Source organism: Gastrolobium bilobum, unplaced genomic scaffold, assembly GCF_033153095.1.
Source record: "Gastrolobium bilobum isolate Gb01-03AN ecotype WA unplaced genomic scaffold, APGP_CSIRO_Gbil_v1 utg54160, whole genome shotgun sequence".
NCBI lineage: Eukaryota > Viridiplantae > Streptophyta > Magnoliopsida > Fabales > Fabaceae > Gastrolobium > Gastrolobium bilobum.
The window spans coordinates 47,920-101,794 of NW_026895949.1; the positions used below are offsets into that span (position 1 = coordinate 47,920).

Consider the following 53,875-nt stretch of genomic DNA (forward strand, 5'->3'; position numbering starts at 1 on the left):
TATTAAATATATAAAATCAAAATCATACAAAAATAGAAATAAATATAAAGTATTAAATATGGAGAATCATAATCATACAAAGATGAAAATAAATATAACTATTTGATCAATATAATCATCGATCTAACGGTAAAATTAATTTGTAATAACATTGTTATTAACCCTAATTGATTTTTATAATATCCTTTCCCTTTTATTATCAACTAGTATATTACCCGTGCGATGCACGGAGAAAAAAGATCAAAAATTTTGTCGTCCGTCGTGGTTGGTTAATCGCACTGCAAACTTTACATTTACAAAAAAACGTGTTGTTATTTTGTTCTATATTTCAGGTGAAAAAAATTACAGCATTGACATAGAGCTTTGCAAATATCAACTATAAACAAAAATCTGGAGGGATAAATAATTTTGCACATACAACTATATCATAATACACCATAATTCGTTATAATACACCATGTTAACATGAGAAAGGCATATAAAAAGAAAAATGCGTACAAATCATTGCTAACTATAACATTCATCAACTAAATCAAGGTAACGATAACACCAAGCAAATATGGATTTAAAATATCAGCTTTTACCTATAATACGAAAACGCTATTCATTCAGTGTCATTTCGTAGCAATCATTGGAGGGATGAGTTCAACACTTACTCAATATGTCATTTCTTGTGTGATTTTCGTTCCTTGTGCCTACGGTACAGAAGGAAAAAACTCATTAAATAAGTAACACTAATATGTTAACACCCAAAAGTCATAGTATCAGCAAAATAAAAAGATTGGATTAAATTTTTTTAAGGAGCAAAGAAAAATGTTGTCTGAACGGGATTTGAATGAAACTTAATCAAATAAGCATGTATAAGTCATATTTTTTGCTTACATTGCAACAAATGCATATGAACAGAATCAAAGCAACTACACTAATCTTTGAAATAAACTTTCATTTATTGCAATCACATTTAAAAAAAAATCATAAATAATTATTATTTGCAAGGATTTATGTCGTTAGTATTTGGAATTTTACAAATTTGTATTTACAAAAATTAAAATCAGATTTAGGAATTTAATTATAAAAGAAGAAGGATGAAATTTTAAATTAATTATAAAAATATGTTTGTGGGTCGGTCCTCCGGACCGAGTCCAGTTTGCCACCTCTAACTATCAGCATGTAATATGTTTTTATATTTATCCATAAAAAAAGATTTTTATAGATGCATCTAGGTTTTTATATTTTATCTCGGAGATGAACTTTCATTTACTACAATCAGATTTATAAAATAATAATAAATAATTTTCTTTTTGCAAGGATTTGTGTCGTTAGTCTTTGGAATTTCACAAATTTATATTTACAAAAATTGAAATCAGATTTAGAAATATAATTATAAAAGAAGAATAATAAAATTTCAGTTGAATTATAAAATATATCAGCAGGCCGGCCCTTCGGGCCGAGCCCAGTTTTTAACCTCTAACTGTCACCATTTTATACTTGCAATTTTTTTTACAAGGATTAGTGTCGTTAGTCTTTGGAATTTCACAAATTTGTATTTACAAAAATTGAAATCAGATTTAGTAATTTTTTTTTGGTAAGCAGGTTTAATAATTTAATTATAAAAGAAGAAAGTTAAAATTTTAATTGAATTATAAAAATATATTGGCGGGCAGGCCCTCCGGGCCGAGCCCAGTTTTCCACCTCTAACTATCAGCATTTTATATAAATAATTATTTTTTGCAAGTATTTGTGTTAATTACACTCTTACAATAAAAAAATGAATGTTTACTTTCTTTCTTATGTACTAAATTAAAATTTTAATTTTTATAGTTCTTAAATTTTAATAATTTTTTTTTACTGAATGACAGACGTCATTTTTTATTCAAATTTAAAATTTAAATTTTTTTATATTAATTATACTAATTTTTTTATATAATTTTTTTCTATTTTAATTTATGATATATATATATATATATATATATATATATATATATATATATTAATTGGTTATACATGTATATTATTTTAATTGGTTATACATGTATATTTAAAATTTTTATGTTAAAATTTAAATTTATTTTTTGTAAAGTATAAATTATTTCATTTCTTTTTTTCTTTTAAATTTGAAATTTTAAATAAATTTTATCGACTATAAAAGTATTTTTATAATTTTAAATATTTTATTGTTTAATCTACAATTTTATATTAAATTCAAATTTATTATATATATCTTTTCCCACTGCATAAATATTAAATGCTGAAATCTTTTTCCACTGCATAAATATTAAATGCTGAACTCTTTTTCCACATATCAAGTTCACATAATTTTTCATTTAATTTATTTCCAAATTTCAAATTTATTTTACAATATAAATAATTTTTTTATTTTACAATTTTTTTAATGTTTTTGTTTTTTTTATTCAGCATTAATAGGGCTAAAATTTATCCATGTAAAAAATAGTGGATATACAACAAAAGAAAAGTATAGGTCTTTTTACTCATAATATACAATAAAAGAAAAATAGTGGGACATTAAATGAGTTGTCATTTTTCTAAAAGTTTTTCCATCATTACAAAGTTAAAAATTTAAATCCAAAATTCAAATTTAAACATAAATTCAAAATTTAGAAGAGTTGAGTTATTATTAATTTGGAAATTGCAAAGTAGTATGCAGTTGTCTGCCACCAAAAATTGTTCACATAATTTTTTATTTAATTTATTTCCAAATTTTGAATTTCTTTTACAATATAAATAATTTTATTATTTTACAATATTTTTTTTTAATGTTTTTGTTATTTTATGCAACATTCCTAAACCCTAACAATTACCCATGAAAAAATAGTGGGATATACAAAAAAAGTAGAGGTCTTTTTTTTTTTTTTTTTTTGATAACAAAGTAGAGGTCTTTTTTACTCGTATTATACAACAACAAAAAAGTAGTGGGACATTAAATGAGTTGTCTGCCACAATAAATGATTAACTTAATTTTTCATTGATTTTTTATTTGGATTTTTAAAACAAATTATTATTTATTTAATTTTTTATTTCCAAATCCTTTCCTACCATTCTAATTTGAAATTTAAAATTGAAATCCAAAATCTGAAATCAATTCAAAATTTGAATTTTAAAAGAGCTGAGTAATTCGAATGTACAAATCAGTGGGACATTGAATGAGTTGTCTGCCACCATAAATGATTAACTTAATTTTCCATTGATTTTTTATTTCGATTTTTAAAAGAAATTATTATTTATTTAAATTTTTATTTTCAATTCCTTTCCCACAATTCCAATTTGAAATTTAAAATTGAAATCCAAAATTTGAAATCAATTCAGAATTCGAATTTCAAAAGAGTGAGCAATTCTAATGTAGAAAGCATTTAAAAGAGCTGAGTAATTCCAATGTACAAATCAGTGGGACATTGAATGAGTTGTCTGCCATCATAAATGATTAACTTAATTTTCCATTGATTTTTTATTTCGATTTTTAAAAGAAATTATTATTTATTTATTTTTTTTTATTTCCAAATCCTTTTCCACAATTACAATTTAAAATTTAAAATAGAAATCCAAAATGTGAAATCAATTCAGAATTCGAATTTCAAAAGAGTGAGCAATTCCAATGTAGAAAACATTTAAAAGAGCTGAGTAATTCCAATGTACAAATCAGTGTGACATTGAATGAGTTGTCTACCACCATAAATGATTAACTTAATTTTTCATTAATTTTTTATTTCGATTTTTAAAAGAAATTATTATTTATTTAATTTTTTATTTCCAATCCTTTCCCACAATTACAATTTGAAATATAAAATTGAAATTCATAATTTGAAATCAATTCAGAATTCGAATTTCAAAAGAGTGAACAATTCCAATGTAGAAAGCATTTAAGAGAGCTGAGTAATTCCAATGTACAGATCAGTGAGACATTGAATGAGTTGTCTGCCATCATAAATGATTAACTTAATTTTTGATTGAGTTTTTTATTTCGATGGGGGAATGTAGGGGATCCATTGGGGAAGTGTCTCTTGGGAGCTTTTTTTTCTTCTCTTTTCGGTGTCAAATACAAAGTGTCTCTTGCCGTTGTTTAATTTTCTTCATTGTAAAGAGCAGTGCTCTGTTATTCTATCAATACATATTATAGAAGGTTTCTTTAATTTTCTGTGTTTTATCAATTTCGATTCATCTGTTCCAACAAAGACAAATCGATCCATGAATCAATTTCGATTCATGGTCCATTGGTGGCTACCCACAAATCATCTTGAATTTTAGGAGAAAAAGGTTTTTTTTTTTTAATGGTTTTTTGACTATTATATATATATATATATATATATATATATATATATATTTGGGGTTCTTACTCAAGTGTTTTTGGTTTGTTTGGTAATCAATCTCAGTGTGGTGGGGTTAAGCTTAGATTTTGAGATTCTGAACTTGACCAAGCACTGGTCATATCTGATATACAACGCTTCCCTCTTCTTTAGCCCTGCTATTCAGAAGCAGTATTTCGAGAAGTATGGTTATGGACAGGTTTGTTCTTTTTTAGACAAAGAGTTTAGCTTTAATGTAAGAGAGCAAAAGTTTTACATTAATATTTAATGAAGTAGTTTCACTATCTTAACAAGTCAAACTTATTAATTAATGTAATAACACAGTGTAAAAACTTTTTTATGCTACATAATAACTAAATTCTTTAACCTATGAGGTAGCAGAGTTAAAGTTTAAGTGGAAACTGCTAATAAGAAAATCAAATATTTTTTATCCCCCTATGTTAGGACTTTGGATTAGGAAGAAAATTAATATCTTTGTGTAGACAGTTTATCTGTTACAGTCACACCAACCCATCCCATGGATAGGCCTCTTAGTCCAAAATAATTAGTGTAAAGGGCACCCTTACACAAGGCCCATTGGTCTTAAAAAGTGAACAATGCACGTACCCATTTATCAATCGAACTCGTCACATAAGCTCTGATACCACGTAAATCATTAATCCAACCCAAAAGTTTAAATTGTTAAGGGGAGATTTAGTTAATGATTTTTATATTATATTTCTCTAACAATTAGTATTCACAATATGTAGTTTTGCTTTACAATCTCTTGTTATTGCAGATGATACCTGTAGCTGCTAATGATGTTGCTTTCTCCACTCATTCTGTTTTAATGAATTTGATTATATTGTCCCAAATTGCAATCTATGAAGTAAGTATTATCAACAGTTTTTGTTAAAGATTTTCTTTTCCTGTTATAACTGTAATGCTTTGACTTAGTGTTGAGCTCTTGATAATTCAAAGATAGTAAATTATCTGCTGTTTTTTTCTTCATGGCTTTTGCAGCGTGGAAATCAAAAGTTCTCCAAATATGCCATTGCAATAGTTGCTGTCGTGTGGTTCAGTGCTGCTGTTTGTTTTTTCATAGCATTACCTAGCCAGTCTTGGCTTTGGCTAATCTCCATCTTCAAGCAAGTTTCACTCTTATTATGACTCAAATTTTTCAATCTATCCATAAGGTTCTAAATGTTAATTAAGCTATTCGGATTATGATACAAATTAATAAAATGGCTGTGATTAGTATGATTGTACTCTTTCACTTACTAAAGATCAAGGTTTGTGATTTGTACAAGCTATAGTGAATTAGTTAGACCTTGCCATCAGATTTTATCCTTGATGTGTGATATGAATTTCAACTTGATCTATATAATCTAGGTTCCTGGGTGAACTTCTATGGAAACATAGGGAAAGTACTCATATCCTTGGTATGTAATCCTCTGCTACTCCATATTCTCAATTCTTTTTGTGGTAAAACTAAAAATTTGTTGAACATATTTAAAATCCATTCAAGAAGTAGGCCTCATAAGATAAATGACACAATGAATGTGAGAATTTGCTTAAAACTTTGAAAATCATAAAAGAGGCTTGTTGCATGAGTTTATGTATTGAAATCATAAAACAGTGTTTCAAAATTCCTATATACTCTCGATCAAAAAAGCTCTATCCAAGTAAGAATGGTGAATGGATATGGTTATTTTTTTTTTTTTTGGAGTAAGAAATATTCTCATGTAAGAATTTTTCCTTTTCATCCACTTTTGGCAACCAAACAATGTACTATACGATGGCAATAATGTTAGTAGACCTTCTTTTCTTCCCTTTTCCCTCTCTCTCTCTCTCTCTATATATATATATATATATATCTTTTATTTGATAAATGATAAGTGTAAAAGAGTACTGTACAAATTAAAGTATAGGAATGACATTACTGAGATGATTGGTTGAAGAAACTGTTGCCCTTTTGAATCAATCAGAAATCTGAGTTTGTTAATATAATGCTTATATATGGCTTGAGAAGTGAATCCATGTTTCTCTTTTGACATTGGTAGGTTTGAATTCAAAGAATGGTAGCAGAGAAGAGGATGGTTTGAGTGGTTCAAGCGGCAAGGTCTCCACTTCACCTGTGCTTCAGACTCCTCGGAGTGAGGGTGAGATATTACAGTCCAGCAATTTGAAGAACTTCACATTCAATGAGCTTAGAACTGCTACAAGAAACTTTTGTCCAGATAGTGTGGTGGGTGAAGGTGGATTTGGTTGTGTATTTAAAGGGTGGCTTGATGAGCAGACACTTGCTCCTACTAAACTAGGGACTGGAATTGTCATTGCTGTGAAGAGGCTTAACCAAGAGGGTTTACAGGGACTCAGTGAATGGTTGGTGAGTGTCACTTTCACTTAGCATGGCCCTTTTACACTTTGGAACTTTTCTCTAAGCTTGAGAACTTAGTTGCATTTTGAAGTTAAGCAATATGTTGAATTAGTTTTAAAAACATGTTTTAGGGACTCTTGTTTTTTTGTGCTATATTTTAGATATTCCTTGTGATGTGACTAAGTAACCTCGTACTATAGACAGAAATCAACTACCTGGGAAACTGATTGGTTACTGCTTAGAGGATGATCACCGAATTTTGGTATATGAATTTTTGGCCAAGGGCAGCTTGGATAATCATTTGTTTAGAAGTAATTTTTTTCAAGTAGTAACTGCCATGATTCATCTGTGTTACTTCCTGCTTGCTGGTTGTTAATTCTTAAATAATTAAATAAACCTTAAATCCCTGCTCTCTAGTTAATTACTTGACTTACTTTCAGTGTATCCTTCTTGATGTGCTTAAGCTTTGTGACTTTGTTGCAGCTGCAGTTGACGGCCATTTATGCAATACTACTGTCATCAGTTTTGGGTTTTGGAATTGCTATGGGAATCAACTATGTAAATATCCAGTATGTCAATAATGTTAGTAGACCTTCTTTTCTTCCCTTTTCCCTCTCTCTCTCTCTCTCTCTCTCTCTCTATATATATATATATATATATGGGGCAGGATATTCTTACACCGGTGTAAGAATTAGAAGTCTTACACTCAATCTTGACCATTGATCCACTTGTATCCAATGGCTCACATTACTAAAAAATTTGAGCCCTTAGATAAAAGTGGGATTAACGGCTAAGATTAAGAGTGTAACTTACACTGGTGTAAAATGATCCTTACCCTATATATATATATATCTTTTATTTGATAAATGATAAGTGTAAAAGAGTACTGTACAAATTAAAGTATAGGAATGACATTACTGAGATGATTGGTTGAAGAAACTGTTGCCCTTTTGAATCAATCAGAAATCTGAGTTTGCTAATATAATGCTTATATATGGCTTGAGAAGTGAATCCATGTTTCTCTTTTGACATTGGTAGGTTTGAATTCAAAGAATGGTAGCAGAGAAGAGGATGGTTTGAGTGGTTCAAGCGGCAAGGTCTCCACTTCACCTGTGCTTCAGACTCCTCGGAGTGAGGGTGAGATATTACAGTCCAGCAATTTGAAGAACTTCACATTCAATGAGCTAAGAACTGCCACAAGAAACTTTCGTCCAGATAGTGTGGTGGGTGAAGGTGGATTTGGTTGTGTATTTAAAGGGTGGCTTGATGAGCAGACACTTGCTCCTACTAAACTAGGGACTGGAATTGTCATTGCTGTGAAGAGGCTTAACCAAGAGGGTTTACAGAATGGTTGGTGAGTGTCACTTTCACTTAGCATGGCCCTTTTACACTTTGGAACTTTTCTCTAAGCTTGAGAACTTAGTTGCATTTTGAAGTTAAGCAATATGTTGAATTAGTTTTAAAAACATGTTTTAGGGACTCTTTGTTTTTTTGTGCTATATTTTAGATATTCCTTGTGATGTGACTAAGTAACCTCGTACTATAGACAGAAATCAACTACCTGGGGCAGCTGTATCATCCTAATCTTGTGAAACTGATTGGTTACTGCTTAGAGGATGATCACCGAATTTTGGTATATGAATTTTTGGCCAAGGGCAGCTTGGATAATCATTTGTTTAGAAGTAATTTTTTTCAAGTAGTAACTGCCATGATTCATCTGTGTTACTTCCTGCTTGCTGGTTGTTAATTCTTAAATAATTAAATAAACCTTAAATCCCTGCTCTCTAGTTAATTACTTGACTTACTTTCAGTGTATCCTTGATGTGTTTAAGCTTTGTGACTTTGTTGCAGCTGCAGTTGACGGCCATTTATGCAATACTACTGTCATCAGTTTTGGGTTTTGGAATTGCTATGGGAAATAACTTCATGGATTTTCTTTGTACCTACTGATACGATGGCCTTCAATCCGTGTTTATTTTGAACTTCATGACAGCAAGAGCAGCCCAAGGGATGGCAGCAGCAGCCCAAGTAGTGAGAAATGAATTAAAGACAGTGCAAACACCAAATGAGAAGAGAAACCACGAGGCAGGGAACGCAAGTCACAAGCAAGATAGCACCATTTTTTTGTGAGGTTCAGTGTGGAGGAAAGGAGTCTGTAATTGGATAAGCATGAGTGTGCCATTCATCTAGTGTTGTTAGTTTATATTTGTGTGTAGCCATAATTGTTACAGGTTGTCAGAAACTATTGTAAAGGACACAGTCCTAATAGTGTAATTGGAATCCTGTTACTATTTCCTTGCGAATTTTGTAAGAGGATTACATCCTCAGTTGCTGAATATTCAATATAAGTGAGTACTGTTGCTGTTCATTGACTTGTGTTGCTGTTCATTGATTTACTGCATTGAAAATACATAAACCATTCCATTCTGTTTGATATTTCTCATTGCTAATCGGTGCCATTACAAAAGCATTTGTTTCCTCAACTGCCCTGTAAAATGCTGTTTGATATTACTCATTCATAATAGGAAGCAAGCACAAACAGTAAAAGGATTTGCGTACAGACAGTAACTGTATGACCACCACTTACAGATTAAACATCAACTGTATTCATGTTGATAACCATCTTACTAAATAAAATATCAAAGAGGACTTCAGTACAGAATGTCAAGGACAAGTGACTTGAAACTTGTTTACATATCACTGTGCAATATTAACTTATACAATTTAGACTACATAAGAATAGCAACAATATTACATCCATGAAACCACACTGCCTACTTTATAGAACATAAACAAAATCTGACTTCATCGCCAAATACCCACTTCATACACCCTACAGCAAAGACAGTAAACATGAATGGTTGATTGCAGTAGGCCTTTGGGTGTTTATCTGAGAACACTTTGTTAGATTACTGCCGCACATCAATGATGGCAAACATGACAACCTGATCCAGCATTAAAGGCCCATGACTTCATTCCCTCCAATGTTCTTCTCCATAGCGAGACTTTGTAACCGTTGCAGCATGACAAAATGACTAGGAAAAAAATTACAGAATGTAGCATGTTAAAATCGGAGGCTTTTTGCTGTAGATCGAACTAACAATTGAAAAGACAGAATAAATAGCAATGAGTCCATGTGATTGCATAAAAGAAATATATGCATCACTGCTAGTACTGAGCACTTACAGATGGATATGCAGATTGAAATTACAATTCCCCCACGTCTGAATGAATTGTACACCCAATCTGTCTTCTAAATATGGATTATAACTTCAAGCCACAAAACCGAACTCACCAAAAGCCTAGGAGCAAAACAGAAACAGAAAATTTAGATGGTTGCCTATACATAAATCAGGAACTTAATACCCATTGCAATAGCTAAAACCTTACATGCATATCCAGATTGTTTCTTACCATTACCATATGAGACGGGGAATAGTACAACTGGGTTCCCCATAGGCACGACTGATTGTGCATGATCAAAACCGAACCCAGCAACATGACCCCCATACTGTTGAAGTGGCCTCACCATTACACAAAGAAACATGTATCAGTTATGGCTAATACATCCAAGTATAATTTGACCGTTCTAACTTATACAGAGAGTAAAAGACAGAAAGAGAGAGTATCATCCAAAAGTGATACTGTAGACAAGAGTCAGAGAGTTTCTGTAGTATTAAGGGCCAGGATAACACAAAGACAAAGGTTTCCTTGGACGTTTATACAGGACATATTTTTGTAAGCTATCGAAAAGCCAAGAGTCCATTAGAATTGATCAATGTTTTCCCCTTGATATATAAGGTACTATATATCAGTATTATGAAATTAATATATTACTTAAGACAACCCAAAATTGTCTACTTTCGTATAGCTTGGTAGCTTGGGACAAAGCCACTGAAAGAGTTTGTTCAACCAAGTAGTTTCTGATGTAACCCGAGATTGTCTTTTGTTGTTTCATACTTCACCCTGAGATTAACCCCCCCAACCAACCCTGATGAGTCTTGTCATAAACACACTCCTTGTCTTGTCTCCACAAAATTATAAAAGGGTATATGCTAATAGGTTATTGAAGTTAGTAGGGGATCAGTGAAATTTCTTTTAGTTTAAAACATTGACAGGTTGATTGGTTAGGTGATTCCTCACAAAGGTTGGTAAGTTTAAAATTTGGATAAATACTCTCCTAAAGTAATAACTCAAAGGGTTATGCAAGTTTCAGCATGTTTGTTTGCATATATATGGTAAAAGAAACAAAATGTCAACAGAACTTATGAGAGCCTCAAATTTTGGATTTCTAATTATTCAACAGTGTCATTATATTATATAATCGTAAAATTCTAAGTACTGAGTAGCTATGATATCGAGGTTTTTATGTGTCTGATGCAATAATTTGGTAAAACTATGATAGTGAGGCTAAAATAACTTGCGTTTGCTTAAATGTATATATCAAGAGAGAATGATGTTATTTCAGCTCAAGGGTGAAAACCACAACAAAATACACTATCATTGAAAATTTTTGCTTAAGAGTATCATTGTTGATTAGGTGTAGGAATTCAGCTGAATATTCAAAAGACCACCATAAAGTGGATCAGTATTGTATATGAAAAGGTGAACATAGAAAGGGCCTTGCTCTGGCTTTACCTTTGATGACGAAATTCTTGAGGCATGTGGTGAGAAATTGCCAATAGACATGTTTGCCATTATTAGGTATACACTATGGTAAGCAAGACTGAAGAGTCTTTGAATTTGAACATGTTCTGTTTGGTGACAGAGAGAATATAATATACCAAGTCATAGATATTTGGACGATTCCAACTTCCTTTATTCATTCACAAGAGATACCATTACTTCCTCTGCGCCAGAAACTAACACAGCAAAATGGTTCCCTGGAATTCATTTCCATTACAAGTCATATACCAAGTACTGGATTCTGCTCTTGTGATTCTGCTCAAGGTAGCTACCCTTGTGATTCTGCTCTTCTCGAATTTTGATTAATTGAGCTCGTTGGCGATGGGATATTGGATGATTATAAAAAAAATAAAAAATAATAAAATCTTTTGATGAATTACATAATATGCATCTGAGTGTAGGGGTAAGTAAGATGACTAGTGAACTTAGATAAATTACTTATGGTCATGCTCTAACATGGCATAAAGAAATCATGCAGAACTAAAAAAGTTGAGATTATGGTTAAATATTGCACAGTTTCTTCAGGTAACTTCAATCAGTGATCTCACTTTAAAGTTTGAATCCATTGCCTTATGTTCATAGTGTCTTTGTTTATGGATCATATATCATTGAGGTTTAGTTCCCAATGTTGATAATGTAAATTGATGTAGGGATGTAGTTAGGAAAGGTTTCTGTCATTTCAGTGTAACATTGCAAAATATCAGCCTCTTCAAGGGTCTTTCAAGGAAATGTTGATATTCTTCTGTTTCTTTTTTAATTTTTATTTTGTTATTTTAATATAATTGTTAATATTATTGTTGTCTTATGAGCTGTGATATGATTAGATTTTCATCTAAAATTTTGTGGAAATCAATTATATTGCAGCTCAATTCAAGTATGTATGACAGTCATCAAATATTTCCCCCAGGTCAGAATGCTTAACCCTACATATTATGTTATATATGATCATCTGGAAATTTGGCTAGAGCTGCTTCTCAATTTCTTACTCTTGTTTCACCTGTAGCTGCTAATGATGTTGCTTTCTCCACTCATTCTGTTTTAATGAATTTGATTATATTGTCCCAAATTGCAATCTATGAAGTAAGTATTATCAACAGTTTTTGTTAAAGATTTTCTTTTCCTGTTATAACTGTAATGCTTTGACTTAGTGTTGAGCTCTTGATAATTCAAAGATAGTAAATTATCTGCTGTTTTTTTCTTCATGGCTTTTGCAGCGTGGAAATCAAAAGTTCTCCAAATATGCCATTGCAATAACTGCTGTCGTGTGGTTCAGTGCTGCTGTTTGTTTTTTCATAGCATTACCTAGCCAGTCTTGGCTTTGGCTAATCTCCATCTTCAAGCAAGTTTCACTCTTATTATGACTCAAATTTTTCAATCTATCCATAAGGTTTTAAATGTTAATTAAGCTATTCGGATTATGATACAGATTAATAAAATGGCTGTGATTAGTATAATTGTACTCTTTCACTTACTAAAGATCAAGGTTTGTGATTTGTACAAGCTATAGTGAATTAGTTAGACCTTGCCATCAGATTTTATCCTTGATGTGTGATATGAATTTCAACTTGATCTATATAATCTAGGTTCCTGGGTGAACTTCTATGGAAACATAGGGAAAGTACTCATATCCTTGGTATGTAATCCTCTGCTACTCCATATTCTCAATTCTTTTTGTGGTAAAACTAAAAATTTGTTGAACATATTTAAAATCCATTCAAGAAGTAGGCCTCATAAGATAAATGACACAATGAATGTGAGAATTTGCTTAAAACTTTGAAAATCATAAAAGAGGCTTGTTGCATGAGTTTATGTATTGAAATCATACAACAGTGTTTCAAAATTCCTATATACTCGATCAAAAAAGCTCTATCCAAGTAAGAATGGTGAATGGATCAAACTTCAATTCACAGAATGGCTAAAGCTTGGAAATCCTCTATCTTCGTGCATTGGCCCACTGCCTATTGTGATTCCCAGGTTTGAAATGTGAATTTCGTTGGCCACCCCCTTGCTTGGGGAGATCATTTATTTCCAGAACTTGTATTGTCCTCTGCCTCTTAGCTGCAAGCAACAATGAAACTTTCATCAATTAATTATGAACTTAGTAATGTGCCCCCAAATAAAGAAAAAATCATCTGAAAGTTGACAAGATAAATCCAACATTCTAGGCAATTAACTTTAGTGTAGAAGATTCTCTAGGAATGTAGAAACTACTGGACACTCTAACAACTTAAAATCAGATAGGAGTTTAGGACTTTGATTTTGGTAAAGGAATAACAAACCATTTTCAACTCGTTGATAACGCTCCTGAATTTTCCTCTTAGTGGCCTCTAGTTTTACTTGGACTGCAGCTTCTTCATCTGAAAACTTGGATTTCTGATAAACAACATTTCAAGGTCAGAGAGAACTCAAACCTAAAAATTAGATGCACAGAGAGATTTTTTATTCTTACATCTTTCTGAATCATGGGAGGCTTCTTTGGGATTGTATTGTTCTCTATTTTTGGCTGCATCTTTGGCTCCATATTGCTTTTTCGCTGCATAGTTGATTTTGGGGGTCTGACAGGGAAATTATCAACAGTTTCTGGTTTATTTAGCCTCACAGCAACCTCATTTTTCCTTGGTTGCTGACTCTTACTGTCCTTGGCAGTGATGGATGGCTTAATGGAAGCCTCAGACTTGAATTGTCCACTCTGTTGAGGATCTGAAAAAACATTCCCCATTCATAATCATATTCTACGATGAGAGGAATTCAAATCCAGAACTGTAAAGCAAAAGCTAGCGAGACTAAGCATAAGAAATTGCAAATTCAACTCACTTTCATAATCATCCATGCCATCGAAGAACTGTACATCATCCAGATATGTGACATCCAACAGAGAGAACTAGAAGTCAGTTTCTAAATATCAAAGCTCGCAAGAAGTTGGAGAGAGGGGAAAGAGGACATTTACATACCTGTGAGAGTTCAATTGAACCAATTTGGGCAAGAAATAAAGCCCCTTCATCCATAGGAGGGGAAGGAAGTCCTACTCCTTCATCAAGAACAGATGGATTTACAGAATCTGGAGTGCCTTCTGAAGCTACAAATATTTAATAAAACCGCTTTTAAACATTTATTAATTTTAAAACGGATAAAAAAGCAGCAGGTTATTCACATGAAAGCAGAATTTTTTTTTTCTACCTGCAATAGCTGTGGTAGTGGAAGCCTTGCACCACTCATCTACCATTTCTTTCCAGCAACTACAAAGTCAATAAATTATGAAAATGTTTAGAATGCAAGTGAACAAATTAAACAGATGCCACATCTCAACTTGTACACTAATAAATAATAGCTGACTTTTAAGCAGAAGAGACATGCTACCATAAGTGTGATTAACTAAGAAACAGGTTCAGACTAACTAAATCTAATAATTGATGGTTGATGACAGAGAATTACAGATGGGTCAGTGCAACAACAGTGAGTGAATTGTATTAATCTTCATTTACACACACAATACCAGAATAGCAAACCACTAATTGGAACCAAAGAAACTGGTTACAAGCTATTTCTTTGATCCAATGATACATGAATGAAAAACAAATATCCAGGAAAAACTTATTCATACTCAATAAGAGTCGATGCGAGTTGCCTAATATCCTTTGATCCATGCTTTCGGAGAGGATTGACAGCCTTTCCAATCTTAGTTTTCTGGCAAAGTTAAATTTTGAGAATTAGAGAACTAAATAAAAAGGGCACTGGAAAAAGCAAGGAAAAAATTGAATTGTAGGCTCAGACCTCTAGAAGATCCACTTTGAGTTCCATCAGCTGGAGCCTCCTCAATGACTCAAATAAGACAGAGTCCGACTGTTGTGACACAAAACAAAGCAACATGAATCAGGGACCAGAGGACATAAAAGAATTCAACGTTCAAAGAAGTACTAAAATGCCATCCATTAAAAACCATATTCATAAATTCAGAAACCTATCCGTTCAAAAATCTCATCAACCATCCAAGTAAATTGCAATACAAAGAAGCAAGAACTGATACAGAACATAAAGAAGGGAAGAAAAAAAAAACAATGAAAAGAGAAAGAAAGAGAGAGGATATACCTCTTCTTTAAAGTTAAGAAGAAGGTTTCCGATCCTCAAAACCTCTTCACGGACATCTTCACTTGACCCTGCTTCAAGGGCAAGCCCATCATCAACGTCTTCATGATCCACCCTTTCACACCCCAAACATTTAGTCGTCAACATGCAAGAGAACAATCTCTCAGCAATCCCATCTCTCCTCAGCTTGAACTCCTTGGGGAAATCCGAAGCTGCCACCATGATGGAATGATGAATGATATCGAATATATCATACGACTTGGCAGTGCTAAAGTAATTCCTCCAATGATCCAGTGACTCAGACTTCATGGTCATTGCAAAATAACCACAAACCAGAGAATGAATTGAAAACCAGAGAATGAATTGAAAAAAAATTGAAAACCAGAGAATGAATTGACCAGAGAATGAATTGACCAATGTTGACGACAATAGAGAATGAGAATGAGAATGAATTGTTATAACCCAGCAATCACCAGAGAATGAGAATGAATTGACCAATGTTGACGACAATAGGATTCTCCTCCGATGCTTCTTATAAAGAAAAAAATCACGCGGTCGTAGCTATGATTAAGGGTGGAATCCGGAATCAATGCATAATTTATTATATTTTGGTATCTTGACGTTTGCAAATTTATTATCTTTCCGTATCTTGGGTTTGATTGGATTAATATTCGGCGGCAAGAAAGTTTCCAAATTTATTATCTTTTCGTATCTAGGGATTGGAGGGATTCAGTAATAGAAATAAAACTTCTCATCGAATTTAAAATTTAAAATTGAGTTATTTCCAAATTATTAACATAATTTTTCATTTAATTTATTTTCAAATTTTGAATTTATTTTACAATATAAATAATTTTGATATTTAACAATATTTTTTAAATGAGTTGTCTGCCATCATAAATGATTAACTTAATTTTTCATTGATTTTTTATTTCGATTTTTAAAAGAAATTATTATTTATTTAATTTTTTATTTCCAAATCCTTTCCCACAATTACAATTTGAAATTTAAAATTGAAATCCAAAATTTAAAATCAATTCAGAATTCGAATTTTAAAAAAGTGAACAATTCTAATGTAGAAAGCATTTAAAAGAGCTGAGTAATTCCAATGTACAAATCAGTGTGACATTGAATGAGTTGTCTGCCATCATAAATGATTAACTTAATTTTCCATTGATTTTTTATTTCGATTTTTAAAAGAAATTATTATTTATTTAATTTTTTTATTTCTAAATCATTTCCCACCATTACAATTTGAAATATAAAATTGAAATCCATAATGTGAAATCAATTCAGAATTCGAATTTCAAAAGAGTGAACAATTCCAATGTAAAAAGCATTTAAAAGAGCTGAGTAATTCCAATGTACAAATCAGTGTGACATTGAATGAGTTGTCTACCACCATAAATGATTAACTTAATTTTTCATTGATTTTTTATTTCAATTTTTAAAAGAAATTATTATTTATTTAATTTTTGATTTTCAAATCCTTTCCCACAATTACAATTTGAAATATAAAATGGAAATCCATAATTTGAAATCAATTCAGAATTCGAATTTTAAAAAAGTGAAAAATTTCAATGTAGAAAGCATTTAAAAGAGCTGAGTAATTCCAATGTACAAATCAGTGGGACAGTGAATGAGTTGTCTGCCATCATAGATGATTAACTTAATTTTCCATTGATTTTTTATTTCGATTTTTAAAAGAAATTATTGTATAATTAATTTTTTATTTCCAAATCCTTTCCCACAATTACAATTTAAAATTTAAAATTGAAATCCAAAATTTGAAATCAATTCAGAATTCGAATTTTAAAAAAATGAACAATTTCAATGTAGAAAGCATTTAAAAGAGCTCAGTAATTCCAATGTACAAATCAGTGGGACATTGAATGAGTTGTCTGCCACCATAAATGATTAACTTAATTTTCCATTGATTTTTTATTTCGATTTTTAAAAGAAATTATTATTTATTTAATTTTTTATTTCCAAATCCTTTCCCATGCAACAAAATCCCAAGATTCATAATAATTGTATTTTAATAAAAATCATTTCTGTTTTCAGTTTCAACAAAAATCGAAAAAGCTTGAAAACTTTTAACTTCTTCTGATATTGAAATCACGAATAAACTGAAACGCGGAGCGTTAAATACTGGACAACGATTGAAATTTTATCTTATCTTACATCGTTTAAGTGCAGCCTTTATATTTATATTAATTAAACCTCAACGAAAATGCCTTATACATGATTGTTAAGCATCAAATGGCTTTACAACAACATCAACAAATTCCAATATTTAGATTATAACAAATTCAAACATCATGCACCATAACTGAATACCACACAGATGCAACATAACATCACACAAATTAAAAATATTCAAGAACAGCTTCAACAATTAATTTCTAAATATAGTTCTACAACAGCAAAAAATAATAATCTGAAATCGTAATCACAGACATTCTTAAATTATCCAGCACGAAGAAAATATATCCACAACTCGCAGAATACAAAAAAATATCCCCAGCAAGCCTTAAAAATCCTTGCAACTTTTGCAGTAGTATTGCAAAGATCGACAAACTCTTTCTTCCATCGTGGCACGTTTGCAGAAGAAGGACCCTCGATGCAGATAAATTTTAAACTATTCACCCGTTGACATTTATTCCATTGATTACCATTCAATTTTTGTATCGGGTAGCAAAAAAAATTGTAGGAAAGCACTACGCAGCATTCAGGGCTTTTACTATGTAAATAACTAATCATAGTAGTATGAAACCTTCAGCCCTGGAAAACGAAAAAAAAAAGAGAATTAGTATACAAAAAATGAAAACTAATTCATAGCAACTTCCTTGTAAAGTAAACAAAAATAATAATAATATAACATTAGCTACACATATGAATGAAGAAAAAAAATGTAGGAAAGAACCACACAACATGAAACACAACGAAACCTTCTGCCCTACAAAATGAAAAAAAGATAATTAGTATACAAAAAATGAAAACTAATTCATAGCAACTTGTTTATAAAGTAAACAAAAATAATAATAATATAACATTAGCTACACATATGAACGAAGAAGAAAAAAATGTAGGCAAGAACCACACAACATGAAATACGACGAAACCTCCAGCCCTACAAAACGAAAAAAAGAGAATTAGTGTACAAAAAAACAGAACACGAATTCATAGCAACTTGTTTATAAGGTAAACAAAAATAATAATCATACAACATCCGCTACACATACGAATGAAGGAAAAAAAATGTAGGCAAGAACCACACATAATGAAATACGATGAAAACTTCTGCCCTACAAAATGAATAAAAGATAATCAGTATAAAAAAAAAAGAATCTTAAATATTATTTACGTCTTGTTTATAAGAAGATAGCATTGCAAAGATCAACAAACACTTTCCTCAATCCTAGCACGTTTGCAGAAGAAGGACCTTCCATTAAAATATGAAACGAATCGGAGAAAGCCAAAGAAAACAAAAAATAAAACCAACACAACAACCCCTACAAACAGAAATGAAGAAAGAAATCGTAGGCAAGCTAAAAAAAATAAGAAACACAACTTCTCTATTTATACAAAATGAATGCCACCCAAAACTCTCCAAATCTTTTCCCACCATCCATATTTTAAATTCAAAATTTGAAACCATTTCAAAATTTGAATTTTAGATCAGATGAGCAATAAGCAATTAAAACAGCTGAGTCATTCCATTTCAAAATTTGAATTTAAAATCAAATTAAATCAGCCGATCAATTCTAATGTGAACAGCAGTGGGACATTCAATGACTTGTCCACCACAATTGTTTTATTTTTTTCGAATTTAAAAAGTGAATTTCGATTTTTAAAAGAAAAAACTTTTTCCAATTTACCAAAAAAAGAAAGTTTGCAGGTGCCATGTAGTGTGAACAGAAAACTCAGAATTAAGCTGAGAGTGACACATCAGCTGAGTTTCCAACATTGAACTCTCCTATTATATATATATATATATATATATATATATATATATATATATATATATATATAAAAGAAGTTATCTTACTTTATTATTTATTCAATGGAAAAATATTTATTCCAGTGATTTTGATGAAAATTAATATTTTTTATTTAAAATTCAAATTAAAAAAATCAATTATTTTCTACCCTCATAATTTGTATATGAGAAATGATATATTTACTACCACAAAAGTTTATCAGTCTTACAACTAATCTAATCACCATTCATTTTCGTGAATCTAACTATTATAATTTATTGAAAATTATTTGGTCTCACTTATTAATTAATTATTAATTATAAACCCAATAAATTATAATAGTTAGATTGACGAAAATTAATGATGATTAAATTAGTTATAACGGTGATAAATATATCTTGCCCCAATTTTTATTATATATTTCTTTCTCTTATTTCTAACGATACAATTTTATATCTTTTAAAATAATAGATAACAAACCCTTTATTTATATATTACAACCTAAGATAAGGTTGGAAAAATTTTAAAATACAGTAAATTAAAATTGAATCATTATTTTTTTTTTAATGTGGTCATTTTTAGACAAAGAAAAAGAAGTCCTTACAATCTGACTCCGAAAATTACAAATTTGAAATTTTGACATTAGGTAAAGTACGATTATTTTAAGTCACTCTCCAAACTATGTCGTTATAGATTAACAAAAAGTGTTTTTGTAATCTTATTTATTTTTTTACCATATAAATTTTATTAAAATACCTTTTATTAATTCTCGTAAAATTATAAAAATATCCTTCATTAATTCAAAATGACATAATTTAGAAGGTAACTAGAGAAATACTTTTTTTTTTTTTTTGATAACAACTAGAGAAATACTTTACTCATTTAAAAAATAACACTTTTGTTTTTCTTTGGTAACGCACCAGTATTATCTCCCCTCATAATTTTTTTTTTAAGTGTCCCTTTCCGAAAATTTCATGGCGAGTATCCTGCAAAATACTTGAAAAAAAAAAAAACATCAATTATAGTATAGTTACAAATACTACATAAGATTCACCGAAAATAATATTATAGTTACATTATATATGTATCGTTATGTATAAAGTAAAGTTTCTTTTGGGTCCTCAATAAATATCATGGGACCTAATTTAATTCCTTAAAAAAAAGTTGACTCATGGTCCCTCTGAAATTCAGTCTTTTTCAAGAACTAATGTAGATCTTCTTTAAATTTTAGAGGAACCACAATTTCGACTAACTGGATCTATTTTAAATTTCAGAAGGTACTTTAGTGTTAGTTACAACATCAAATATACTTACATTTTATTAAAACCTAAATATAATTTGAAATAATATTATTTAACAAGACTATTTCTTTATTTTTTTATTAAAACTCAAATCTTGCTTAGATGCAAAATTTCTTTGATTTAAGAAAAACACAGATTATATTATGGTTAATTTTTATTTTTTTTGAAAATAAGAAATAACCAGTATATACATGTGAACATACCGGGAGATATGATAAGAAGAGAGAGAAAGAAAAAAAATGAGATCCATCAACGATATATATATATATATATATATATATATATATATATATATATATAATTAAACATATAAATTAAATGACAATTGCGTAAGGATTCAGAGGAGATTTATATGGGGTGAAAGTGAGATTACCCGTAGGCATAATGTGATTGGATGGAATACCTTAATATTGCCAAAGGAATTTGGGGGGTTGGAACTGAAGCGGCAAAAAATATGAACGATGTTTTCCTTTCAAAGTTGGCGTAGTGATTCCACAATGAAGCAGACTCTTTGTTGGTAAGATTTCTGAAAGGAAAATTCATGGGCAGCAGGGTTGATGTCTTCACATTCATTGAGAGGGCTGGTTGTTCTCGGCTATGGTCGGCTCTCTGTCGGGTTTGGCTGTTTATGGAAAATAAGGTCATTTGGGATATTGGAAATGATACTTCAATTTTATTCTGGAAGTATAGATGGGCACCATTAATCCTATCCCGGAAGAAGAAGCCCACAAATGTGTGTATAATTATGTGGATGACAATGGCAATTGGCAAGTTGAGCTATTACAAACTTGGCTACCTGAAAATACTACACATCAAATCCAGAGTTGCTTGCCACCTGCTTTGGAGGATGGATCGGATTGTTGGGTTGGAACACTTGAAAATACGATTAAGGTTATGGTAAAAAACTGTTATACATATCTATTAGGGGCCACAATGAATGATGCATATTTGCCTTGTGTGTTCTGGAGAAAATTGTAGGGTTGGAAAGGTCCTCAGTGCATGAAAATTTTTCAATGGAAGTTAGCTTATAATATATTACCTACCAAAGCATGGAGTGTTTACTGGTCCCATGGGGATCCTCGATGCCCCATTTGCAATGAACAGGTGGAAACCTTACTGTATGCTGTTAAGGATTGTCCCATCATCAAAAAGATATGGGCTGCTATTCTGCCTCCCTGAGAAAAGGAAACCTTTTTCAAGTTTGATTTACTTGAGTTGCTACAATGGAACTAGAGTCATAAGGAGGAAAGTAAAGGTACGATCCCATGGGCTACTCTTTTTGTTGTTGGCTGCTGGATAATATGGCAATGACATAATTTAGTTGCACATGGCCAACCAGCCCCTCCTTTTATCCACTTGCATCTCATTGTGATTGAAAATGCCTTTGTACAAGACACCTCTCTTCTGGTCCAACTTACTATTATTTGGCTTCCTCCGCCGGAAGGATTTATTAAATTAAATACAGATGGTGCTTCTAGGGGCAATCTAGGGGTTGCTGGTTGTGGTGGGGTGCTACAAGACTCAAGTGGCAGCTGAAGAGGTGATTTTTCTTACAGAATTGGTACTTGTTTAACATGAAATGCAAAACTGTGGGGTGTTTTGAAAGAGCTCCAACTTGCTTGGAGTAAGGGTGCCAAGAAAATAATCATCGAAAGCAACTCAAGCTCTATTGTCGCGTTTCTCACTATGCATGGTGAGAAAGCTCATAAGTCATCTGTGGTGAGTCAGATTCGAGCAATGATCAATCGTAACTAGCAAGTTCACTTTATTCATGCACTGAGGAGGCCAATTGCTGTGCCGATTACCTGGCGAACCTCTTGCTAGATCGCCTGGCTATGGATGATGGTTCTGTCTTCCCACAACCTCTTCCTAAATTGCTTTTGCTTTTGCTTGCGGACTCCTCAGTCACTCCTCGAATTAGGAGTGTCGGTTGATTCTTTTCTTTTTGTTTTGTACTTTTTAACTTTTCTTTATATATATAAAAAAAGACAATTGTTTAGCTAATATATATATATATATATATATATATATATGTGTGTGTGTGTGTTTAGCTAATAATTTGTGGAGAAGTATGCTTGTAAATATAAACTGTGCGAAAGTGCAGTTCTCCTTTCGTTATTCCGCTGTCCTAAGATAACATATATTTTAAACAATAAAAAATATAATTATAATGGTTTATTAAAAATTAAAGAAAAATATATTACTAATTTCATAAGTTATTATACGTGTAACTTGCTTTCCAGTTACTTAAAATAAAAATGGCACTTAGAATCATAGACCCACTTGGAGTGGCCCACTCGGTGCTGGGTCCCGTCTCACATAGTTTTGAGTTTTGATTGTCTTGCTCAAAATTGAAGAGGGTCACGTGAACAAAAGTTGAGATGTGTGATGGGATAAGCCAAAATTTGGATAATAATTCATATCATGATAATGATATTTTTAGTATTAAAAATTTAGTCAAAATTCCAAGGGACGAACAAGAACATCTGTTCTATGGTTTCCAGTAGGTTAATGAATAACAGATAAATGTTACTTTCTCAAACGTGTTTCACGTAAAAATTTCACAAACAATGGAATGTGTCGTTAAAAAATTTCAATAATAATAGCTCAATCAATGTCAAGAAACTGACCAGAGATGAAGGTGAGAACATATATTCGATCCTCTCTAATATCATCTTTGAAAGAGATTTAAAACTTAATTTAAAAACTCGCCCTAAATCGGACTAATCACGAACCAATAAATCGATTGAAATATCTCCAAAAAAAATAAAAAAAATTCAATCATTATTTACCTTTTATACAGAATAAAGCTCAACCACTCATTGCTATTATTGTGAAGAATTTGCACCGTAAATAATATCAAAAAAAACTTGAATTCAAATCATCAATTATTACCGTTTAAATTATGACGTTCAAGATAACAAAAGTCACCAATGATGTCACATCCAAAATATACTTTCAATATCAATACTAAGTATAAATAAAGCTAACATGGGAAGAAAAAATGGTATATATTCAAATTGCAGACATATTAGACCTTAACATTCCAGTACTTATCTTTTTCTTTTTTTATATAAATGATTAAGTGGCTGCTAATTATCTTTAATACAATCTTATTTATTATGAAATAGCATTCAATAAATACTTCATAACTCATCCCAGTACCATATCCATTAACAACTCCCTATCTGCCACATAAACAAACTGTAAGAATGAACAAAGCTAAGATAGGGATTAAAATGGTAATATCAAATTTCAATAGCTCCGTCTCGACGATAGATCCAAAAATCTGAAATTGCTAGCCCATCTCTTTACTCTGCCATATCAACACAAAGAAACCACCTAATTGCAGTTCTTGGTCATGCTATATGCTAAACAAACAATTGGTGAAGTCATAAAATTAAATCAAAGAATCATATTCCATTAACCAGTCAAGTGCACAAAGTAATGGAAAATGGAAATCACAAAACCATATTAAAATAATAAAAAGGAAAAATGTATGTTGCTGGACAGTATAAGAAAATGATGTAAGTTTACATTCCTGATATATTACCAAGATACAAGACCTAAATCATCTGATACACAGCTGTAAAATACATAAATTAATTGCATTCCAAGGATAGATCACAACTGACTAAAAACAGATACCAGAGGGATAAAGAGTTGCCGCAGAAAACCCAGACCTGCATTTCTCATATCCACTAATCCACCATTTTTTTTTTACAGGCCCTATTGGGATGTCAGTTTCCTCCTTAAGTGGATGAAAATGTGAATGCAAATTCAAGTCGCACTGCAATTATTTGGTTGAAGACAAACTTCACCCTCCAATCCAGCTTGCACTATTGGATTTTAGCATCTTCATCGCAAAGTAAATCAACATTCAAGAATGAAGAACACGGGTCATTCATGGTTCCCTCCCAGCAGTACAAATCAACAGAGTAAATAGAATGGTGAAATATACCAAACAAGAATAACAGAAATCATACAAGTATCGTGTTATAAAAGGTGAAGGGAGAGAATATCCTGACAAAAGAATAACAATCCACCACATCAATCATGCCATTTCCTCAGTTAAGTTCCCGAGGTTGCCCAGAAAAGTTTCAATGGTCCATCAGGGCCGTTTCAGTCTCAGAGAGAGGGGCTGCAACAACAAAATTCCTAACTCATCAATTAACCAATGTGTAAGAATTCGTGAAGGGTTGATGTGTTTAGAGGCTCCCCCCAACCCCCAGGTAAAAAAAGAACTTTTCGAAATTCCATAAATTACCCTTAGGTTTTTCAAATTTTGAAAACATACCCATACACATGTAAAATATATCTTTAGCCTGCACAATATCATTATTCTAGTTCCACCCATGAATGTATGCAGCACAAGAATGTCTCTATTAATCCTCAACATCAACATTAACACCTTCATCTCAAACTAGTTAGGGTCGATGGCAAATGAACCCAAATGAAAAGTACGAAAAGATTGAGAAAAAAAATAAAAATAGAAAATATATATAACATTATCCATTAAAAAAAACAATTAAATGGAAAAATAAATTCAAATAAAAAAATAAGAAAGGAAAAAAGCAAATACATAAATAAATAAAAAAGAGAAGAAAGAAAAGAAGGAAAGAACTTAAAAAAAAAAAAGGACAATAAAAGGGGAGACAAAAGGGGAAAAAGACTAGAGAGGGACAATCTGGAACACAAGAAGAGAAACGGGTCTAACCCTCCACAATACAAATAGTTTTCCTTCAATTGGACAGCCCCTTGGAAAGGGGAAAATAAAGAAACAAGCTTCAAAATGCATTCCCCCATCTAGAGAACAAACACTGGATCTAAGGTCTGCATCCTAAATATTTTTATAAGATCAAACCAAAATATTCCTTTAACATTCTAGTAAGTCCTCAGAAAAGCAAAACACCCCTAACCCCCCCCCCCCCCCCACCTTTTTTTTCCTTTCTTTCTGCCCTGAATTATATTTCAAACTAGCAAAGTATTTCAAAATCATTAGATGTTAAGTAGAACCAAAGCACAAATTACAAAACCAAAACAGTTTGTTGAAAACTCAACATACCCAGCAAGTCTTCAAACGGATCTGCTAAAAGCGATGAGTCCATTAGCAGAGGTGGTGAGAAGACTTGATCCTGTGCATCCTCAAAGTCAAAAAATGACCGCTGCGCATCAGACGTTGCATTTGAACCAGTGTACGAGAGAAACCCATTTTCATGTTCATAATCAGAAAGCCTTTCCAAATCATTCAACATATCTGGATATTCATCAAACTTGCTCTCCCCATGCCCATCAAAAGCATGACTCTCAAGCAAGGAATCATCCATATGAGATAAAAATAACCCTTTACTCCTCAATGAAGCTGTCCTTTTTTCTCCATCTAAATGAGAAAAGCCAGTTTCTGAAAGAGGGACAAAGAAGTGCTCAGAACTTCCATCAGAATGACTATCTCGTGATGACTCTGAATTGCTAGACCGCAATGACAGTGCCGCTTCTCTTACCGACCTCTTTAAATTCTGGATATAGGAAATATCACTACCTACAAAATAGAGCCATTATCAGACACACTGTTTCTAACACACTGATGGAAATTCCCTCAGAAGAGCCATAAGCATCAATATAATGAAACGTGTCAAGGACCAACTCTCCTAAAAGCTGAAGTTATTATGGCCAAGCCCAAGAATGATTTTAAACCTCTAAACATACCCCGTCATGCAAGTGTTCTTTGTGCTAGAAGCATAAATAGTTCACAAGCTTCTTTCCTTTGTACTGAAATTTAACTAAATTATGAAGAATAGGGAGGAAAAGATTGAACTCCTAACCTCCTGGAGTCCTGGCCATAAAGACTCCAATACAATGTCAAACACCAACTCTCTTTAAAGCTTAAATACTTAGGTGGAGGCCCCAGATGATTTTATATCTCTAACAAAACATCTAGTAAAAAGCTTAGAAGACACAGCATACCTTCTGCTGAACTTGCTACTTCGTTACTTGAAGGAGGATCCAAAGATTTCCTGTCAGAAAGATTCTCCATTTGGTTGGTTTGAGAAGCATTACCATGCCGCCTTTGCACATTTCCAGCTTTTCCAGAAGATAGGTTCAAGCTAAACAATTGAGGAAGCTTTAAAGTGGGAGGACTAACAGAAACGTTGTCAAGCTGAACATTAGATATTCTTGAAGTCACCTCACCAACATCATCAGTGCTACTTTCCTGAATAATACAAAAGTGATATTAAAAAAATGGGGGTAAAATCAGATCTCTTATAGTGAAGGCATCAAAGAAGCAATAATTACATCAACATCAACAACACCTTTACCCCAAACTAATTGGGGTCGGTGGTAGATGAACCCTAATGAAAGATATGCAAAGAAGCAATAATTACATTAAACTAAAATTGTATATTACCATCCTCCCACTATTCTGTGCTTGGTTAGGTGACATTGACAGACCGTGATGTCTGTTCATTGGAGGTAGATTGGAGGCTATGCAGTTCACCTTCTCTGTACACTCTGATATGGACTTCTGTATTGTTGGAGCAACGTCCTTGAGTTGATTAATAAGCACCTGCAAATGAAAAATGCAACAATGTAAAATTCGTAGAGAAGAATTCTTGAAGTATAGGAACAGCAATTACAGGTCAAGTGTATATAAGATACTCAACCCCTACTATGGAAAGAGGAAAGAAATAGAGCAAAAATGGATTTAAAATATGATAGATCCATGTTTAAGAGTAGAACCAGCAGGTAATTGATAGCAGGAATTTAACTCTTTCATAGCATGAAAATTTCTTGCTTTCTATATTGCATATTGCCGGTGCTATTTGCTTTCTATATTGCAGCTGTCAACAAACAAGGCAAATACAGTGTCCGTTTGCATCTAGAAAGAAGACAAAGTCAATCAACACTGACAAAAATAGCAAAAAAAATACACATATATAAAATCCCTCATACATGGCTAAAAATATCTCAAAACAACATTATTTGTCCGCTCTCATAAACAACCACCCCCCAACCCCCTTCCCACACACAACACCAAAAAAAGAAGCAAAGCAAAATTTCCATTAAACCAATGTAACTTTCTGCATAATATAAGATCCAAAAAGGTAAATTAACTAAATACTGTCAAAAATCATTAAGGACATTAATTCTCCTTCAACATAAAAAGGTGGTCTAAAAGCTTCATAAAAAACAAATGACAAATATAAAATTTAGCTGCCTTTGGAAGCACTTAAACCTTGGTAGGATCTTGCAGATTGTAAAAAATGTTTAATGCCTTACCTGGAAGCTTGCTAAATGTTGTTGATGCTCTGCAAGGGTTGCTGCTAAAGACTCAGCATGGCCACTTGAACCGCCTTCCTGGGCACTACGCAATATTTCTGGACCGTCTCCATCATTCGCTTTTGCCTACAGATCATAGTATGGTTAGAAGTTTTTGTGTAGTGAATAAGAGTGAAGTATTATATGACATGAATCAACTTACTACTACGAGTTTGATTATCAACTGATATAAAGAAAATAAGCTTGACTGTAAAGAAATGAGAAATAAAATAGAATTGCATCAATAAATCAAATCGTCAATTATTTGGTGCAATCGAAGTTGGATTATCTTATTTTCAAGAGTTTGGACTACAAACAATAAGCATTAACGATTAGTATTAGACAAACAAAAGTCAAGAAATATTTTTGAAAAAACAGTGTTATTAACCAAACATATGTTAAGAAAAAAAATTATCATGATTTTAGAGATTTATAATTCTCCTAGGTCTTTATCGCAGAATTATAACCTTGACAAAAGTAAAATGCTAGCTGACAAGATAAAGAATGCCCAAGTTTTGACAAAAATCAAGACATCGTTTGGTTTTTAACCCCCCCAAAAAAACAACACAAACAAAAAAAACAGAAGCCATCTGCACTTGTAGGATAGAGGTACACACATATAGGTGTGAAACACAGGCAATGATTGTTAGTAACTTCGATAAATCTCACATGTCATGATGTTATCTAATTTATGAAGCAAAACTTCTCACAGTAACAGTACAAAAATATAGATGGTAACTGAGAATAAATGAAAAATAGTGCATAACTATTAGATGTTAATCTTATTTCAGTTCTGGAAATTCTGTTCTCTTTTTTTGCACCATACTCAAAAGGATCAAATTAATTTCCTAGTAAAAAAAGCAGTTTATGAAACCCTCATGCCTTAACCCGAATCAATAATCAAACTTCTGTATGCAGTAACAAAGGTGTTTTTTTAGAATACACATAACTACAAATGGCAAGATGTCATAGAGTACTTCAAAACCAAGACATTTAAACCTCACCGCCTCTTCTCCAAAGAGACTGAAAAAAAAAAAAAAGACAGAAAAGATGAAAAAAGCATTGGCAGCAGCATGGCCACCAAGGTGGAATGACACAGCAACAAACAGGATCCCTGTTCCCTGGCTTAAAACCTACATGACGCGGGAACTTCAGGCTGGCAGGCAGCATTTTGGTGTCTGCCATAAATGTGGCAGCCAACAATTATTGTACTACTATGGAATCCACAAGAGTGAGTACAGAACTTCTGCACATTTTATTTTACCACATTTTTTCTCACAATTTAAGGACCATTTAGGTGTGTTAACTGAGTGAAAGCAATATACGGCAGAATGAACTACGAAAATCAAAGCTCAATGCTGCATCTTTGGGGATAAACGTGTCTTTACTCTTTTGTTCATTCAATTTAATGCAGACCAAGCCAAAATCATCTCAGAAACAGGGTTCATAGATTTGGCTTCGACAAGAAGATACCATATTCAAATTTGAGCCAAGCCTTATCAAGCTTGAAAAACAACAATCAAGGCTCAGCTCAGCTCAATTTGAAAAATTACTGGGAGAATGATTTAGTGCGGCATGTGGGGAAAGTGGGACGCTTACCCACAGTTAACCACAATCCGACAAGAGAAATGTCAGTTAACTGTAGGTAAATTATTGGTTAAATTAGTTTGGGAGATTTTGTCCTTGACAATTTTTGTGTCTTCATGGACTTTTTTGTTTCAGCTGAAATATATTACAGTTTTCTGATGATATTTCATTAAATATGATATTAATACATCTTATTCACCTTTTATAAGTTTATTTTAATAAATATGACAGTTTCAAAAATAACCACCATCTCCATGAAGGTCGCTGTCACACAATCCACCATGTTGCCTTGGCATTTTTCATGTTCTCTGCCATTGGCGACCATAAACCCCACGCAACAAGTAAAGGAACCATAAGGGCAGATGGTACCATCTTTAAACGAAAGCTTGTAAAAAGCATACCAGATGAAGCGATTGTTTGTGGATACGTTGCAAAGCATGTGTCCATCGCCGTATAACCTCTGCTACATCAACAGTTTGCTGAACTCTTCCAGTTCTGTCATCCACTCTTGTCAATGTATCATTGCTAAAATGCGATCCATCATTCTCCTCTTTGTTATCCATTTGCACTGCAGGCAAATCCCCAGGCTGACCAGATAATACGTCTGAATAAGGAGCCTGAGAACTCTGGTCCATTGCTGCAAGCAAAGATGATCCAGAAATTCGATACCTGAAATTTATGCATCAAAAAGAGAGTTGGTAAATTTGGTCTACAGATATTGGAAGGGCAAGGCAAGCCACATCACTACATTACCTATGTTCCCGGTGAGCTATCAAATCCTCAATAGGGCCTGATGCAAGAACTTCATGTTGACCTGTAAATTAGTATTAATAAAACTCAATATCATTATTAGCTAGCCTTTTCTATGAAACAGTTTTCAAAAAAGCAAAACCAAAAAAAAAAAAGGGAGGATTGTAGGTGGTAGGGAGACACAGTATGGAACCTTCATACTTAAATTGATAGGATCCCAAACTCAATGGTTTATCACCAACACTCGTTAGGTACAAAAATCATAATAAGCATATCACAAATAAGAAAGAAAAAAAAGATTTTAAATGTTTTCGATTCTGCATAGCTATGACGAAGAAAAAAGGCATGTGTTGGTTAACCCCAAATAGAAGAGCATATACTTCTTATTAGTCAACTAATTAATAAAAGGATATAACTGTAAAAATAAATCTGATCCCGAGCAACTTATAATTAATTTCTTGCCACACTTGATGAAGTCGAACTTAAAAACAGGGATCCTAGAATTACATGATCCATTAGACAAATGCAAAGAGTAAGCAAAGTATTAATATTTGCACTTACTTTTACGAGCTAATAAAGACTCCCATAGGCGAGTAGCCTTTGAAACTAAATGGGAATTCTGACTTGAACTGGACACAAGATCATCCCACACTTCTCCTTCCAACTTCACTTTATTCCTCAAGTCATGCAGTTTTTCCAGCTCTTGTTGCAAATAAGCCTAATTCATGTTTTACATTATAATTGCTAAGAGATAAATGCATAAGGAATATTCTTGATGGGGAGAGGGGATAAGTACAATATATATAAGCTAAATTTGGTAAATAGCCTTCAGTTATTGATATACCTCTTCAGCACATAAACCACGAAATTCAGAAGTCATTTCATGCGCCAAATTCGACCACATAGCCTGCCGTTGTACAGCCATTTCTGCATTTTTAAGAAACTTCCTTCTTTCAAGGGCTATTCTTGCCTGTTTAAGACCAAAGACTCGATTGAGTTACTTAAGACCAATTGATTTAGCAACATAAGAACATGAAAGAAAAATAAATAAAGCGATAAAATAAAATTATTTTCTTAAACATATTTATCACTATGAGCAATATGACAATGAAGTACTGAATTCAAGGAAACAGTCAAAGTAAAAGTGGTATTGATATTTTTGTACCACATCAAAGGACTTAATTAAGACTTAAAAACATTTATATGAACATGAGAACTGTTTTTTGTAAAAGTTCAGACTAAGAAATTTTTTTGGTTCTACAGCAAACATGCTACACTCCTCATAATAGTATCAATTGCGATGACACATGCACATAATGACAGTAGTTCATCCTTTCCAAAAATTTGAATGGATTATCACTAATACCTTTGTAACTGGAAGTAAAGTAGCTGCATGTGAGAATGCTACATCAGTCAAAGGCGCAGGCAATGGGTTAGAAGCTATGTCAGCAGTAAATGTCCGTCGATGAACCTCTCGTAAAGCATGCAAAGAAAGTTGCCATAGAAGCTCAACAAACCTACATCAACATGTACATATTCAAATAACTTTATAACTGTCGTTAACATAACCATCTTACGCATGAGATTACCTCATCCCATTCTAATATAACAATAACAATAAAAGCCTATTAAACTAAGTGGGATCGGATCCATGCCTCTAACGATCAAACAATGCAATTGTGTTTGATCATTTAGAAAGGTCATTTAGATCTAAGTATTTATAAATGGTTTCACTTAAAGAGTTTTTCTGGGTTTCTCTCTATATCTAATTATTGGGCTACTCTCCATTTGATCAACTCTTTTTACTAGGCTTTCTTGTTCTCACATGAGAAAACCAGTTTAGGTGAGATTCTACAATCTTTTCCTCAATAGATGCTACCCTTACTTTCTCTCGAATACATTCATTTCTTCAATTGTATCTTAGCTTGTATATCCACTCATCCCACCGCAACATCCTCATCTCTACAACACTTAGCTTATACTCTTTTTAGTTCTCAACCGCCCAACATTCAACATCATAAAGCATCGCAAGTAAAAGATTTTTTTTACTAGTGCTGAAGTTCTTTCCAATAACTCTCTTAAGTTTCAGTACATCCAGTTATCCATGAATTTCACTGACTTGTCAATATCTGTCCACTAACAAAACCACCTCCACTCTTGTCACTAACAATGCACCAATTAATAATAATTTAAAAAGGCATACCCTTAAAGTAAACTCTCTCTCTCTCTCTCTTTTCCCCTCAGGCTTCATCCACTCATGGGGATCAAGCGAACAAACTCCATTCAAAAGCACAAATCAACTAAACCTTGTGTAATCAATTACATGTGAGTATACCAACCTAGGTCCACAACACGTAGCAAGTGAAGAAACTCTTGAATTGCTCCTGGGAAGCGCACCCTGCGACTCGAGCTCGCTAATAATCCCTTGCACAACCTACCAAACACGTTCCACCACCATTCAAAATCATTTCTACACATTTTCACTAAAATTCATGTAAAATAAATAAATAAAATAAAATCGATACCTTTCGAAAATCACGCGATTGTGCGGAATCAAAAATCGGCCAAACCTTATCGAAATCCTGAAAGATCCAAAACGAGAAAAGAGAGTTACAAAATCACAGATCAATGGATGAACGATGAAATTGGGGAATTCGGAGAATGGATTATGATACTTTGGCAGATTGAATTGGGCCTCTGAGGGAGGAAAGGATGAAGTAAAGAAGCTGTTCCCCTAATTTAGGGTTCGAATGGCGGAAGAGTCCGACCCGAGGAGTTGCATTGGATGCTCCGACTCCGATAATTGCCGGATCCAGACCCAACAACAAACAGTTTGTGTACATTGCACTCTCTAGCTCTATCTCTCTCTCTTTCTCTCTGTCCATCGTCATCACCTTCTCTCTCTCTCTCTCTCTCTCTTTTCTTCTTCTTCTTCTTCTTCGTGTTCTTCTCTGTGTTTCGGTTCCTTCTCTTCTCTTTTTCTTCGTCTGAGGAAATAGAAAAATTGATTATATCATCGTTACATTATATTAGTGTTCGAAGACGAAAATTATACGTATTTTTTTGTGTCAAAATGGTTTCTACTCAAGAATTTGAAGCAGTGATTTGAATACTAATTTAATCACTTAAAGGTTATGAATGTAATTTTCATCACGAAGAGAAGTGAAAATTCTTATGTAATTTAAAACTTATTGTTGGATTCAAAATTCAACCATTTAAATTATGTTATATTATATTGGGAGTGATCCTCCTATAATAAAAATTCACATGATATGTATAAATATTGTGTTTATCTCTTTCTTTCAGCATTTTATAAAAGTTATATTGCAAGAAAAATTTATTATGTTATAGAAATTTGTTTCTTGTTCTTCAATTTTTTTTTTCTTTAAAAAATAAGGGCTCAACAAAATGTTGTATCTGTAAAAAAAAAAAAAAAAATTCTCTCCCAAGATCAAGGCAAACCTCATACATTAAATAGCAGAGTCCAATTATCATTAATAAAAAAATATATATGTAACTAGATCATTAAAAATAAAAATTTGAAAAAAAAAATAGAAATTATATTGAAAAATAAATTGTTATAAGAGAAAATAAAAATTTTATTTTTGTTATAATTAATTTTTATATGATTTTATAAAAATAGATAATCACGATTCAACAGTTAAATAAATAAAAATTATGAACAAATTTAAGAGTATTGAATTTAAATATGTTAGTCAAATGCCCTTCTTTTATTATTTAGACAATATATTTTTGAAATGATTAATTTAAATTTCTTTCTTTCTTTTTTGAAATGATTAGTATGAGTCTGAAATTATGAAACGGGACCAGAACTAGAAAAAGGAGGTTTGCGTTTTGGAGGTCACCACCGCTTCGAGAAAAGCAGAAGCTGTCGTTCGTCGCCGGCACGATCCTATCGTGACACGTTTTGTCGTTTTGCGTTCGGGAAGTGGAGCGCGTTGAATTTGAATTATTTGATTTTGATAAGTTCCATATGAAAATAAAATAAAAACAAATTGTAATATATCGGTCTCTAACACTTTTTTTTTTGTTCTTGATTCAATTCATGGTGTCATTAGATAGAAATTCATATAAATTGTTAGCGAAATATGTCTCTTGAGACAAAATTATTTTATGCCCATACAAAAAATAGGGGATCAATTTTTTTTCTCTCTTATTTTTTTTAATAAACTCTACCTATTTTTTTATGGAGGTAAGATTTTTTGACAACAACAGTGTTAAATTTAAAATTCGACATCTTATCTGAGAGTCATTAGATAAAAAAAGATCAACGACTCTAATTTGTAAGCATGTGATACCATTGATCTTTTTTGATCTAATGGCTCTCAGATGAGGTGTCAAATTTCAAATTTGACACTGACATCAAAAGATCTTACCTCTTTTTATGTATAACATGGTACAAAATTATTTCATAAATATAATTCCCAAATTGTTAATCGAGTATATACATGGTTGCTTACGCTTGTGTCCAAGTTAGAAGTTCGATTCAAGAAATTGAGAATCTGCGCAGAAAGTAATCAAAACCATCACTTCAATTAAAAGTTCACATAGAGAAAGATATTATTGGTGTTAATGTTACTTCAAAGCTACGAATAATTTTTTGAACTCGTAGTAATTTTATTATAAATTTTTATGGGAATCACATAAAATATATAAAAATTATTATTAACTTATTCAACTAAATATGAAAATTAATGTTTTCAAAATTAAACTAGAGATTAATATTTTTTATGTTATACGAAATAAATTTTATCTTCTGCACATACATAAAAGTATATATGGGGCACACGTAAGGATAAGAGAGAGAAAGATAAAATATAAGTCTCACATACTTTTTATGTGTGTAAAAGATTAATTTATCTCATATAACATAAGAAACAGTACATCTGTTCCGGGTTTGTAACTTGAGCTTCATTAAACATAAGTGAGGTTTATACCCGAATAAGAGGAACCAATTTGTTTTCAACCCATGTACACGGAACCCGGGATAGGAGCCTGAAATATGGGCCCTAACCCATGTTTTATTAGCACACGTGGGCGTTACCACGATCTCAATAACCATACCCTTGTTAACTATCCACGATCATTATAACCCTTAACCAGACCATATATATGTATAATAAGCAGGTTAATGTACAGGGGACACAAGGTTAATGTACAGGGGACACAGTACTCAGTCAAATTGATCCTTTAGTGTTATAATGATCGTGGATAGTTAACAATGGTTATTGAGATCGTAGTAGAGCCCACGTGTGCTAATAAAACATGGGTTAGGGCCCATATTTCGGGCTCCTATCTTGGGTTCCGTGTATATGGATAGAAACAAGCCGGTTCTTCTTATCCGAGTATAAACCTCAGTTATGCTTAATGAAGCCCAAGTTACAAACCCAGAACATTAAGCTTCCCAACTTGGAGTATCATACGTAAAATACTTCGAGTTATCAATATGGGTTTGTCAATATCAAGTCCTTTGACGCCAGAAATAGACTCTTGGGCACCCGTTCAATTCCTACTCGGAAGCAAGCAAATATCAAGTCTCTTGATGCCAAAATATGGACTCTTGGGTACCCGTTCAATTACTACTCGGAAGCGGGCAAATAAAAAGTCCCTTGACGTCAGAGATGGACTCCTGGGCACCCGTTTAATTCTTACTCGGAATGGGGAAAATATCAAGTCCCTTGACGCTAAGAGATGGACTCTTGGGCACCTGTTTAATTCCTACTCGGAAGGGGGGAAATATCAAGTCCTTTGGCGCTAAGAGATGGACTCTTGGGCACCCGTTCAATTCCTACTCGGAAGCTAGCAAATATCAAGTCCCTTGACGCCAGAGATGGACTCTTGGGCACCCACTCAATTCCTACTCGAAAGCGGACAAATAAAAAGTCCCTTGACGCCAGAGATGGACTCTTGGGCACCCGCTCAATTCCTACTCGAAAGCGGACAAATAAAAAGTCCCTTGACGCCAGAGATGGACTCTTGGTCACCCGTTCAATTTCTACTCGGAAGCGGGTAAATAAAAAGTCATTTGATGCCAACTTATGGACTCGCGGTCACCCGTTCAATTCCTACTCGGAAGTAGGCAAATAAAAAAAGTTCCTGGACATCAAGAGATAGTATTTTGGACAAGCATTCAATTTCTATTCGGAAACGAAAACTAAGAAATTCATTAGATGGATATTCCAAGAAAGAGTAAAGTTATAACAAAGACAAAAAGGCAAAGGAAATAAAGACCTGGAAACAAAAAGGAATACATAGCAAGTTAAGTATTGTTTAATACAAAAAGTAAAGGCGACATTTCCGGCTCAAATAAAAGGTACAAATACATGGTGGCATACAACCCCCTTTAAACTTCTTGATTTGGTCCAGAAGCCTCTCCCAAGTTAGTAGTATTTGTGGAGTCTGGGTTAACAATGACGACTTCAGAAGGGCAAGTTGCAACAACAATTGTTTGACCTTCCTCGCCGTGAGTACACAAATGGCCATATTTCACAAAACTAAAAGTTCCGATTTTGTGCAAGTCTTGAAGAAGTACTCCCGGGTTGAAGAAGCCCATTTGGTCTAGTACCCAACCGCGAATTTGTTGACCATAAGCTTCAAATTTGCTGTCCATATCAATTGCGGCCTCCTCTAGGTCGGATACCTTGGATTTTAATGTGTCAACCTCCATTCCCAATTCAGCTACTCGGAGATCTGAGTCTTCAAATTTTTCTTGAATTCATCACGCTCTTTCATCAACTCAGAATAGCTATGCTCATCAAACTTTAATTTTTCAATAGCTGATTTGAAGTTATGATCTTGACACTGAGAAATAAAAATAAGAATAGCATTACTTAATTGATGGTACTTAATTGATGGTTAAGGCCTGAGGGATATATATCTTGAACTTGATCCGAGTGGATGAGGTCTCCAATGTAGTTATCTTGAAACTCGATGTGGTTGAAAATGTTGAAAAAATCGTAGTTGATGTCGTCGAGGTTGGAGCTACCAGTGTTTTTGTGAGAGAGAAAACAACAGATCAATAAAATGGCATTTGCTATTACAAAAGCGGCGTAGAAGTGGTAGGTTGGGTTGCTGCACACAAGCCACAATGCTTGGACAGTACTTGAGAACAAAGACCAGAACCAAAAGATGAAGAGAGCACCACAGAGAATAAGCTTTAGCTTCCCATGGAAGCTTCTCATGGCATTGGTAAACTCATACCTAACGTTTTGGAATTGCAAGGAAGCCATTGAAACAAACGTTAGTTAAGGGAGAAAGCAAAAACAAAACATGCCAACATAGGATTATGAGCTCGTTTATATATAGACATGGGTACAAGATATCATTGTCATCCGCGACATATTTGACATAGAATTTCAATAATATCAAGAATCTTTCCTACAAAAAGGAAATAAATAATAATAATTATATATTAAATACAGTTCTTAGAGATAGGACAATCCATCCTAGTGATATAAGACTACCAAAGCATGACAATTGGCAAAAATGAATTTTCTGTCAGAAGATTACACACCTAGGAAATTGATATAAATCTGATTGAGCTTTAGTTGAGGACTATGGAAATATGAATAATATCCTTGTATCAATCAAGTAAAATCAGTAATGAATATAGACAATAGCTCAATCCTCAAACCTTATGGCGAATTCCTGTGGCTCATACCATCAGATTATTGGCTAAAAATATTATACTTTCTGTACGTACATGATACAGTTCGTACGATACGATACGAATCACAAGAACAATACGTATCGTGAGATGTATCAAAAAGAGATTTATGTTGTACGATACGATATGTATCATGTACTGTGCGATATCCAAATTAAATCATTTTTTTTAATTTTTAATATAAAAAATAAAGATTTTATTTATGATTTAAATTAGAATAAATCGAAAAAAATTATTACTAATAAGAAAAATAAAATAAAGATTTGATTTGTGATTTAAAATCAATATGAGAAATCTTTATTGATAAAATAAATAAATATTTTTGAATACTTATCGGACATAATTTTTGAATTTCTTATTTTAAAATTGTTAAATTTATTACGAATACTAATAATTTGATAATTTCATAAAAGAATTTAAATATTTTATAATAATTTAAATTATTTTTACAATTATCATAATATTTCAGGAATAAATATAATATTGAAGTAATTATAAAATATCTACTTAAATTATATTAAATATTTGAATTCTTATAGTGAAAAATAAAATTAAAAAAAAATCAAAATATAACCATTCGTAATAAATTCAATGTTTTTTTAATTTAGACAAATAAAAAATATAGCCAATCTTTTAAATCTATGTAAAAGTAAAAAATATCAAATTTATTTCAGTAATTATATTGTAATAATATTTTTTTTTTCTTTTATTTTTGTCGGAAATATTCTTTATATTAAAACAAAGCGCAGATCCTCAAGACTAATCCATGGAATCCGTTACCCTTAGGTTGATTAAAAGATTCTTAGCCTAGCATGGATAAGGTAAACATAATTAAAAATTAAAAAGAATAAGAACAGAAGATGAAGAAGAAGAACAGAATTGAATTCAAATTCAGAGAAAACTTGTCTGTCGTAAAAACTCCCAAAAACTGACTGCCGAAGGGGGTTTCCTAAAGTCTCCCTTAAATAGCCGTCATTCAGAACGGCTAGGGTTTCACCACTTCGACCCATACATAAAATAAAAGCTGAATAAAATAAAATAAAACAATAAAACATGGCCTTGGGCCCTAAACACATTGGGTCCTAATGTGAATTACAAGTCCAAACGTCAAAATAAAATTCCAGCAAAAACACATCATCTTGAGCTCAGATTTAGACCATCTTTCCGTCCGCATTGGGCTTCAGTAGCTGAAATAGCGATTGTAGCCCTATCTGTTAGCTGCAAAACGCAACAAGAACAGAGTCAATCGGACATCTGTAGAGTGAGATATGGTCAAAATACGAAAGTAGTGTAAATCTGGAAAATTATAACGAAAATCAATTAAACCCAATTAAAATCTAGAATTGTGATTTGACCCAAAAGACCTTTGTTTAATTCAAATAAATCATAAAAATACCAACCAAGAGTAATAAATAAGTGTAACAAAATATGAGTTATCACGAGGCCGCCTTAAAAGCATATAACTCGGCCTTCTGCAGTTCCACCATCTCGATCGGTTCTCGAAATGATCCCAGTCCCAAAAAATGCAGGCGGGGGACGGGGAACACCCCGGAGTTCAGTAGCCACCCCGGGCTCCCATAGCGCACCTCTCTTAAGTCCGGCTAGGAGAGCAGGAGGAATTTGGGTACCTCCCGAGTCCAACCAATTATCAGCATCATTGGTAAGATCCAACACTGATATGTTGGGATTAACAGCCGGGATAGAAGAAGTGGTAGCTGTAGAAGGACTAACAGTCCTTTGCCTTTTAGCAGCGGGAGGAGGCCGAGCTGCAACCTTTCCTCGAAGAGACAGTACATAGTCAGGTACTTCTTCCGCAGTGGGATCCATGTGAGAATCTGCAAATCAAACAGGCACAATTACAACACGAAAGAGAAACAAGTATTAAAGACATGCTAAAAAAAATGAAAAAGACATACTAGACAAATCCAACCAATGATGTCGAACTCGCAGATAAAAAAAAGTGATGAATTAAGATTGATAAATGCAAACTCTTCTCTTAAATTATTAAATAATAATTTAAAAATAAAAATAACAATCCTAAAACCTAAAACATAAAACATAATATGTGAAGTTATGATCTTGACACTGAAAAATAAAAATAAGAATAACATTACTTAATTGATGGTTAAGGCCTGAGGGATATATATCTTGAACTTGATCCGAGTGGATGAGGTCTCCAATGTAGTTATCTTGAAACTCGATGTGGTTGAAAATGTTGAAAAAATCGTAGTTGATGTCGTCGACGCTGGAGCTACCAGTTTTTTTGTGAGAGAGAAAACAACAAATCAATAAAATGGCATTTGCTAGCACAAAAGCGGCGTAGAAGTGGTAGGTTGGGTTGCTGCACACAAGCCACAATGCTTGGACAGTACTTGAGAACAAAGACCAGAACCAAAAGATGAAGAGAGCACCACAGAGAATAAGCTTTAGCTTCCCATGGAAGAATCTCATGGCATTGGTAAACTCACACCTAACGTTTTGGAATTGCAAGGAAGCCATTGAAACAAACGTTAGTTAAGGGAGAAAGCAAAAACAAAACATGCCAACATAGGATTATGAGCTCGTTTATATATAGACTTGGGTACAAGATATCATTGTCATCCGCGACATATTTGACATAGAATTTCAATAATATCAAGAATCTTTCCTACAAAAAAGGAAAGAAATAATAATAATTACAATATAATTATTGAAATAAATTTGATATTTTTTACTTTGTATAGATTTTAAGAGATTCTGTTTTTCTTGTCTATTGTCAATGATTTTATTGAAATAACTCTATTTCTTAATTTAAGTATGATATTCCATAACTACTTTAATATTATTTAATATTAGAGTTATTCATGAAATATTTTGATGATTACAAAAAGATATTGAATTATTATTAAAGATTATAAAATATTTATTTTTTTCTGGTGAAATTTAAAAAAAATCAATTATCAAATCATTATTATTGATAAAAAATTTAATATTTTTAAAATTATGTCGAAGAATTATTTATGTTTTAAATATTACTTAAAATAATAACAATTTTATTATCTACAACATTGATTATCACAGAATAATTATTATTTATTATGTTAATTAATATTTACCTGAATTGAGCATATACGAGTGTGAAATTCGATATGGATGATTAAGATTACGTTACATGTGGAAAGCGCAACAAAACTGAAAAAGGAAAGTACAAGATTACGTTACAACTTACATGACATGATCGTAGCGAATTGGACTGCAATATTATGATAACAGACCCAAGAAAAACAATAATAAAGAAAAATGAATCAGGATTCTATTAGAAGCAGTTTCCAAGTAAATGTCTCAATTAGGTCAATTATGCTACTGAGTTAAACATAGGTACGGACTTTCTCCGAAAATGATTTTTTTTTAAATTAAAAAAAAAATTTATTTCATATAATATGAGAAATATTTTTTTTTATATTTTTATGGATAAATTTTCTTTTTGATAGACTGAACATTTTCATTTATACAAAAATGTTGAAACTCTCACCTATCTCATGTCACAGTTAAATAAAATATAAATATAAATTTATTCTATTTTTTAAATAAGTGCGACATGTAATTAAATAATAACATCTAATTCGAGGTATTAATGTTATAATGCATTGGTTCTTCATTTTCCTTTTCTAAGCTTTTCATTTGTTAATATGAATTTCTAAGTTTCTTTTTCTGGGATTCACGATGATTGGGTGATCTTTTAATTTTCTGAATACTGTGATGGTTTGCTTTAGATTCATTTGATTAACAAGATTTTGATTTTAAGTTCAAGAACACCATGGGAATGGGTCTTGAATAATTTTTGCATAACTGTGATTGGGAAATCAGGTTATGTCCCTTGTTAATTGAACCCTTGAGGTTAGGGATAACCCAAGGAGGTCTTTGATACAATTTTTAAAGATTTAGAAGACTTTGGGAAAAGATCCTTCTAAAGATTAAAATCTGGAACTGGGAAGTTTCAGATAAAATAGCCATAGTAATTCGAATTCTGATACTAAAGTGCCGTAGCAGTTATAAAACGCAGGAATGCGAAATTTTTCCTTCATCCATGATTCAAAGAATTCCAGAACCTTATAATTGATACATTTGTGATTAGATATTCCTCTGTTAATTTTGTTTAATACAAATCTGATAAATACCTTGTTTGATTTAGTCTTTTCTTAGTTTTAAAAGATTGATCACTTAATTTCAAGAAATTAGAAATAGGAATTAAAAAAGGAAAACTAAACAAACTGTTCCCTGAGAACGATAACTCTTTCTTTTGAAATTTACTACCAACAAAATGGCGCCGTTGCCGGGGAACGGTGTTTGATTTAGTTTCTTTTTAAAATTCTGTCTTTTAGTTCTTGAATTGGTTTTCTTTCATTTTCTTTTTTTTAATTTTTCTTGAACTTACATTTTCCTTGTAGATTTTGCAGATCAATAATTTTTTACTGTGAAAACAGATTGATGCACTTAACATTCTGCCAAATCTAAAAAAAAAAAAAAAAGGTTGGTTGTTAAACACTCTACAGGGGGATCAGAATGGCATTGGCAGCTCAACTCGCAGCTTTGCATAACACAATGAAGGATTTGGTCATGGTTATGGAAGAATCCAAGCAACCAGCACCTACTCCAATAGTTGTTACAGCACCTATATGCTCACTTTGCTATGGTGCTCATGCCTTTGAAGAATGCCTCGGCAACCCAACATCTGTCCTTTATGTGGGAGGCTTCAACTACAATTATAACAACCACAACCAATTTGACTAGCAGCCTTATCATGGATGGTCATTTGAAGCAGAAGAGTCTTTTTCATCTTGTTTTACGCATCCTCATTTTGCTGAACAACTAGAACAACCTGCTGTAGAAGCTCAACCTCCAAATGAGCAGTGGATGAATCAAATGCTACAAAACCATGAAACTATGCTTCAAAGTCATAGAGCTATCTTAAAGAGCCTTGAGATACAAATGGGGCAGATTGCTTCTGCCCTTAGTTGTAGACCTTTGGAGACACTACCAAGTGACACAGAAATACATAAAAGGGATGGAAAAGAAGTGTGCAAAGCCCTCCACTTGAGGAATGGGCAGCAAGTGGATAACATTGTTACAGCCCAACCATCAACCACTCAATCCTCACCTCAAGACAAAGATGATGAGAAGGAAACTACAACTGAACCAGTGTGGGCAGCATTGAAATCAAACGAATCAGACAAGCTAATGCAAAACATTGAAGTTCATCAACTATATCAAAGGCAATACAGATCCCATTTCCTCAGAGACTCCAAGAGCAACAACAAGAGCACTATCTCTCCAACAATTTTTCATCCAAGCTGAAAAATCCAGGTTCTTCTTTAATTTCATGTGCAATAGAAGAAAGGAATATTGTCCCTGATGGAAAAATAGAGAACAAATTAGTCAAAGTTTATAGGTTCATTTTTCCAGCAGATTTCATAATAGTTGATTTTGAAGCTGACAAGGATGTGCCTATTGTATTGGATAGGCCATTCTTAGTTAAAGAGGATGCTATAATTGATTTTAAAAAAGGAGAATTAACCATGGGAGTTAATGAGCAAAAGATGACTTTTAATGTTTTAAAAACAATAAATGTCACTGATGAAGATGTTAATGACTATTCTGCTATTTGTTTTTATGATCGTTTGTTTGCTGACTACTTGCTTTTAAATAGTGAAATTAGCACTTTAGAAATGGGCAGCCTCGAGCATAGTGGAAAAAAGCAAAAAGAAAGTGAGCTTATGTTAGCCTTTGTGTCCCCACCACCCAAATTCTTTGGAGACAAGAAGTTTGAACCATTAAAATTTCTTGAGAAAAATCTGAGCTACAGCTTCTTGTATCAACTAAGAAAACTTAGTCTAACCATGAAGGAAATAATGCAAAAGAAAATAATCAAATGGTTAGATACAGGGCAAATTATTCTAAATTTGAAGATAAGAATCAAATTATTTCCAATCAAGTTTAGATGGTTAAAATGTTGCTGGAGCAGGCATGTGGATAAAGAAAAGAATTTTGTTTCTTTACTAGATGCTGGATGAAAATAAAAAAGGAGTTTAGTTGATTAGTTAGTTAGTATATGTAATTGTGTCATTAGAGCTTAGGCTAGTTTAGCATGTGTAACTCTTGTCTTGTTTAGTTTAATTTTCTGAGTAGTTTTTAACTTGTCAAATGTGTGTAGAAAAAAATTATTTTTCAATTTTTTCGTTTGTTTTAGTAGTAGGTAGTGGCATTTTTCTGTTTTTGTTATTGTTCTAGTGTCATTGCTGTCTTCGTAAAAAAAAAAAAAAAACAGTTCTTCATGAAACCACCACGTTGTGACCCACATATATTTTGGTCATGTATTTCAGCCCTATACCACTTATCAAGCTTGATCAAAAACTCTCTCCTCTAAATCACATGCACCAACATCATGGTTTGGCACCTCTCTATTCAAACCCTTTCTTCTCCATTAACATACTGTGTTTCTCTCTCTCTCTCAAATCTCGACACAAACTGACTCACACAAGCACAGCCCCATCTTCGAAGAGTTGGCCGATCTACACCGTTGTCAAGCTTCCTCGCTGCTGATCTGGTATCAAGATCGAAAAAAAAAACAAGCTTGACCGTCTCCACCGACAGCCCCTCTTCATTGTGACCCACGAAGCCTTCATTCACACTAAGCCTTGGATGTGTCATCAGTCCTACGAATGACCTGGTTCCTCACCAGTCAGCTGCACCCATACTGCTGAGCAAGGAAGTCAGGTTTTATTTTATTTTTATTTTAAAAAAAATTATATAGCTTGATTGTGCTTTGGACTTCACTTGTAATGAAAATATTGTAAACTATTTTTGGGTCTCCACTAACAGTCTCACTCATACTCTTCTTTTTATTGCTATGAATTTCCTCCTGTTGGCTGATATGCAAATTGAGTCTTAGTGCTTATGGTAGTTCTTCTCTGTTTGTTTGGCTGACCACCATTTGATGATCCCTGGTTGAATTCAAGAAAATGGATAGTTTGTGGTTGAAATGACCAAAATAGTTTCATAATTTTACTGGGTATTGGTTGGTTGTGTCGTGGTTGTATAATTTTGGATGGGTATGTAGTCTGAAGTGTGTACAGTTTATGGCTTAGCTAGATGAATATTGTTATTATTATCTTAGCTGTGGACTGTTACTTGAGTTTGTAATTTATTTATGCTCTTCTCTATTGCCAACTAAAACACAACTGAGTGTGCTCTGTCATTGCACTTTTTCCTATCACTTTGACACTTACCTGCTACACTCTTTGGGCTCTTTTTCCTTATTCACATATAATCTTCATTTCACTAATTCTCTGGGTATCTCTTTAAGTTGCAGCTATGGCTCCAAAGACAGGTAGACATGTGAAACACATCAGCCACACACACTTAGGAGCACCATATTAATGGTCTCCCAAGTTTTATCTTTTCTACATCTGTCTATAGTTGTTTATCCTCCCCCAACATGTATATTATTGTCTTAAATGTTGTGTTCTCTATTGTTAAAAATGATTACTGCCATTTGTTGTGAGGACACAACTGCCTTTTAAGTTTGGGGTGGGGTATACAGGGTATACAAGTTGAATTAATTGGTTTGCTGAGTTTGAAAAAAAAAAGATATTGAAATTTTTTGAACTTGAACAGTAACAATTCTTTGATTTATCTATTCATGTGAGCCATTAGCATCAACTCAACTGTGTTGATCTTACATATCTTATTAGCTCTGTCTATTTCATTCTAAGTTGGTTAATTAGCTATGCATCATCTATGTTACACTTCATGAGAGCAGTCCTAACATGACTCAACTTAGTTCATGTTATATCACTGAGTAAAAACCTTAGTGATGATTTGGACCCAAACACATATACTTTCTTGTTGAGTGGTCACTCTACATTGGGGTCCTTAACCTACATTACACCTAGGCGACTAGTGTGTTTATTTCCATATGATAAGGGTACTTGTTTCAAATTGTTTAGCCTAGAGCCAAAAAGCTTTACCTTTTTAATTAATTTTATTCCCTTGATCCCTTATTTGAGCTTGAACCTTTTCTTTTCTGTTTACATAACCATGATATCAAGAGCCAATTTCCCCAATCCATCCTTATAGGCAAGCCTTAGTCTTTGGTTAATTCTCACTAGGCTGCAATACAAGAAAATAAGTAAGGAAAAGGTAAGCTAGCTTGAAGAGAGTGGTTATAAAAAGAGGAAAAATATAGAAGGTGATCAAGAAGAAATTAGAAGAAAAAAAAAGATATAAAAAGGGAGAAAGAAAAATAGAAAATTCCCTGTATATAAAAAAAAAGGAAGGTGAGAATGAATGTGAAAAGTTGAGGCTGAAAATAAAATAAAAAAGGTAAAAAAAAAAGAGAGCAAACAACTTCCTTTTAACTTACTTAGACAATATTTTGCAAGGCTAGATGTTGATTAATTAGACACTTAAGGTTAGCCTAAATTAGCCAAGTGTCTAGAAAAACAATTATCCAAACTCAGCCCCATTATAAGCCTAAAAGCCCCTTTGATGGAAATGCCACATTAGACATCAAGTGTCTAGGCAATATTGTATGTTAGGCACAACAATGTAGAGTTGATAATGAGTGATTATCCTTAATGAAAAATAAGAGAGATGAGTAGAAAATGCCTTGTGAGGAACTCAGTGTATGACATTGAACTGATATGGAATATGTATAGTGACTGTTTGATATGCATTGTGACATAGTGTGCTGTTTGTTTAATTTAAAACTTATTTTGGACTAGACTGCTGTTTGGTATTGATATTAAAAGACAATATAATTGATTGATGTTAATGGATGACATGTAATGTGATAAATGGAGGATTGAACTATAAAGCCATTACATTGCTTGAATGAAGATCTGAATGCTAAAAAAGACAATAGCTAACAATGTGCTTACTGAATTAATATTTTCTTGATTGCTTGAGGACAAGCAAAACTCTAAGTATGGGGTATTTTGTTAGCTATAAATTATGATTATTTTAATGGCTTTGTTTTTACAATATTTGAGCTAAAGACTAGTTATAAGTGCAAAGTAATGGGCCAAATGAGTACCAATTAGCCCAATAAGGTAAAAGAGAGAGAAAGAGATAATTCGATGATTTACTATCCTCTTTTACTATTTTTACTGCAGTTAGAGAGCCATTTGAGTTACTTTTTGGAAGTGAAGAAAAAAAGAGAGATGGACCGTTGGATGAGGACAGGCATGGATGAACAACAATGAAACTTTGGATCAATGGTTATTTTTTTAGTTTTAAATAGGAGTCTTAGATACAGAGATATAGACTAAGCACTCTCCTGTAAAGTTTTAGTTTTCAATTCCAGAATTTCTTTTCTGTTCTTTACTTTTTGTTAAGTTCGAGTCTTTGTTCTTCAAATTCTCAAATCAAGAGCAAGCGTGAAACTTCTTTCTTGGAGGGATCCAAGACTCAGCTACATGCAAGCTTTGGTTCTTCATTTTCCTTTTCTAAGCTTTTCATTTGTTAATATGAATTTCTAAGTTTCTTTTTCTGGGATTCACGATGATTGGGTGATCTTTTAATTTTCTGAATACTGTGATGGTTTGCTTTAGATTCATTTGCTTAACAAGATTTTGATTTTAAGTTCAAGAACACCATGGGAATGGGTCTTGAATAATTTTTGCATAACTGTGATTGGGAAATCAGGTTATGTCCCTTGTTAATTGAACCCTTGAGGTTAGGGATAACCCAATGAGGTCTTTGATACAATTTTTAAAGATTTAGAAGACTTTGGGAAAAGATCCTTCTAAAGATTAAAATCTGGAACTGGGAAGTTTCAGATAAAATAGCCATAGTAATTCGAATTCTAATACTAAAGTGCCGTAGCAGTTATAAAACGCAGGAATGCGAAATTTTTCCTTCATCCATGATTCAAAGAATTCCAGAACCTTATAATTGATACATTTGTGATTAGATATTCCTCTGTTAATTTTGTTTAATACAAATCTGATAAATACCTTGTTTGATTTAGTCTTTTCTTAGTTTTAAAAGATTGATCACTTAATTTCAAGAAATTAGAAATAGGAATTAAAAAAGGAAAACTAAACAAACTGTTCCCTGAGAACGATAACTCTTTCTTTTGAAATTTACTACCAACAAAATGGCGCCGTTGCCGGGGAACGGTGTTTGATTTAGTTTCTTTTTAAAATTCTGTCTTTTAGTTCTTGAATTGGTTTTCTTTCATTTTCTTTTTTTTAATTTTTCTTGAACTTACATTTTCCTTGTAGATTTTGCAGATCAATAATTTTTTACTGTGAAAACAGATTGATGCACTTAACATTCTGCCAAATCTAAAAAAAAAAAAAAGGTTGGTTGTTAAACACTCTACAGGGGGATCAGAATGGCATTGGCAGCTCAACTCGCAGCTTTGCATAACACAATGAAGGATTTGGTCATGGTTATGGAAGAATCCAAGCAACCAGCACCTACTCCAATAGTTGTTACAGCACCTATATGCTCACTTTGCTATGGTGCTCATGCCTTTGAAGAATGCCTCGGCAACCCAACATCTGTCCTTTATGTGGGAGGCTTCAACTACAATTATAACAACCACAACCAATTTGACCAGCAACCTTATCATGGATGGTCATTTGAAGCAGAAGAGTCTTTTTAATCTTGTTTTACGCATCCTCATTTTGCTGAACAACTAGAACAACCTGCTGTAGAAGCTCAACCTCCAAATGAGCAGTGGATGAATCAAATGCTACAAAACCATGAAACTATGCTTCAAAGTCATAGAGCTATCTTAAAGAGCCTTGAGATACAAATGGGGCAGATTGCTTCTGCCCTTAGTTGTAGACCTTTGGAGACACTACCAAGTGACACAGAAATACATAAAAGGGATGGAAAAGAAGTGTGCAAAGCCCTCCACTTGAGGAATGGGCAGCAAGTGGATAACATTGTTACAGCCCAACCATCAACCACTCAATCCTCACCTCAAGACAAAGATGATGAGAAGGAAACTACAACTGAACCAGTGTGGGCAGCATTGAAATCAAACGAATCAGACAAGCTAATGCAAAACATTGAAGTTCATCAACTATATCAAAGGCAATACAGATCCCATTTCCTCAGAGACTCCAAGAGCAACAACAAGAGCACTATCTCTCCAACAATTTTTCATCCAAGCTGAAAAATCCAGGTTCTTCTTTAATTTCATGTGCAATAGAAGAAAGGAATATTGTCCCTGATGGAAAAATAGAGAACAAATTAGTCAAAGTTTATAGGTTCATTTTTCCAGCAGATTTCATAATAGTTGATTTTGAAGCTGACAAGGATGTGCCTATTGTATTGGATAGGCCATTCTTAGTTAAAGAGGATGCTATAATTGATTTTAAAAAAGGAGAATTAACCATGGGAGTTAATGAGCAAAAGATGACTTTTAATGTTTTAAAAACAATAAATGTCACTGATGAAGATGTTAATGACTATTCTGCTATTTGTTTTTATGATCGTTTGTTTGCTGACTACTTGCTTTTAAATAGTGAAATTAGCACTTTAGAAATGGGCAGCCTCGAGCATAGTGGAAAAAAGCAAAAAGAAAGTGAGCTTATGTTAGCCTTTGTGTCCCCACCACCCAAATTCTTTGGAGACAAGAAGTTTGAACCATTAAAATTTCTTGAGAAAAATCTGAGCTACAGCTTCTTGTATCAACTAAGAAAACTTAGTCTAACCATGAAGGAAATAATGCAAAAGAAAATAATCAAATGGTTAGATACAGGGCAAATTATTCTAAATTTGAAGATAAGAATCAAATTATTTCCAATCAAGTTTAGATGGTTAAAATGTTGCTGGAGCAGGCATGTGGATAAAGAAAAGAATTTTGTTTCTTTACTAGATGCTGGATGAAAATAAAAAAGGAGTTTAGTTGATTAGTTAGTTAGTATATGTAATTGTGTCATTAGAGCTTAGGCTAGTTTAGCATGTGTAACTCTTGTCTTGTTTAGTTTAATTTTCTGAGTAGTTTTTAACTTGTCAAATGTGTGTAGAAAAAAATTATTTTTCAATTTTTTCGTTTGTTTTAGTAGTAGGTAGTGGCATTTTTCTGTTTTTGTTATTGTTCTAGTGTCATTGCTGTCTTCGTAAAAAAAAAAAAAACAGTTCTTCATGAAACCACCACGTTGTGACCCACATATATTTTGGTCATGTATTTCAGCCCTATACCACTTATCAAGCTTGATCAAAAACTCTCTCCTCTAAATCACATGCACCAACATCATGGTTTGGCACCTCTCTATTCAAACCCTTTCTTCTCCATTAACATACTGTGTTTCTCTCTCACTCTCAAATCTCGACACAAACTGACTCACACAAGCACAGCCCCATCTTCGAAGAGTTGGCCGATCTACACCGTTGTCAAGCTTCCTCGCTGCTGATCTGGTATCAAGACCGAAAAAAAAAACCAAGCTTGACCGTCTCCACCGACAGCCCCTCTTCATTGTGACCCACGAAGCCTTCATTCACACTAAGCCTTGGATGTGTCATCAGTCCTACGAATGACCTGGTTCCTCACCAGTCAGCTGCACCCATACTGCTGAGCAAGGAAGTCAGGTTTTATTTTAAAAAAAATTATATAGCTTGATTGTGCTTTGGACTTCACTTGTAATGAAAATATTGTAAACTATTTTTGGGTCTCCACTGACAGTCTCACTCATACTCTTCTTTTTATTGCTATGAATTTCCTCCTGTTGGCTGATATGCAAATTGAGTCTTAGTGCTTATGGTAGTTCTTCTCTGTTTGTTTGGCTGACCACCATTTGATGATCCCTGGTTGAATTCAAGAAAATGGATAGTTTGTGGTTGAAATGACCAAAATAGCATGTGTAACTCTTTCTTTTGAAATTTACTACCAACAGATATCCAAATTAAATCATTTTTTTTAATTTTTAATATAAAAAATAAAGATTTTATTTATGATTTAAATTAGAATAAATCGAAAAAAACTATTACTAATAAGAAAAATAAAATAAAGATTTGATTTGTGATTTAAAATCAATATGAGAAATCTTTATTGATAAAATAAATAAATATTTTTGAATACTTATCGGACATAATTTTTGAATTTCTTATTTTAAAATTGTTAAATTTATTACGAATACTAATAATTTGATAATTTCATAAAAGAATTGAAATATTTTATAATAATTCAGGAATAAATATAATATTGAAGTAATTATAAAATATCTACTTAAATTATATTAAATATTTGAATTCTTATAGTGAAAAATAAAATTAAAAAAAATCAAAATATAACCATTCGTAATAAATTCAATGTTTTTTTAATTTAGACAAATAAAAAATATAGCCAATATTTTAAATCTATGTAAAAGTAAAAAATATCAAATTTATTTCAGTAATTATATTGTAATAATATTTTTTTTCTTTTATTTTTGTCGGAAATATTCTTTATATTAAAACAAAGCGCAGATCCTCAAGACTAATCCATGGAATCCGTTACCCTTAGGTTGATTAAAAGATTCTTAGCCTAGCATGACTAAGGTAAACATAATTAAAAATTAAAAAGAATAAGAACAGAAGATGAAGAAGAAGAACAGAATTGAATTCAAATTCAGAGAAAACTTGTCTGTCCTAAAAACTCCCAAAAACTGACTGCCGAAGGTGGTTTCCTAAAGTCTCCCTTAAATAGCCGTCATTCAGAACGGCTAGGGTTTCACCACTTCGATCCATACATAAAATAAAAGCTGAATAAAATAAAATAAAACAATAAAACATGGCCTTGGGCCCTAAACACATTGGGTCCTAATGTGAATTACAAGTCCAAACGTCAAAATAAAATTCCAGCAAAAACACATCATCTTGAGCTCAGATTTAGACCAACTTTTCGTCCGCATTGGGCTTCAGTAGCTGAAATAGCGATTGTAGCCCTATCTGTTAGCTGCAAAACGCAACAAGAACAGAGTCAATCGGACATCTGTCGAGTGAGATATGGTCAAAATACGAAAGTAGTGTAAATCTGGAAAATTATAACGAAAATCAATTAAACCCAATTAAAATCTAGAATTGTGATTTGACCCAAAAGACCTTTGTTTAATTCAAATAAATCATAAAAATACCAACGAAGAGTAATAAATAAGTGTAACAAAATATGAGTTATCACGAGGCCGCCTTAAAAGCATAAAACTCGGCCTTCTGCAGTTCCACCATCTCGATCGGTTCTCGAAATGATCCCAGTCCCAAAAAATGTAGGCGGGGGACGGGGAACACCCCGGAGTTCAGTAGCCACCTCGGGCTCCCATAGCGCACCTCTCTTAAGTCCGGCTAGGAGAGCAGGAGGAATTTGGGTACCTCCCGAGTCCAACCAATTATCAGCATCATTGGTAAAATCTAACACTGATATGTTGGGATTAACAGCCGGGATAGAAGAAGTGGTAGCTGTAGAAGGACTAACAGTCCTTTGCCTTTGAGCAGCGGGAGGAGGCCGAGCTGCAACCTTTCCTCGAAGAGACAGTACATAGTCAGGTACTTCTTCCGCAGTGGGATCCATGTGAGAATCTGCAAATCAAACAGGCACAATTACAACACGAAAGAGAAACAAGTATTAAAGACATGCTAAAAAAATGAAAAAGACATACTAGACAAATCCAACCAAGGATGTCGAACTCGCAGATAAAAAAAAGTGATGAATTAAGATTGATAAATGCAAACTCTTCTCTTAAATTATTAAATAATAATTTAAAAATAAAAATAACAATCCTAAAACCTAAAACATAAAACATAATATGTGAAGTTATGATCTTGACACTGAAAAATAAAAATAAGAATAACATTACTTAATTGATGGTTAAGGCCTGAGGGATATATATCTTGAACTTGATCCGAGTGGATGAGGTCTCCAATGTAGTTATCTTGAAACTCGATGTGGTTGAAAATGTTGAAAAAATCGTAGTTGATGTCGTCGACGCTGGAGCTACCAGTTTTTTTGTGAGAGAGAAAACAACAAATCAATAAAATGGCATTTGCTAGCACAAAAGAGGCGTAGAAGTGGTAGGTTGGGTTGCTGCACACAAGCCACAATGCTTGGACAGTACTTGAGAACAAAGACCAGAACCAAAAGATGAAGAGAGCACCACAGAGAATAAGCTTTAGCTTCCCATGGAAGAATCTCATGGCATTGGTAAACTCATACCTAACGTTTTGGAATTGCAAGGAAGCCATTGAAACAAACGTTAGTTAAGGGAGAAAGCAAAAACAAAACATGCCAACATAGGATTATGAGCTCGTTTATATATAGACTTGGGTACAAGATATCATTGTCATCCGCGACATATTTGACATAGAATTTCAATAATATCAAGAATCTTTCCTACAAAAAAGGAAAGAAATAATAATAATTACAATATAATTATTGAAATAAATTTGATATTTTTTACTTTGTATAGATTTTAAGAGATTCTGTTTTTCTTGTCTATTGTCAATGATTTTATTGAAATAACTCTATTTCTTAATTTAAGTATGGTATTCCATAACTACTTTAATATTATTTAATATTAGAGTTATTCATGAAATATTTTGATGATTACAAAAAGATATTGAATTATTATTAAAGATTATAAAATATTTATTTTTTTCTAGTGAAATTTAAAAAAAATCAATTATCAAATCATTATTATTGATAAAAAATTTAGAATTTTTAAAATTATGTCGAAGAATTATTTATGTTTTAGATATTATTTAAAATAATAATAATTTTATAATCTACAACTTTGATTATCACAGAATAATTATTATTTATTATGTTAATTAAT

At 32.7% G+C, this 53,875-nt stretch overlaps 3 protein-coding genes across 3 annotated transcripts; 1 reads left to right on the forward strand and 2 right to left on the reverse strand.

The window, feature by feature from the left end:
- Positions 1-4,210: 4,210 nt before the first annotated feature.
- LOC133296935 (cystinosin homolog) lies at positions 4,211-13,035 on the forward strand (the record flags this gene model as incomplete). The annotated part of the gene is made up of 6 exons (XM_061495980.1): positions 4,211-4,269; positions 4,386-4,518; positions 5,098-5,187; positions 5,322-5,446; positions 12,229-12,271; positions 12,579-13,035. Coding segments are annotated over 6 exons (597 nt in total), but the record flags the coding sequence as incomplete, so codon positions are not given.
- A 262-nt stretch (positions 13,036-13,297) lies between these two features.
- Positions 13,298-15,762, reverse strand: LOC133296936 (probable mediator of RNA polymerase II transcription subunit 26b). Its single transcript, XM_061495981.1, has 9 exons — positions 15,451-15,762; positions 15,136-15,204; positions 14,966-15,048; positions 14,542-14,600; positions 14,316-14,440; positions 14,179-14,206; positions 13,814-14,064; positions 13,644-13,737; positions 13,298-13,422 (listed from the first exon to the last, which is right to left on the reverse strand). Exons 1-9 carry the CDS (start codon positions 15,760-15,762, stop codon positions 13,298-13,300), a joined length of 1,146 nt encoding a protein of 381 aa, XP_061351965.1.
- An 8,272-nt stretch (positions 15,763-24,034) lies between these two features.
- LOC133296931 (AUGMIN subunit 6) lies at positions 24,035-33,441 on the reverse strand. Its single transcript, XM_061495973.1, has 13 exons — positions 33,061-33,441; positions 32,911-32,967; positions 32,725-32,819; positions 31,752-31,902; positions 31,230-31,355; positions 30,947-31,103; positions 30,389-30,449; positions 30,037-30,304; positions 28,010-28,135; positions 27,138-27,296; positions 26,696-26,942; positions 25,797-26,270; positions 24,035-24,872 (listed from the first exon to the last, which is right to left on the reverse strand). Exons 1-13 carry the CDS (start codon positions 33,274-33,276, stop codon positions 24,832-24,834), a joined length of 2,178 nt encoding a protein of 725 aa, XP_061351957.1. The 5' UTR covers positions 33,277-33,441; the 3' UTR covers positions 24,035-24,831.
- Positions 33,442-53,875: the final 20,434 nt, after the last annotated feature.

Coding starts and splice junctions, on each gene's coding strand:
- LOC133296936 (XM_061495981.1), bottom strand. CDS start 15,762: ATGACCATGAAGTCTGAGTCACTGGATCATTGGAGGAATTACTTTAGC. Junction 14,601..14,965: donor CTCGCATCGACTCTTATTGA/GTATGAATAAGT, acceptor TTGACTTTGTAG/TTGCTGGAAAGAAATGGTAG. Junction 13,738..13,813: donor CTCCCATGATTCAGAAAGAT/GTAAGAATAAAA, acceptor GTTGTTTATCAG/AAATCCAAGTTTTCAGATGA.
- LOC133296931 (XM_061495973.1), bottom strand. CDS start 33,276: ATGACGATGGACAGAGAGAAAGAGAGAGAGATAGAGCTAGAGAGTGCA. Junction 32,820..32,910: donor AATCGCGTGATTTTCGAAAG/GTATCGATTTTA, acceptor CGTGTTTGGTAG/GTTGTGCAAGGGATTATTAG. Junction 26,271..26,695: donor AGTAGCAAGTTCAGCAGAAG/GTATGCTGTGTC, acceptor TCTATTTTGTAG/GTAGTGATATTTCCTATATC.